Source organism: Gastrolobium bilobum, unplaced genomic scaffold (genome assembly GCF_033153095.1).
Source record: "Gastrolobium bilobum isolate Gb01-03AN ecotype WA unplaced genomic scaffold, APGP_CSIRO_Gbil_v1 utg2122, whole genome shotgun sequence".
Lineage (NCBI taxonomy): Eukaryota > Viridiplantae > Streptophyta > Magnoliopsida > Fabales > Fabaceae > Gastrolobium > Gastrolobium bilobum.
Genome location: NW_026897715.1, coordinates 131,938 through 196,589, shown reverse-complemented (window position 1 = coordinate 196,589; position 64,652 = coordinate 131,938). Strand labels below are relative to the sequence as shown.

At 33.9% G+C, this 64,652-nt stretch overlaps 7 protein-coding genes and 1 long non-coding RNA gene across 11 annotated transcripts in view; 5 read left to right on the top strand and 3 right to left on the bottom strand.

The window, feature by feature from the left end:
* Window positions 1-17,803: 17,803 nt before the first annotated feature.
* Window positions 17,804-24,351, top strand: LOC133309447 (SWR1-complex protein 4-like). The gene is made up of 17 exons (XM_061510224.1): window positions 17,804-18,009; window positions 18,090-18,176; window positions 18,286-18,351; window positions 18,436-18,495; window positions 18,619-18,675; window positions 20,434-20,563; window positions 20,700-20,767; window positions 20,918-21,010; window positions 21,092-21,139; window positions 21,546-21,710; window positions 22,148-22,258; window positions 22,831-22,926; window positions 23,142-23,213; window positions 23,364-23,400; window positions 23,502-23,536; window positions 23,651-23,724; window positions 23,939-24,351. The coding sequence occupies exons 1-16, from the start codon at window positions 17,899-17,901 to the stop codon at window positions 23,714-23,716; spliced, it is 1,302 nt and encodes a 433-aa protein (XP_061366208.1). The 5' UTR covers window positions 17,804-17,898; the 3' UTR covers window positions 23,717-23,724; window positions 23,939-24,351.
* A 614-nt stretch (window positions 24,352-24,965) lies between these two features.
* Window positions 24,966-26,268, bottom strand: LOC133309497 (nifU-like protein 1, chloroplastic). The gene is made up of 2 exons (XM_061510278.1): window positions 25,755-26,268; window positions 24,966-25,650 (listed from the first exon to the last, which is right to left on the bottom strand). The coding sequence occupies exons 1-2, from the start codon at window positions 26,205-26,207 to the stop codon at window positions 25,462-25,464; spliced, it is 642 nt and encodes a 213-aa protein (XP_061366262.1). The 5' UTR covers window positions 26,208-26,268; the 3' UTR covers window positions 24,966-25,461.
* Window positions 26,269-29,498: 3,230 nt separating this feature from the next.
* On the top strand, window positions 29,499-32,512 carry LOC133309417 (uncharacterized). Its single transcript, XR_009751326.1, has 4 exons — window positions 29,499-29,960; window positions 30,046-30,119; window positions 31,717-31,801; window positions 32,285-32,512. It is a non-coding gene; the product is annotated as an uncharacterized LOC133309417 (long non-coding RNA).
* Window positions 32,513-36,415: 3,903 nt separating this feature from the next.
* On the top strand, window positions 36,416-42,359 carry LOC133309439 (long chain acyl-CoA synthetase 1-like). Its single transcript, XM_061510211.1, has 20 exons — window positions 36,416-36,514; window positions 36,637-36,792; window positions 36,871-36,934; window positions 37,014-37,103; window positions 37,195-37,251; window positions 37,364-37,412; window positions 37,770-37,846; window positions 37,955-37,994; window positions 38,074-38,168; window positions 38,618-38,785; window positions 38,947-39,057; window positions 39,229-39,316; window positions 39,394-39,460; window positions 39,593-39,668; window positions 39,840-39,957; window positions 40,080-40,325; window positions 41,387-41,526; window positions 41,613-41,795; window positions 41,947-42,066; window positions 42,169-42,359. The coding sequence occupies exons 2-20, from the start codon at window positions 36,656-36,658 to the stop codon at window positions 42,220-42,222; spliced, it is 1,980 nt and encodes a 659-aa protein (XP_061366195.1). The 5' UTR covers window positions 36,416-36,514; window positions 36,637-36,655; the 3' UTR covers window positions 42,223-42,359.
* Window positions 42,360-42,785: 426 nt separating this feature from the next.
* LOC133309521 (pentatricopeptide repeat-containing protein At4g02750-like) lies at window positions 42,786-45,128 on the top strand. Its single transcript, XM_061510306.1, has 2 exons — window positions 42,786-44,810; window positions 44,939-45,128. Exons 1-2 carry the CDS (start codon window positions 43,233-43,235, stop codon window positions 45,098-45,100), a joined length of 1,740 nt encoding a protein of 579 aa, XP_061366290.1. The 5' UTR covers window positions 42,786-43,232; the 3' UTR covers window positions 45,101-45,128.
* A 1,745-nt stretch (window positions 45,129-46,873) lies between these two features.
* LOC133309445 (probable pre-mRNA-splicing factor ATP-dependent RNA helicase DEAH2) lies at window positions 46,874-51,250 on the bottom strand. 4 transcript variants are annotated; one of them, XM_061510221.1, is made up of 7 exons: window positions 50,860-51,250; window positions 50,108-50,310; window positions 48,887-49,971; window positions 48,356-48,481; window positions 48,009-48,247; window positions 47,764-47,882; window positions 46,874-47,376 (listed from the first exon to the last, which is right to left on the bottom strand). In XM_061510221.1, exons 1-7 carry the CDS (start codon window positions 51,133-51,135, stop codon window positions 47,250-47,252), a joined length of 2,175 nt encoding a protein of 724 aa, XP_061366205.1. In that variant the 5' UTR covers window positions 51,136-51,250; the 3' UTR covers window positions 46,874-47,249. The 4 variants fall into 4 exon arrangements, 2 of the variants coding, with proteins under 2 accessions (XP_061366205.1, XP_061366206.1); XM_061510222.1 differs by lacking the exon at window positions 50,860-51,250 and adding an exon at window positions 50,539-50,643 and having other exon boundaries at window positions 46,875-47,376; XR_009751333.1 differs by lacking the exons at window positions 46,874-47,376; window positions 47,764-47,882 and having other exon boundaries at window positions 48,227-48,247; window positions 48,356-48,591.
* A 6,204-nt stretch (window positions 51,251-57,454) lies between these two features.
* On the top strand, window positions 57,455-57,958 carry LOC133309465 (uncharacterized AAA domain-containing protein C24B10.10c-like). The gene has a single exon (XM_061510248.1). The coding sequence runs from the start codon at window positions 57,455-57,457 to the stop codon at window positions 57,956-57,958; it is 504 nt and encodes a 167-aa protein (XP_061366232.1).
* Window positions 57,959-63,579: 5,621 nt separating this feature from the next.
* LOC133309438 (uncharacterized) overlaps window positions 63,580-64,652 on the bottom strand; it is a 4,161-nt gene continuing 3,088 nt past the window's right edge. The window contains exons 5-6 of the mRNA XM_061510210.1: window positions 64,427-64,652; window positions 63,580-64,018 (exon numbers count right to left, since the gene is read on the bottom strand). The exon at window positions 64,427-64,652 is cut by the window's right edge and continues 132 nt beyond it. Of these exons, the coding sequence (XP_061366194.1) occupies window positions 64,449-64,652 (204 nt within the window). The 3' untranslated portion in view covers window positions 63,580-64,018; window positions 64,427-64,448. The remainder of the gene's footprint in view (window positions 64,019-64,426) is intronic.

The window sequence follows — 64,652 nt, the reverse complement described above, 5'->3', positions numbered from 1 at the left end:
ACATTAATTTTGTGTATACTTGAAATCTCAATTATTCACGATATATATAAATAGTAATGGAAGAAAAACCAAGAGCGAGAGGAAGAAAAGAAAACAAAATTAGAAAAATAAAGCTAACGGAATAAATGAAAGAAATAGTAATAAAAGATTTAACAAAAGGTAAGCAAACCAGCGTTTGCTTATCTTTTGAATCAATTATGTTTATGATTTATGAATAAGAAGTTTAATATGAAAGATGTGAGTCTTTTCATCATGGAACGAATGTGTTATTTCGTCATTGAATAGTCAATAGGTGTTATTTAAATCCTGATCTTATGTTTTCTATAAATAAATGGTTTTGTATATTCTTTGTATTTGTATTTTTTTACTCTAATGTAATTAGTCAGATATAAGTTTATCAGTTCAATTAGACTATTCAATATAGAAGTGTCGTCACAAGAATAGAGGTAATCTGTTCATTCCTTTCTATCTTTCGAAGAATATATTGTCCACGATTCTTGGGCATCATAGAAAAGGGAAAATTGTCTTAAGGACAAACACCTAACACTAAGCTCGGATTTTTTCTAGTTATTGCATTCATAACTTTGTGTTATTAAATATTTTAATTTCTTGTGTGTATTTTATGGAACTGTGAATACACACAAATTATTCCCCCTCATTAATTTTAACATCACTTTGATAACAATTTTTGCTTAGTTGGAATATTGAAAGATATTAGAAAAATATAAAATCATTAATGTACTATTATTCAATACCTTAAGTTTTTGAGTTAAAATGATTATTTACCTAATATGAGAGCCGGCGTGACTAAGTAGTTATGAGTTCAATCCTCATTGCCTCCATTCTATAAATAAAAATAATTAATTATTGTAGAAATTATTAGTACAAGTAAGGTTGATGCATCATTTACTCTTTAAACTCAATATACTTTCGTGTGAGGGATTATATTAGAGAAATACAAAATTATTAAGGGATTTATTAATCTAATACAATAGGAGAGAAGATCTCTCATGTTATAGAGATAATTATGTGTGGGACCCACCCATTTAAAGAAAAAGATAAAAAAAATAACACAGAAATCGATGTATGTGTAGGAGAGAACAAGATTTTCTTACAACATAAGAGTATATTTTTCCAATTATTAATGTAATCTTAATTATCTAATAACTTAAACTTTTGTATTGAAATTTGTTTATAAAAGGGAATGATAATAATAAAGATGGAAATCAAAACTAACAAAGCTTTGGTCTCGTTTTATTTTTCATAGATATCGCGACTTTTTGGGCTGTATAATATAAGTAATGACTAAGGATGGATGAGATGCATGTGTACCTAGCTAGACGGAAGTGTGGGTGTGTCTCTCTCTATACATATATATATATGAGAAGATCATATTTACAAATTTTTTATTTACAAACTACACTATGTCTGACCGGTCACACTTCAATCAAAAATGTATGACTGGTCATATTTAGTGTAATTTAAAAAAAAAAATTGTGAATGGATCATTCCTCATATATATATATATATATATATATATATATATATATATATATATATATATATATAGGAATAACATCTGTCATTTTAAAGGATATAAACTTATATCATTTTAGATCCTAACTGTTGATTCCGGTCCATCATCGGTTATAATTTATTAGATCAAAATTATTAATTAATAATTAATAAATTTGGCTCATTAAGTTTGATCTAATAAATTATAACCGTTGATAGACAGAAATCAACGGTTAAGATATAAAATGATATAAGCTTATATCCTTTAAAAGGATATATATTTTTTCATATATATATTCAAGGTCATTGAGCTTGAGGATAAGCCTTACACACAATATTGAGCTTGGGTAAAAATAAATCAGATTTTTTTAGAAGATTATTGTATTGCGCGCGCATGCATGTTTTGGTTATATATAAAAAGGAAAAAAAATCATCAATAGTGGATGATGATATAATGAGTTGCTCAAATTTAATTAACTGAAGTGTACTTGGTGAAAATAACATAGTATACGTGGACTGAAAACTGATAAACATTAAATATGATCATTAGACCATCCAGATTCAAACATTGGTGGAAAAAGAAAAGAAAAAAGAAGGACTATAATAATCTAATATCATCATGATTCATGGATAGTACTAGTCTATTGAAGAGAATCTCATCTCATCACAAATTACAGAAATCATGCTTTGAGACAAGTCAATTTCCTATATCTTAGGGTTCACTTTCTCGCATGCAGGACCCATATACATTAATGGGGAGGGCCGGCATATATAGGGCGAAACAAGAAAATGAAGTAGATTACAAGAAAGAGCATTTATGAAATTTCATATTATATTGTTTATAAACCGCCCTTCCCATGTCATAGAGCAGGTGGATTTCTATGGTATTCCAAAGTTGCCATGTGGCACCCTTCGGAAACATTTCCCAACCTCCCTCCCCGCCGAGTCCCGTATAATGAAAAACTCTTTAATCAATTAATCTTCTTTTCTGCAGAACAACAGAATCATATTCATAATTTGGTGTCTCATACTGGTCCACTAATATGTGCTTACCTTGACGTGTTTTAAACTCATATAATTTTTTTTATTTGCTCGAATAGTTCTGACCATGTAACTTTATATCTCTTTCATTTATTTATTATTATTTTAACACTGGTGTCATCACTACTTAGCCATGATTATATTCTTTAATTCATTAACGTGTCCTTTAATTGTCTTTTAATATAACTAGGGATCGACACTAGGGGCGCTAAGGTTGTTTATATAAGTCAAGTGGTGTTCAGAATAATAGTTTTCAAATATTTATTAATAGAGTTGAGTCAAATTATGTACATGCACGCTTCACCTCAAATACGTAACAATGTTTTAATCAAATTGATTAGTACCCTCAAGCAAGGAGAAAAAACAAGCGGAAAAAATGAAAAATTAAGAAAGGTATACATTTTAGGTAAGTCACATATATATAACAACATTAATTCCCATGTGAAGTTGGTCAGTGCTGGGAACACTGTACCTAATTAAGGCACGAATGAGGGTGGAAATGAAGTATATATAGATGAAGAACGCAAAAATTCAGCATAAGTTATGGGAGGGGGACTATCTTTAGACATCAGTTGTATGCTAACAAGCACGGATACGTTTCTATTTTGAAAAATTTGTGTGTCCGGCACGAACGGATACGCTCGGACACGTGTTTGACACGCGGTTAACATTTGGAGACATGCGGTCAACTCTCCGACACAATTTTTTTAACACGCAGTCAACTTTTTTCGACACGCGGTCAACGCTCGGATACGTTTTTTTTTTAATCTTAACTTTATTTTGTTAATTAAATATAAAAGAAATAATTTATAAATTAATTTTTTTCTGTTAAGAAATCTGACATGAAAAATTAATAAAGTACGAAAAATTATTTATATTTATATGGAAAAACATTTCTCAAGTTATTTGAGACAATGTTATCTCCGGCAACCCCAAAACTACATCGTTTTTTTATTTATTTCTTTATATTAATTGATTCACCTTTGAATGATTATGATTCCTTTTTTTCTCTCTTCCTTTATCATCATTGATCCATCTTTGTACGGTTATGATTTAGTAGCCGGAGATAATATTGTCTCAAGCAGCTTGAGAAATGATAAGTTCTATTTATATTTATGTTATAAAATTTAAATATCTGATTGATTATATGACTTATTATTGACTCTTATATATATTAAATATAGATTATATTATATGTATTAAATATAAATTATATTATATATATTAAAAAATTATTTAATATCAAAATATGTTTTAACTTGTCAAAATATGACATTTTTTAAAATTAACGTGTCAGCGTATCGTATCGTGTCCCATGTCCGTGCATCATATAGGTTGTATGTACATGTTTAGCCTCGGAATAGATGAGGTCTCTAATCCTGATTTGCAACCAGAAGGATTTAATCATGGGTCCCTTGACCTTTCCCATCACAAAAAATGTACAGAAAATTATAAAAGATATATGCAGCAGTTTTGACGCGCGTAAATGACTCTGAAACTGTATCTGTGTATCAGGAGTTTTTTTTTTTTTTTTTTTGGTAAATATGCATCAGGAGTTTAAATGTTGGTACAGGAAACACTCATTGCCAGGTATAAGAAATTTTTGTTTAGAGTTTGTTTGAACATTGACCAAAGTGTCACGTTTGGACAAAAAAATTATCAGACTGCTATGCCAATAGTAAATTTTGTCAAAATGTCACGCGGTATAATTTGCTACACAGTGTAGCGAATTATGCATGCAAGTAATTCGCTACACAGTGTAGCGAAATATGCCACGTCAGAATGCACAGAACCAAAAATGCCACATGTCAAATTTTGCAAAATTCGCTACATAGGGTAGCGAATTTTGCAAAATTTGACATGTGGCATTTTTGATTCTGACGTGGCATATTTCGCTACACTGTGTAGCGAATTACTTGCATGCATAATTCGCTACACTGTGTAGCGAATTATACCGCGTGGCATTTTGGCAAAATTTACTGTTGACGTGGCAGTCTGGTAATTTTTTTGTTCAAACGTGGCAAAATGGTCACTCTCCCGAGTTTGTTCGTGCAAATTGTATTAATTAAATAATTATTTTGAAATAATATTATATAAAGGGATAAAATCAACTTATATAAACCGGTATAAAAATAATAAATTTTATATCAAGTCTTAACCGTTGATTTTCATATATCTAACGATTATAATTTATTGAAAATTAATAATTAATTAATGAGTATGACACAATAAATCACAACCTTAGATTCATGAAAATATTAACAACACTATTATTCTTACACTCATATAAGTTGATCTTCCCCATATATGAATCTATAATTAAATTAATTTACAAAATTTATATAAAAGGGACATATCAACTTACACCAGTGTAAGAATAATTCTTACACCAAATCTTAATCGTTGATTTTTGTGAATCTAACAGTTGTGACTTGCGATTTATTGGGTCACACTTATGAATTAATTATTAGTTTATCATAAATTATAACGCTTATATACAAGGAAATTAATGGACAAGATTTGGTATAAATCTTATTATTCTTACATCCATATAAATTGATCTTATCCCTATATAAAATATAATTACATTGGATAGAATAATCTTATGGAATAGGATATTGTAACACATAAATAATGTTACGCACAATGTTACGACCATATCTTAACCGTTGATTTCAGTCAATCAACGGTTATCATTTATTGCGAATTAATAATTAATTAATGAGTTTGATTTGAAAAATAATAACCGTTGATTGACGGAAATCAACGGTTAAGATGTGGTCGTAACATTGTGCGTAACATTATTTGTGTGTCACAATATCCTATTCCTAATCTTATACTGGTGTGAGAATAAGAAGTTTTACATTCAATCTTGATTATTAATCTACCTATATCAATGACTCACATAATTAAAAAATTAGAACCTTTAAATTTAAATGAGTCAACTATTAAAATTGAGAGTATAACTTATACCGATGTAAATTGATCTTTGACCCCATTTACTTATAAGTATTTTTCATGAGCAAAAGTTTTTTTTCCCCGGTAAATCATGAACAAAGTTAATTCACCTTTAATAAAATAAAATAAAATACCTCCCAAAAGAATGAGAATAAATATTCTCATATGTGATTCAACATGATCCTATAATTATATGGGAAGATCTCAACCGTTAATTTATTTTTTCTCATACTTTATCGCATCACTTTTTTTCCTCACCTTTCACCACCTTTTGAATTGTCTCTAAACGATTGAGATTCTTTCATATAGGCGAGTCATATTGATAAGTGTCAAAGACACTATGTTTCTAGGATCAAAAATAGAATAAATAATAATGAATATGATCAAGAACATACTGATAACTAAGAATGCAAAAGATTATAGGTTTTAATGTTTGGACATGATGTTATCTTAAAAACATATTAGTTTCAGGTTTATATTGTTAAATCAGAGCATTGGAGCCAAGCGGAAGCTAGAAGTAGTAAAGTGATAAAGGAAGAGCAATAATTTAGTGAAAATTTCTCAGCAACTGTCTTCCAGCCAATTTTTAGTACTGAAGATGATGAATTTTGATCTCTTGTTCTTCATAGAAGTTGTAGACGTTTATCTTATCTTTCCAATGAGACTAAGATCACGTCGATTAGACAAATATAGCTCAAGTTATGCCCAAAATACAAAACTATATTGTTGTTGTCAAATTTGCTCGCAGGCGAGCATGCTGGAGCGAGGACGTCATTTTGAAGGCTCATGGATCTCTTTTATTAAAAAAGGAAGTCTAGGGTTATTCCTATTGATTCTTGGATGACTTGGGGAGCAGGAACAATAGCTTTAGGAGAGAAAAAAAAAAAGCATGGGAACGGTCAAGACTTCGCCGTGGAGACAAGTTATCTCGTTCTTTATACTTTTCTTTAGGATTTCTCTTTCTCTTTTCTACTCTATTCTTGTTTCTATGAACATGCTAGGCTAGTTCTTTTTATGTAGTTAGGGCGAGACGGAACCAATGGGTTCTTGAATGCTGTTTAATCCTTCTTGTAATTATTTTTCATGTTTCGATTATGCAATTAATCTGTTTTAAATTTCTAGTCTTGTTTATGACCTGGTCAATCTTTAATGGGCATTAGAATCTTGCATGTCAATAAAAATATTGTTTTCTTGATTTCGTTTGATTAATTGCTGAAATTTGTATGTTCCAAGAATAGACTTATAAATTCTACTATTTATGATTCTTGACATTAATGCTTGATCTAGAAAAAGACTCTAAGGGGTTAGGGTTTTGGACTAAAGTAATAAAGAACTAAAATCACCACGGGATTGGGAGTTTAGTTAACTTAGAAAGAATTATCGATAATTGATCTTCAATGTTAATTGCATGAAAAATTAGACTCGTTAGAAAAATATTAGGGAAGTCGAATCCTTAGCTACGCTCAGTATTTAATTGAATTTAACTCATTCTTACGTCTTAGTTATTAATCTTTTTTTTTTTAATTTCTGTTTTTATTAACCATATCATATATTTCAAATACTTCCAAGATCGATCCAACTTTAATTATATAAATAAATTATTGCCTGATAAATCAATCCTCGTGAAATCGACAACCTTATACTTTTATCATTTTATTACTTGTACAAGCGATGCACTTGTCGAAATCGCATCCCATATATTAAAATCACACAATGCATTCCGCAAAAAGATTAAAAAAAAGGCTCTGGTAGAATCTAATATAATTAATGGCCGTGAGGTGGGTGGCACTTTTATTATTACAATAATGATAACAACGATGATATTATATTCGAAGTGCAGTTGCGAAAACAGTTTAAATATTGTTTTATTAATTAAAACTAAGAGTAAACTCCTTGTTTTAAATTTTGGACAAATAATAATATCAAAAGGATTTATGGCAGATGCTTAACAAAATAAATTAAATCTCAAGAACTCTCGACCACATCCACAAAGCTCTCTATTGACAAACAGTTGACATATCTATCCATAGGAAGACTATTCCAAGTCGCAACAAGCATTTGAGCGTTCAGTACCATGCGTTACATTTGCAAACATACGAAGGTGAAGCATGCATGCTAAGTGCGGGATGCATAATTTACATAATGATAGCATGATTAAAAATTTATTTATAAAGAAATATTAAAAACTCAAATGGGTAAATAGTAAATTGTAACTGACAATAAAAACGTTTGACTAAATAAAGACATATATAAGTTAATAAAGGATATTTTACCTAATTAAAGTTATAAGAAATTTAGGGAAAATGTGAATAGGTAGAGTAGCCATAGCTCCACCCTAAATTATCTGTTGCTTAAGAAAATTTCACAATAATTGATAAAATTATTAAATAGGTTTAACAACTTTAATTATGGCAAAAATTATAATTTTATTTGACTAAATTATTTTTTATTAAAAATATATACATTAAATTAGTTGCATATCATTCAATTTAGTAAAAATACCAATAAATGGGACAAAATTAAGAAAATAACAAACTTTTTAAATTTTCTAATATCTTAACTAAATTCAAATAATTTTTTAAAAAATGAGAAAATTTGAACAATTGGAGCAGTGTTTTAAAAGTAGAAAACAACCCGCTCACCGAAAAAAAAAAATTAGAAAACAATAAGTCGTGATCTCCTCACAAGAGGCACTTGCTAAGAGAACTGATGAGAGGAAATGGATCCTTTGGAAATTGCAGGAGATTTTAGTAGGAAAATAACTGTTATAATGTAAACTATTGATTAATCAGTAACATGGGTAAAAAAAATACATGAATAATTTTATATTATTTTTTAAATAATTATTATCGGTAAATTTTGATATCATGAATTAATTATTTCAAAACTATGTTGTTAAGCATGTAAAGACACAAAAATAATTTTATATTACTTCTCAACCATTAACAATATAGTTCAATAAATTTAAATGGTTGAATCAATTTTTTTTCTTAAGCTGTAAAGCATCATAATATCATGATCTCACGAGATGATGAGAAGATAACGTTGCAGAAAACACAATACATGTTACAATTACTGATCCGTAATAACAAACTGTTTTGTTCTAAGGGAATATGTATGGGATGGATGAAGGGCGACAAGCAAGAAACTAAGCATAGTTCTATCTTTATCATACATAGTATATGTTTTTTATTTAAATGAAAATTAGGCTCCTTCATTTTCTTCTTATATTTTGCTAGCTTATATCATACTAAAAATTCAAATTGCAATATTTATGTTAATAAGTTCATATTTTATATGTGCTGATTGGATGGCCAAGGAAGCTCTCAACAATTGTTTTGGTCTCACTGTTTATGCTTCCCCTGATCAGAGATTGTTTCCTTTGCTGGCAGCAGACATTTTGAATCCTGGAGAAGACTTGGGACTGATTTAGTGTTTTTCTCTTAGTCTTCTTTTTGCTGTTTTTTGATGGTTTGTTTTAGTTCTCTGTTTATCTGTACAGCCCCTACCAAAAAAAAAAAAAAGTTAATATTTTATATGTGTTGATACAATAGAACATATCTTTTACTATAAAAGTAAGAGTAGACATACGTAAAAGGAGCAAATTTAAAAAGGAAGCATCGATCGTTATCAACCAAAGAAGAAAAGTTAGTATGAAGCATCTTCAAATGCTTACTCTCATGTACACATTTGTAGCCTCAGCCGACTGAATATGAAAATTTAAGAATACTAAATCAGGAGCTGGCAGCTGAAAGTACTGCTGATCCAGTTGGTTGCAACCTCATGCACATCCATGCACACGTGTACTGATATAAACACCATGTACTGAACTCAATTGTTGCATAAACAGATTCATTTTCACTCTCAACAAGTACTACGAAACATTGCAAGAATTATGTTAAACTTTTTCCTTTAATAAATTGTGGTCACACATAGAAAAGTCTAGCAAGACTAATTCAGATTTTTTGGTACCTATTATTCATTAAAAAAATGTTTTCTCTTCCCATATTTGTTCTCCCTACATAATTTATCAGAACAAAAAAAAGTATAGGATCCATATTTAATGATTGAAGTTCATTTACATGTGTCACTAAAATCATTAACATAGTCTCATCCAACAACTTAAGTTTTTTGGATTGAATTTACATGCTTGGTTCTTTATAACCGGTTGTTCATATATTAGTTGATAATATAATACCCTGGCGTTTGGTTGAGAAAATTTTTGTTTGGAATAGTAGGAAAATGTAATAGATAGATAAAGTAAGATAGGTAGAAAAATGTAAAAAAAAGTTGTTTGGTGGGGAAAAACTTTACTGGGAAAATTAGGTAACTTTATGAAATCAACAGTGCATTAAAAGCCAGATAACCGATTTTCCGAAAAATCTCACCTTCAAATTGAGTTTCTAAACAGTGCGGATATTTATGTTTCTCATAAATCCAGACAAATTGGATAGATGAATTTTTGGTGGAAATACGTTGAAACAAACATGGTGTTTCTAAAAGTCATACTTAAGAAACATAGATATCCACTGAAAAGCTCCGAACCAAACACCAGATAACTTTCTGTGTGAAGAATAACTGCACCGAAAGCAGCACCAAATGTAGACGATTGCTTACAAACAATTCCGTTGTTCAAGCAATCAATAATTGTAGAAAAGTTGTTGACAGATCATAAGTTAATTTATAAATAAAAAAAAAATTATAAAGCAGATTATATTTATTATTATAAATTGTTATGAATCAGTGCATTGGTCCTAATTAGTCCATCTACATGATCCAATTACAAACTAGGCGGGTTTAAGTTTGTAATGTTGCGGGACAAAACTTCGGCTTTGTGCAGACACAATGTCAGTGGGACCTGTTGTTTTTTTTTAAAAAAAAAAAAACCAAAACAAAAGAAAGATTGTCGCGCTTCTCTATGGGTCAATAGGAAGAAGTTTTCATCTTCATGCAACATATAACAGTTGCATTTCCCTTTTTGTAAATACACTTATTATATAACTATTTCACTCACTAATCAGTACTTTTTTATATTATATACATTTTGGATAATACTCTATACATGCAGACTATGATGGTCTTTATATAAATTCTACGTTACTAACTTAATCCTATTTTTTTAAGTATACATATAATTTAACAATTTCACACGCCAATTTCAGACTATGGTCCTTCAAGCAGGTATATAAGGACGTTATGACAACATGGCATGGAATGGAAGTGACAGCATGAGATAAAATCATGGGACAAATTGCACCATAACAAACGTTAGCCTGAAATGTGACATTGGGAAGAGAACATCCATATGGTATAGAATAGATTCTGCCAAGTGTTGGAGGTTTGCTGTTGTGTCGTATATATGGACTCTAGTGCCAAATTATTCGAGTCAAGAGCAGCAGGAAGCGGCCCATGTGAAATTAGTGGCTTCAATTCATTTGGTTACAACATTTTACTTTAGAGAATTCTTTCACTCTCTCATATAGAGGTAAGACTTATATCTTTAAAAAAAAAAATTCTCATTCTCTCTCTTATGATTTATCTCTTTTTCTCATTTGAAATGACATAACAACTTTGTGTCCTTTAAAATTATACACATTTTTCCCTTTAACTTATTATTACTATATAATAATGTAACTTAAAATAAGGGAATTGTTTATCTCATTTAACATAGATAAACTCATTTTCCTGCACTCACATATGTAGGAGAGATGAGAGAAAATAGAGAAGAGAAAAAAGTATAAATGGGTCCTACCATTCAATATGTGTGTATAAAAAAATTATTTCATATTAAATGAAAAATAATTCCTTTTAAAATAATTCAGGAAGGTTGCAGGTGGAGATTTTAGTTATTTGTAAATGGTATAAAGTCGATCGTTTCAAATTTCACCCATCCTCCAATGGCATGCGGAAAAAGAAGTTGATGAGAATACAATGCTTGAATTGTAAAGAATAATTTAATTCAAAATTAGATAATAATTTTTTTAATAGTTTATATTATTATCTAATATACCCCTCATATAAGAGCTCTTTGGGATTAAAAGGTGGATATTTTTTAATTACACTAGAAAATGGGGACAGTGAGTATTGAACTCATGACCTTGTGATCAAGGAGGCTCCGATACCATATAAAGAACTAATTCCACCCAAAATCTTAAGGTGTTGGATAAAGACATTTTTAATAGTTTTATATTATTCTCTAACATGAACCTCCAGCATTTTGAAACGATTAATCTAAGATGAGAGTGCGTGAATTTTATATAACCTTTTCAGCTAACAGTCGTAACTATGTACGTATAAATGTTGGAAAAGCTTGTTAATTACTAAGATATTTCCCCCTAGTAGTTAATGTGGTTTTTTAACCATTGTAGTCCTTATTCAATAATTAATTACCAAATTGACCTTGATTATAAACTATTTCAAAAATTTAACCTCTCCAGAAAATATAACACCAATTTGCCCCTGTTTGACCGTTGACCAACAAGCTTATCCGGATAACCCCCTCCATACCCGGGTATTTTTTGGAATTTTTCCCCTACCCGGGTAGTCAAGGGGATACCCTGGTATATTTCAAAATTCTGAGAAAATATTTGAATTATTTACATGTTTGAATTATTTACCCGGGTAGGTAGGGGGCTACCCGGGTAAATAATCATAGCTTGCATATCCTAGCATATGTGTGTCTATCAGTTTGCCATAATAGATTAAAAGCACAAAATGAAGTGACAATATGATCAAGCCTTTGGGCTCTAACTATTGGATTGACCAATATGATGCTTGTAGCTGTAAAGAGAATCTTCTTAGAACTTACCTACGTTCGGGAAACTTTTTGGTTGTTTTTGTTGCATGATCTTTTTTAGTTATCAAATTACTATCTTCAATTCTGATTTTGATTGCATGTGAACAGGTGAGATGCTTATATGGGAAGTGCAATCCGAGTATTTTAGATTCGTATATCATCTGTTCATAGATAGGCATAGTTAGCGCGTGAAGCTTCTTAGGTAGTGTTTGGTAGGAGATATCTTAGGAGATAAATAGGCGTTTGAGTTTGGGAATCCAGTTTTACCATATTTGGTTGAACAGATTATAATATTTTCCTACCAAAGTAATTCCCCCTATCCATCCATGTTTGCATGTAAAATTGCAACAAATAGACTCCCCCACTTTACCACTTCGCATGTTGTATTTCAACTTATTCAGCTAAATGCCACAAAGCAACAACTTGCTGACGATGGTACCCTCGTAACATAAAGCAACAATTCACATTCAAAAACTTTATAAGGGTTGTTTTGGTAATTGTAACTCATTTTTTTATCAATATTTTACCTTCAACCAAACATAAACTTATAAAACTTTACCCAATTTTTCCGGTAAATTTTTTCCAACCAAACAGCTTTTTTTACATTTCCCTACCAAACTTACTTTTCCACCATATTCCTAATAATCACATTTTCCTAGTATTCAAAAAAAATTCCTCAACCAAACGCCCCTTAGGGTGATGGATATGCAAACGAGATATTATCGATGGCTGTGGATGTCCCTTTGAGTCTCGTCATGTTCTTCTGATTTCAAATTTTGTTTGGTATTAATGATATATTTGTTCAATATTCTGGTGCCTTTGAGGACTAATTTTGCAAATTTTGTACGTACTTTATTTGGTGTGCGTCCAAAACTTTAGGTTACTATTCATGTTCTTCAAAGTTATGATTATTTACCCGGGTAGTCCCCTCCCTACTCAGGTAAATAATTCAAACATTTTTCCAGAATTTTGAAATATGCCAGGGTATTCCCTTGACTACTCGGGTAGGGAAATTTTTTCAAAAAATAGCCAGGTAGGGAAGGGGCTACCCGGGTAGGCTTGATGGTCAATGGTCAAACATGGATAGATTGGTGTTATGTTTTTTGGAGATGTTAAATTTTTGAAATAGTTTATAATCAAGGTCAATTTGGTAATTATTTATTAAATAAGGGCTACAGTGGTCAAAAAGCCAAGTTAATGTTAAGGTTGTGTATACAATTAAAATTTAAGGGTGAAGATTTCAAAGGATAAACTCTCATGTATAATTTCCTTCTTTTTTCCTTTCTCTGTGTGTGTAGGGTGTTTGGCACAATAAAAAAACAGAGTGAAACTTAAAATTGTTGAGAATTTTGGTCTGAGTAGTGAAATCTTACATTTATTATAAACAAATTAAGTGATTTTCATATAATTATATAAGTGAATGCACACATAAATCTAGAATCTTGAGATTCTGCATTGAGATGTGATGTTAAGCCCATTTATTATGATGAATTGTCATTTAATCCATTTGATGGTGGTTCCAGGCCATAAATTACTATTGCCTAATAGCAATAAAAGCAATTTGCTCATATCTCAAAGGAAAGTGGATAATCTCTCTATGAACATGAGTTGCAAAAGAAAGATTTATAACTTCACACACACTAACATAAAATAAGTTTAAGTTTTTGAATAATTATTATATGACAATGTATTAAAACTTCTTATCATTATATCAAATGGTGGTAGCTCAATTGTCGCATATGAACTGAGCAGGTGGAAGTGAGAGCATGTGTTTGATCATCCTCAATATCACCTTTGGGGAGTGGTTTTAAATCTTAATCTTGGATCTGCCCCGAATCGGACTAGTCATGAAGCAATAAATCGATAGGATATTTTCAAAAAAAAATAACTTCTTAACATTATCGACACTTCAAGAATTTGAGTCCACGTAACTCTTATGTCGTGATCGATGAGATGTGTTTACGATGTAATACAAAATTATTTATACGTATTTTTACTAAATAACTTTATGTTTTAGAATATTGTCTTCCTTATTTTCTCCTCTAAGTGATATTTCAGTATACAATTTGTTTTTCTCATTTTTTCTGAAGGGCTTGTGTTCCAGGTTTATAACTCGGATGAGTCTAGAGTTCTAGACATGATATGAATAAGGAGACACCACCTAGTGATCCATTACAATTGCCAAGTGGGCCAATCACAAGATCAAGGGCCAAGAAGTTTAAAGAAGCTCTTAGTGGGTTGATCCAGCAAATGTGGGCTAATCATGAAGACATCAAGCCCAAATTTATTCATAATCAGAATTTAGTCAATGTCATCAATGCAAGGGAGGTTGAGTGGAATGAGTAGCAATTTCCAATGTCAATTATTGCTTAGTGGGGCTGAAAGCATTTTCAATGTTATTAATGCTTAGTGGGGTTGATTCACATTTCTAACGTCATTAATGTTTAGTGGGCTGATTAGAGTCTCTTCCTTTTCCAAGTTGTCAACTTTAAATTAGTGTCTTTTCATTTGCTAAGTCTTTTCCGATTCTTGGAGGGACGTTCCAAGTATAAATAAGTGAGGATATAACTCTTGTAATCATATTTTGAAGTTATAATATAATTGAGAGGTTTCTTCTCTTTGGTTTTTATCTAGAACTCTGAACTTATCAAGAAGCTTGTTCTTGTGGCGTTCAAACCAGACTTATCACTCACCTTCTTCTTTCTTGAGTGTGGCATCTTTATCCTTCTTATACCTTTGGTTCTTATCTTCCATAGATAATGGGTCAAGGTTCTTTATTTCTTATTTAAAATTCCTGATTGTAGAAACGATCTCAACTAAATTGGTCTTGGGTTTCACTATTCTTGGTGAGGTTCATATCAAGACATAACCTGGGAAGCCCATGTATTGTTACCCGGATAAAATAAGTCCATGGATTATGAACTCATCTACCTGAAACCCATAAGTAGAGCCCAAATGGTGAACCCTTCTCAGAACACAGAATTGGAACCCAGAGTGTGGGCCCCAAACCAAAATTCTTTCCTACTATATGATGATAAGACCATGATCATTATAACTGCCTCATATCCATTAATAATAATCGTTAATAGAACATGGAAAGGATATTGTAACAAATAGTTAGTGTTACTACCAATCAATTTCACCGCTAGATCGATTATGTTGATCCAACGCGATTATATTTATTTTCATATTTGTATGATTATGATTCCATATATTTAAGACTTTATATTTATTTTCATGTTTGTATGGTTATAATTTCTCATATTTAATGTTTTCACATCAAATATGAGGAATCATAACCATACAAAAAATGGAAATAAATATAACCGTTGGATCAACATAATCGATCTAACGGTGAAATTGGTTGATAGTAACATTGATAGTAGCACTAATTGGTTGTTACACTATCATACCCCGTAAAACATATATAAAGAGGAAGATAAAGTTCAAAGGGGATTAAGTTCATTTCAACATAAGTACTACCAAATCGATTTAACCTTTCATGTTCATACTAAACAGCTTGATTGATTTTTTTTTCTAATTATTTTACAAAAAAAAAATATCAAAAAAATCTTTGATATATTTTATTTTGAAAATAAGTTTTAGAAGCTTTATAATGCTCGGGTGGCGTTTTAACGGAAGAGATTTAAAGCGATAACAGAGAACTCATAAAAATAAGAAAAGGAAAATAAAATTAATTAAAATATATTCTTCTTTTTTCATTCTTAAAGTAAAATTTGGTGAATTTTTTTGAAATAATAAAAATAAAAATAATCATTAAACAAGTTTTATTCAATATTTTACTTATTCAAAACAATTATTTTTTAAATAAAAATCAAACAAAATGTTGGAGCTCCAAACATTCTAGTAGATGTTCCATTTTTTCTTCTCTGTCTTTTAAATTAAAATTTGTCAATTTAATGTATAATTTTTTTTGTCAATTTAGATTAAACTGACAAATACTCTCTACAGTTTCAATGCAACTCAGGAGGCGTTTGGTACCGGAGAAATTTTTTTTTAACCGAAAATCTCAATTTTCAAAGATATAATTTTGCCATTCAATTTATGATAATATCCGTAAATTTAAAATTTAAAATTTAAAAAAATTCAATTTACGCAGCAAGAATCCCGCGTACCAAATTTAATCTTGTTTACATTCCTGCTATACATTGGCGTCTTTCTCCTCATCCTAAAGTACGTTGTAGGGCACATCTATCAAAATGTTTCATTTTTACAAATTTAATGTCAAAATATGTTATTGCTAAAATTATATATACTCATGCTCTTCTTTTCGATTCGCAGATCAACCGGCAAGATCGACTTAATGAGTTTCGCAAAGTTGGGTAGCGAGACCAATTTTATACCACCCTCAATATCACTCTAATATATTCAGAGCTATGTTTAGATATTTCGTAATAAATAAAAAATAATGAAATATGATAGAAAAAATAAAATAAAATAAAATAAGATGTAATAGAATAAAACTATCATATTGTGATATGAAGAAAAAAAATATTCCATTATTCTAAAAGTGAATAAAATGATAAAGAGATTAACAGATAATAAATTTGTTGTATCCTATACTCATTAAATAAAATGAGATGATATAAATTTCATGAGATTTCATTTCATTTTTGTAAAGAACCTTGAGATACACCACCCCCAAAAACTAGCTCAAGGGTAGAAGTGTCCAAGGCTTTATAAACCTTACATTAGTTGCTTATACAACTAATGTGGGACTATATTTCTCAACACGCCCCCTCACACGAGAGTACACTGAGTTAGAAGGGTGAATAACATACAAGCCCACCTACATTGGGAGATGGTGATATTTGGAACGCTCTGATACCATATAAAGAACTTTTGGATAATTTTATTTTATTCTAAACAATTTAAATATTAGTAATTAATATAATTTCATTTTATTCCACTTTATTTCATGCTTTTCCATCCATATAAATGGATTGTCGTAGATTATAAGTCAATTTATTTTGCTTTCAGCACAGTTTATAATCAAAATATTCTTTATTATAACTTTATTGTTAATAAAAAAAGTTACGAATTTACGTATCGTTAATCAATACGTTAAAAACTTATAAGGATAATAAAATAAGAAAAAAACTACTCTTATGTTACATTTTATAAATTTATCTCCTACATACTCTTCGATAATTGTGCCACTTTTTTTTATTTTATTTTTTATTTTTCAGGTGGGGAGCCCACAAGTTTATTTCTCTGACATGAGATAATTCTTTTATCATGAAATTAATAAAACCCATAAAATAATTATTTAAAAAAATTTAATGTTATATAAAGACCGAATAAAACAGTATATCTTATGATAATATAATAATGCCGTGAAAATTTAAAGAAAGCAAAAAGGTGTGATACGTCATCATTTAGCCATTCAAATTCAAGTTATTATACTGCGGTTATGAGCAGTTATAAGTTGTAACGACGTCGTTGCATCGGGCGTAATCCAGTTGAGAAAGTGAGGGAAAACTGAAACAAAGTTCACTTCCTCCTGTAATGGAGATTCTGATTTTGATTGTGAAACCCTAAATAGCCCTTTACGGTCTGTGATTGTAATGGATGCGAAGGATATCCTGGGATTGCCCAAAAACTCATTCCCAGTTCTGGAGAAGAAATCTCGACCTCCCAAAGAGTCTCAAAGAAAACCAGATGGCATTTCGCGTGAGGTACCAATCTCTATTCATTGTTCATTATAATATTCAATTTTTTTTTAGGGTTACTGAATTGAATTATATTGTATTTTTAGGTGTATGCACTTACTGGTGGATTGCCACCTCTTATGCCAGCGATTGATGCCTCTCCATTGAAAAAAAAGCCTCCCCCTCACGAAAAGGTTTTTTATTTTTATTTTTTTGTTATTTTTTTTGTTCGCAATACTCAATCACTTTGGTGATTGAACTTATTGAGGAATTTCAGTTTTTTTCCCCTCTTTTCTCCTTCAGATCACTTGGCAATGGCTTCCTTTCACCAGTTCTGCTCGTAAAGATAATCTGCAGCTTTACCATTGGGTCAGTGACAGTCTCTGTAAAATTTCATATATTATCTGTGACTCTGAGCATGTGAGTTATTGTTATGTGTCTCTTCTATGGCAGGTCCGAGTTGTCAATGGTGTTCCACCTACGGGAGACTATTCTTTTGCCAAGTATAACAAGGTAAATGCAAGTTTATTCTTTGTATTCGTGAATGCTATGTGTTCTTCTTCTTTTTTCGAATTTGGCTTTAGGAAACATCTTCTGTTTGCATGATTGAATTTTAGTTTACATGGTGTGGTGCAGTCTGTTGACATTATCAAATACACAGATGAGGAGTATGACAAGTACTTGACAGATCCTGTAGGTATCATGTCTATTTGTACAGTTTTATGGGACTTTATGTATGAGTTTGTTCAAATGTTGCAATTTTTTATGCTTCCCGAACTGAATTTTATTCACTGTTTCAAGTTGTGATTGTGGGGTCTTCGTTGGCTTTTATTGCAAGAGTACAGATTGAAAGGTTTTTTTGTGTATACAATTTAAAATTGTTAAATTACTCATTGGTAATCACTGATGTTGGAGTCTTGGAGATAATAAATCTTAGTATTGAAAGCCTCTCTTTTTCTTTTTTCTTTTTCCTTGAGAAGAGAAGGATATTGGGTTATTTATTTATTCCTATGTAGGCTAATAACAACAAGTTATACAGTTACTTATCCTAGGGGTGTTTTCTTTAGTCTTTAAGTTAACACAGATTTCGTGTAAAAATATTGATGGATCCTTGAACTTCAAGAGTTTAGTGTGAAGTAGATTTAGTATACCTTTTTTGTGTGGATGACAACAGTAGTATTCTATTAACCTGATCAGAACTGTAACAATCACAACTGTAATTTGGTTATACCTATATATATATATATATATATAGAAAGGATCAATTTACAACCGTGTAAATCTAAGAAGTCTTACATCCATTATTAGCTGTTGATTCTATTTGGCATCTAATGGCTGTAAAGAGATTCATATGAGTTACTAATCTCCAATTAATTACAGCCATTGGATGCAAGTAGAATCAACGAATAATAATGGGTGTAAGACTTTTTAGATGTATATATCTGTAAATATCTTATGATTTGGATAATGACAATAAGAGTTTAGAGTTTGAATTATTGTTACCTTGGATTTTTTTTTCTTGACAGAGCTTGTCCTTTGAATCAAATAGCTACCTGTATGGATGGGAATTTGGGATACTGGATTTTACTTTACATTGGTATCATGATGTTTGGTATCAAGAACAGGAAAATATTATTGGTTTAGCCATATACAAAGGGATAAGTTTGTGAGCAATTTGGAAAGATCTGTATCTATGAACCTAGCTTAGCTTTTGATGGGCCTTCAATAAAGTAACCAAGACCATTAGTTAGGAATTAGTATATATAGATATGTTTAGGGTGGGATTTAGGTATGCATGTATTCACTGAAATGGGAATTGGGAATTGGGAAAAGGATCTCTAGGGATCTCTTGTGAGGCCTAGGTCTTTGGCTTTGTGGGTGAGTTGAGGTCTCTTTTGGTATATCTTTTGTAGTTGTCATTTTCTTTTGTCATTTTCCAGTAGTGGAGTCTGCAATCGTTATCTGTTGAAGTTTGTAGGAAGAATATGGAGTTTATTAATGTTCTGTTTCTTTTTCGTTATTGCGGATACTGTCGCAACATGTATCTCCAAAGTATTATTGAGTAATAGAAGTGTTTTTCTTGTTCATTTGCTGTTAAATTATTGTTGCATTTGTCTGGGTTCCATCAAAGTTGTTCATTTCCTATTTTTTCTTAATACATGCATACCTAAATCCCACCCTAAACATATCTATATATACTAATTCCTAACTAATGGGCTTGGTTACTTTATTGAAGGCCCATCAGCTTTGCATCTGCTTCTTTTGTTCACCATAATCAATTGTACATTTTATTGTATAAAATTACTCGCCCTTAACTGCAACTGTGTAATTCTGTGTGCTTTTCACAATTGAAAGTTGAAACATATTGGCATTCTACCAGTATTTTTACATCTATCTCTTTAATTAAGTGTTCAATTCATTTCTCTGTTCTATTATGCTTTATCTATGTAGATGTGGACCAAGGAGGAGACAGATCAACTTTTTGACTTATGTGAGAGGTTTGATCTCCGATTTATTGTAATAGCTGATAGATTCCCATCATCTCGTACCGTAGAGGAATTAAAGGATCGATATTATAGTGGTATGTCTTTGCTCACTAAATTATTATATGTGGCAAACTCATTTTCTTTTATTCATAGGTTGATTGTATGGAAACCGTGTAAGCAAAATGTAATGTTTTAACTTTTGAGTTTTTATGACATGCCCCTGTCATGTAGTATCCCGTGCTATATTAATTGCTAGGGCGCCGTCTTCTGGGGACGTTGCAGCACATCCTCTGGTTAAGGTGCAGTAAACTTTTTTAAAATAAAATTATTTCAAGTCATTACTTCATTTTTATTTTTTCTGGGTAGACTATTTTTTGTAAAACAAACTTATATCTGCCGTAGCACATTCCCATGTGGTCATTGTAACTTGTTCTTCCTCCTCAATGTAGGAATCATATAACCTTTCACTAGAAAGGGAGCGAAAACGAGCACTGTCCATGGTCCTCTCTCACACAAGGCAACAAGAGCGAAGAGATGAAGAGGTTCAGACAACTTTTTTTAACATCAGTATACGTTCATATCAAATGAAAAGTATAGATACCTACTTCTGTTATTTATTGCAGGTTCTTGTTGAAGCAAAAAGAATAGCTGAGCTACGCATGCCTCCTAAGGTAATTTTTGAAAGATTCTATTACACCGTTAATTACATGTAGAGAGGAGGAATTGTTATCAAGAATCAAGATGAAGTTTCAGATTATCAAATTATCAAATTCTGATTTCTTTATTAGTTTTGGTCCTGAATTCCTACCCATGAACTTAAAATATTGGGAGATGTTTCTTATAATTGTATTCATACATCAAACAAAATTTTCCTGGTCATAACTTCATTAATATTCAGTTTTGCTGACAGTAAAATATGTGTTGAAAGGGTATCACTGAATCACCTGTTCCCAGTTTATAATTTCCAATTTGGGGCAACAAAATCATGGAATATATAAAATGTTTACACATGAGCTGTACATGCATCTGTGTGCCTGTGGTTTTTATATAACATGTTTGATTTTATATATGTTTTAGGATGCTGAAGAGTCTCAGTTGGTTGTTGCTTCAAATGCTGGTGCAGAAATTACAGAGGGGGCTATCCCTGGTGAAACTGTATCTCCATCGAATGTGCCACATACATCAATGATTGCACCGTCCACAGTAACAGATAATGCATCTACACTAGCTTCTCTTCGCATGGTAAGTTATACAGAAGGATTTACTAAAGGGGAAAGATCCGTTTACAAACTTTTTTTACAAATTTTTGCAAATTACACTATGTACTCCCGGAAGTACATAGTGTAACCTTGTGTACTTCTGGGAGTACATAGTGTAGTTTGTAAACAAAAAGTTTGTAAATATAATCCTCTCCTTTACTAAAACAAAAGTTATACAGAAGGTTTCCAGTTATGTTTTCTCTGCCTTTTCTCAATTGACAATTCTCTTCTCATCACCTTCCAAACTCAACTTCCCACCCCCAACCCCGGGGAAGATGGAATAACAAGGATTCTGATGTTCAAAAATTTGATCTTGCATTGATCACAATATTTGAAATAACTATTTTTTTGAGAGGCAATTTCAACAATTTGTTAATGCTTATACTTCATAACATAATCTGATTGTGAGAAATATTTCAGCTTCGTGTATATTTGAGAACATACGCACTTGAGCAAATGGTGCAAGCTGCAAACTCACTTGCTGGACTACGGACTATCAAACGGGTTGAGCAAACTTTGCAAGATCTTGGGGTTTGTCTAGACTCCCTTGAAGTTTTATTTCTGTTTAGATGTTTCATTTTTTTCCTCCCTGGTTTAGTCACGTAGTAGCCACTGATCTGTATTTTTAACAATACATAGAATCCGTACATTGTTCAATTTCAGGTGGGCTGATTTTGAAATGCCTTTTTTACCTATTGAATTGGTGTTGGGTAGGGCTGTAAATGAACTGTGTGCATTCCAAGAGCTATTCAGGCTCAGCTTGCATAGCTGGCTTGCCTCGTCTCAGCTTGACTAACCTCATGAATAGTTTAATTAAGAATAAAAACATTTTTTTATATATATATTTTACATGACAATTTATATACAAATAAAACAAGAAAATATATATTTTATGTTAACATAAAAGTATACTTGAGCTTATTTAAGCTTGAATTCTCAAACAAAAACAATAATAATAATGTTGAATCCAAGCTGAAATGTTTGTTAAATGATTTGAGCTTGAGGATATCTTTCGATTCATGAGTGGAGCCCAATCACACTAGATCAATACTGACACTCTTCCTGATGCATTTTCCTTTTAATTTGGTTCTACTGTGGTTCAGATCAATTTGAAACCAAGGGTTCCAACGAAAGCTGTTTGTGCAGAGCATCTTGAACTAAGAAAAGAAATACTTACTTGGCTGAATCTCCAGAAACAGGTATCTGAGAGTTGAAAGAAATATATTTGCTATCTGGAATGTGTTTATTAATTTTGTATACTGAGTAGATTTTGAGGATTTCACTGGTTAGAATGTCTATATGATTGTACTATGCCTTTCTAATGTTTGACTTTTAATAGGATTAGCAGCGTCAACATGAGCTTGCTTTTTCCAAATTTCTTCGATTTAATCACTTGATAAGATATTTGTTTCAGGTGCAGTATAAAGAGGCTGAAGGTTCATCTTTTCGTGATGGATCGTACTGTGAAACACCAGGCACACCAAAGGTTAGAAATCCAGTTTTTATTTCGGTATTCCCCCTCTATTGTTTTTATTGTTTTAGGCTTGTAATTGTTCAAGCATGCCTTTTTTTCCCCCAAAGCGTGAGTTTGTGATTTGGAAAGTACTAACAACATTTGCATTGTGTTGGGGATCAGGATCGGACATTTATTCCAGACTCCATGAAGTTTGGAGGTAATAGATTAATTTTGTTTGCACATGCTGCCTAATTTTGTGTAAGTGAAGGGGATTTCATCTATGTATTATTAAACCTATGCATATAACTATGGTTTCAGGTGAAAGGGTCAGCAAAAAGGACCAAAAGCGCAAGGTATACAACAAAGTCTTTTGTCTAATTATTCTCTCTTTGATTGTTCATTTCCACTCACTTTTGGACCGTTTTCATAATGCATCGTTGTTCAACTTGAAAATTTTACTTGCACAGGCACCTGGAGCTCCATCGTCATTAGCTCATAAAAGACCTAGAAAACTAAAGGCTTCAGATCTTTAGTTCCACTGGTAAGAGCTTATATTTAGCACAGATGATACAAAGAAGACTTGTTAAATATCATTCTTTTCTAATTTAATATCCGTCTGTATCATTTGTGTGCTTCTGTGATATGGTGTACTTGTTTATGTTTTTTTCAATTTTCCCCTTGTATAATGAACCAGCACACGAAAGCTTGTTAATGCATTGTATTTACTGAACAATGTTTTGCATGTTATCCGTCAGGTGGCAAACAGCAAAGGCGTTACGATTTGTGAATGTTGTGGAAAGCGGCAGTGAACTGTAAACACCTGGAAATTCTAATTGCGGTATATTTAGTCTAACTAAAGTTCCGTTTACTTTGGTCCGTTATTTACACTAATGCCATTCTTGGTATTCAGTGCAAAAAGGAGTCTGGCATGATGGGATCTCATCTTCACCATGTGTGGCCCTACTGAGAAGCTGAACTTTATTTTTTGTGCTGGTAAAGTGTTGTAGGGACACCAGGTATTTCTGACAAAAAAAGCTTCTTATGAGGATATGCATGTAAATAAGTTTGGAATTGGGAATTCCAGATCTCTTTGAAAGCTTATATCGGATTGTAGAATGAAAATCGTCCATGACATGATCATTTCAGGGTGAAAATCGTCCATTTTTGTTATACCGTAACAATCAGAAAATATAATACTCGTTTTTTTTTTTTAACTATTCTGCAACAATTAAAAAAATACTTTTAATCATTGACATGATCTCTCAAACTAAGGGAAGGCAATTTTTTATTTATTTATATTGCTAGGTTCCGTTCTAGCTGGGGTTGTGTCCAATCAGTTTTGGTACCATCCCGAGCAAATGTCGAAATATTTGGTCAATAGTTCATATTACATCCAGTTTCCGCAAAAAACTTAGATTAATTTGTGAAAATATTGATAATGTTATACATACCATATCTTTTTTCCTTGCTACATCTGATAATCATTTTATCATCATTAGATTAAAATTAAATAAACTCATCTCAATTGATGTCATTTTATTACATTTGATTTGATTTTGATTAATAATAAAGAAAACAATTATAAAAATTTATACGAAAAAAGATGTCATTTTATCTTTCCTCTTTTTCTTATCTTTTATCATCAAGTCCTAAATTACTGGGAATGCTACATGTCTAAGTACAACGAATAAGGGTCTACGATGGTGATGCTTATCCAACCATATTCAGGACTGATCATATTTGAATTAGTTCACCGGCATAATAATATTTGAACAATAAAAGGAGACACATAAATCCACTAGCACATTTATCAGAATCAGAAGCCACCAGAAGACAAAGGATGTTTCAGACTTTCAGTCTAAAGTAGAGATACAAACAGTATAAAAACATAGCAAATATAGTAACAATAAGAAAAGAGGGCAACAACACACTTGAAAATGACCCGCCAAACTCTGATTTACAAACCGTGATATCAGTTACACGATTCTTCAACAGATGGCCTTCATTCTTCATAATTTCCTAAGCTAGTGTCATATATCATTAGCCAAGAGTGCAAAAATGCACATGGAAAGATCATATCCATGAGGACATGTGATGCTGCTCACTTCCCTCCCTCCCTCCACTATTCACCTCAATTGTGAACAAATTCATATACTGTCCTCTATATTTCTTTATCACAATGTGGTGGTGGTGGTGGTATACGTGAAGGTTAAATTAGGAGAGAGTAATTACAAATAACATAGCATAGCATGAAAATGAAGACATGAGCATGAGAATCCTAGGTAGAGAAGGTAACATTGAGAATGTCTGGAAACTTGTCTTTGATTGCAGCTTTGATTCCTGATCCAATGGAGTCAGGTCCAACATACTTCACATGACACTCTCCGCCTTCAATGGATAACACTTGCACACTCCCTCCGTAATTCTTAATAGCTGGTCTTAAGATCTCAAGATGATTATTCACCGCCTAAAATCACATAACAACCACCAACATCTCATTAATTTCTATGCATGATTTCATTATAATAATTTAAAAATAAAATAAAATAAAGAGAAAAAGTAAAAGGTGACCTCAACAGTTGTGTCCTTAGGTTCATCCTGATATACTTGAAGTATATCCTTGACGGCATCTCCAAATTTTTCTTTAAGAACGCGTTCGATCCCCATCTTCATTGTTGTGGTTGAGCTTGGACAACTTTCACATGCTCCTTGCAGCCTCAGAGATATAACGCCGTCTTCAACGGAGACAACGTCGACGTTGCCGCCGTCCGCGATGAGGTAAGGGCGAACATCTTCTAGAACAAGGTCTACGTTTGAAGCGGTGAGGTCGAATTTCTGAGCAGAGTACAATCCTGAAGAAGACTGGTTGTGGTTGGAGGCAGAGACCGATTGGATTGTGCTTGAGCTTCTCTTTGGCTTCCGAATTATGAAATTGAATAGTGCCAATTTTAGCTCATGGCCATGGGGTTGATGTTGTTGCATACTCAATCTCATTGTTGAAAAAATTGGGGTTAGAGACGCCATGGGAGCACGAGGAGTGGGTGTAAGTGCATCGATGCACGCCACGAATTAGAAAGAATTTTAAAGAGTAGATGTGCCAGTGGCCCCACTGAGTTCAACTTTGGGCCATAGGCCTTTTAAATAGTGATTTTACTGTTTTGTAATCTTACAAAGTGGAGCCTTATTTAATAATGAGTTTAGTGTTCTTTTATTTTAGGAGATAAATTTATTTCTTATATATACATAAAAATATATAGAGTTTATGTGGGTCCATGAGAAAATAAGAGAGAGAAAAAAAAAATATAGACTCCACAAACTTTTATGTATGTATGAAAAATAAAATTATCTCCTATAACATAAGAGATATTAAACCCTTTAATAATATAAGTAATTCTCCCTATTTGTAAAGGAGAAACGATGGCCAGTTCGATTGTGTTTTATTTTTATTTTTTTCTTAAAATTATTTTGTTGAATAGCAAATGAAATATATATTTTTTGTGTTTTAAAAGTTAAACTTCAAAACACAAAACAAAAATAATTTTGACATATTTTCTAAATTTAGTCTAAAAATTAAAAAAATGTTACAATTTTTAGAACTATTTTTACAAAACAAATCTTATCAAGCATATATTTTTATTTTATTAGTCTGAAAATCAAAAAATTAAATTTAGAAACACAATTCAAACAGGCCGGATGTAAGTGAAACTGCATGCTTGTTACTATAATTAAGTAAAACTGGAACGCATAAGTTTTATCTTTCTTATTTATGTTTTTCAAATTTATCTTAAGTACGAGAAATAAAATGACGAACAAAATTATTTTACTAAGAATTTTTTTTCTTTCTCGACAAAACATTGACATAAGATTTAAAAATAAAAACTCTGTCCAAAATTTGGTTTCCCGTGCATTCCACGGATTTTTGGACTAATATTGTACAAAATTTGGTTTCCCGTAGAGTTGATAGTCAGTGCGACGATTGGTGAAACTCACCCCACGATAAGAACAAAGACATTGGTAGATCAATTGCTAATTAAGCTTCTAAGATTTTGTTTGGGTTATGGGTTTAAACTCTACTACAAATAAATTTTTGGAAAATTTTTGAAAGTAAAATAGAAGGTGCCTCTCTTCTCAATGATAGAGTAGTCTCATCCTTTCTCTGGTGGCATAGCCTAATACACCCGTTGTTTCAACGAGAAATTAGCCTTCAGATCGTATATGGTGGCATAGCTCAATACATCTGCTGTTCTAACGAGGAATTAGTCTTTGGATTGTACTCCAAAGACATTATAGAAAAAAGAAAAGAAAAAAGGAACAACGACGTCAGTATTAATAAACATCATGCTTAGGACCATAGGAAGTGTCTAAACTAGGGCCAGTTATGTTGAAAATTTGCACCGCAACTTCGCATACTATCCAATTGGGAAATACACCCACATAATCTCAAATTATAAAGTACAACTACCTAAACCCTAAATTACAAAGTACAGACAACGATTCTCTCCAAATTATAAAGAGTAAAGTGTGTATCATTTTAAAAGATATAAATTTGTGTTATTTTAAGAGAGAAAAAGAGATAGATAAAGGAAAAAAGAGAGTTGACAAAAAAAATAAAGGTGTGGGTCTCACCTCTTTGTGAGAGTGAAAGGATATAAGTTGTGTCATTTAAAAGGATAAACACTTTTCCCAATTATAAAATACAGAAGGTGAAAGAAAAATGGGATACCGTCTCGACGCAGAAAGCAAAATGGAGAGTTAAAGAACATAATAGGTTGCTCGAAAAGGGAAATATGAGGTATTTCTCCCCAAATGTCGTCGTAAGCTAAATACCCAATATGACATCGTTTTATGTTCTATGTGAATGTGACTCAGTCAGTTAACATTATACGTGAGCAACATTACTAACGCAGTTCGAGCTTTATTTATGGAATTAAGCACTAACATAGGTCTACTTTGAGCTTTATTTTTCCTGGGCTTCGTGAAGTTTGTTAAGGACCCAAAAGAGACTTTATTTTAAGATGAATCAAGTTTTTAAATAAAAAACTATATAACTTTTTTTTTTATAAAAAATTCATCAGCAGATTGATTTCTTAATCACTCAAAGTAACATTAATTTAATTCTTTAGTTATAAAAAATAGTATTCGTTTAATTTCTTAATAATAATAAAAATATTAATTTAATTCTAAGAAAATATTAAATTATTATATTATCATTATACACTTAATTAAAATAGCAATTTAATATTACTTGCATAAAAAAATGACCTGTGTCTTTCGCAATTAAAATGGATCTTAGTTCTTAACAAAAATAAAATGGATCTTAGTGTTCGTAATTAAAAGCATAGGTCAATGTTTACCAAAAAAAAAAAGCATAGGTCAATGAGAATGGCAGGCAATTAACCAGCAATCACCAAGTACTAATCGACGGCAATTTTAAATTTAAGGAATACATATACATTAAGAATTAAATTTAGAATAGTAGTTTATTGTATAAAAATAATTTGTTTACCTTTAAAATGTCTCTATTATGAGTCCAACCAGGGGTCAATCGTTGTTGCAACTTCCAATCGATCAATGACCTCAGACATTTGGCCATAAATATTTATCACACTGGAAAGGCGATCCCAATTCTAGGAACCTGCGAACGAATGCAAATTATGGTGATTAGGGATTTAACTATCTATTCGCGGGTTTTTGACCCTTTTGCCCCTAATTAAATAATTAATAACCAATTTGTTCCTCCCCATAACTATCCACCATCCTGCCCCCATTTAGTCGATTATTATAATAACCCTAATTATATGACTTTTAAATTAGAGGGTTATAATGAGGACCTTATAGTCATAAATGGAATGAGCATAAAATTATAAGAATTTTGATACCCATATTGAGGTATTATGCACAGATGAATTTTTATCTGTTAAATTTGACTGCTGACGTAATAACAGTTAGTAGAATAGCTCTAAGTTAGCAAATTATAGTTAGAGAGCTAATCTAATGATATAAACATCATGAATGAGGTTAGGATATGATTTGGTGAAGATTGATACCCATATTGGGGTATTTTTGAAAAGTCACTTCTGCCGGGTATTTTGTACTGCTGTAGCAGCATCCGGTAGAATCCCGAAACAGGAAAATAGAAATAAAGACCAATATATGTCTGACAAGTCATAATTAGACCAAAAATGTTAAAGTTAAGAAGATTATGAAATCCGGGTACAGTTAAGAACACCGGTAAAGACTATAGTGCAATTAAACAACTGTTAGTGGATCTGTGATCTACTAATCAAATTTTTAAGTTATGAACATGATAATTAGACAAAATTAATGTTAAGTACTTAAAGTTAGAGTCTTGAGAGTTTCCGGGTAAAAATTTGACGACGGATCAGTTAAAAATTACACCGGGTCTCACTAAAGGACGAATATCACTTAAGTGACATGGCACCCCTCATTAGGGCACCCTCCTCTCCTTCCCTTCCATTTCTGATCAGCAGCCCCTTCACCTCCTTCTCTCTCTAAGTTTCAAATTTTGAAAACTCTCTCACTTCTCTCTAAGATTTCTTCACCTAAATCTCTCTAAACCACCAAACTTCCTTCACAAAGATTGTTCCCCTCACTCTCCTCTTCACAACCATACCATTTTCATGGTGTGAATCAAAAATTTCGTGTCCCTTATCATCCCAAACAGCCATGGTTTTGTGGAGAGCAAAGACTATGGAGTTGTATTCTTGAGCTCTCTTGAAGAATTACACTTGCTTGCTTGTTTCCTTTGATTTTTGGGTAAGTGTTCTTAAATTTTTTTCATGAAAAATATCATATTTTCTTCTTATGTTCTTGAGCCTAACTCATGAGCATGTTCATGAAGGTGTGTGCTTGCCTAAAGGTGTGTTCTTGGTGGAAAAATGTGGAGACTTGAGCTAAAGGAGAAACCTTGAAGATGTAAGCTCCCACTTGGGAAATATGAACCAAAAAGCCTCCCTTTTTCTTGTTGAGTGCCTTGGTTTTGATATGTTCATGAGGAGAATGTTGTTTAAAATTTCGTAATGTCATGGTTTGATGATGATTCTTAAGTGTGTGTGTGTTTGGAACCATGGAATGATGGATTGGATGACTAAAGGTGCCACCTTTGGACCTTTGAGTGATGTTCATGTAAAAAGATGACTATGAACTCAAAAATGGACCATGAACATTTCAGCCATATCATGTAAGGATATGGTTTGATGACAAAAAAATGTGATTAAGTTGTTAAGTGTGGAAAAATGATTAGAAAGATTAACTAGGTGGGTTAACTCTAAGTAAAACTCACTAATCATGATTAATAATGGCTAAAAATCCTAATTAATATAGCTAATCAAATCTGCCCCATAAAGTACATAAGGGTTTAGTTGTGTTAAAATTAAGGAGATGATGAATTAGGTGATTAATTAAGGGTAGAGATTAATTAACAAAAGTAATCAAGGATTTAACTCTAAAATTGGACTAAAGTAAGGTTTAGGTACACTAATTAAATAATTAGTAAAATTTAAGTATCATGACATAATGGGACTAAGGATATTTTATAATGTGACTTAATAATAGAAAAATCCAAGAATTAATGTGAATTAGGATTTATAATCAAAAGTAATTAAGGTTTGTTAAGTAAACACATTTAAGGCTAAGTAACCATTTTTAGGCAAAATTGGGGAGAGCATATCTCCCTCCACAGAGGTCATATAGGGATGTGCCTTATATCAAATTGAAGATTGAGATGTTATCTACGTGGTGTCAAAATTTGGTATCAATTGAAGATATATTCCATTCTGTATGTTCGTTTGAGTCAGGACTGCACAGAGAGGCATGTGCAGGGGCGCTGTACATGGCTGACACTTCCATGAATTTTGTCTCCCTCAATTATTACTCAAATTAGGCTCATAATATGTCTAATTAAAGATAAAGGTATCTAGTTGTCTACATAAAAATTTTAGAGCAATTGATTTATTAGAATTTCCATAATCGCAGAAATGGTAAAGGATGTTTAGGGCCCTGTTCGGAGTTGGCAAACAGCTTTGTTTGTCCAACTTCAAATGGTGATAACCGGAGCTAGGAAACTTCAAATGAGGCATATGATACCTTGTTGGAAAGGTAATTGAGTCTAGATTAACATACTAAAAGATGAGAATTTTATAACAAGTGAGTCACGCCCAGTAACTAGAAAACAGAAGCATGTCCAATTATGGAAAAACCGTAAAAGTGATATTTAAGCTAAGTGGGCTTAGGGGAACCCTTAGTAACTTATAATAATCATAAATATGACTGGGATGAGTTGAAAATAATCTAAGTGAGCCTTGCATGTGATTCTAAGCTATGTAAGTAATTGAAGATTAAAGTGGCTTGTAATAATGCACTAAAATATGTAATAAGTAATAATTGGTCTAGGCTTGTAATGGGCATATTATTGGCATATGAGTATGAAAAGTGGAATCATTAAATGATTAAGTCGTGGATATGACTTGATTAATTAATATGTAATTAATGATGTGAATGGTTCCTACTCTAGGTGTGCCTAGAGAACCGTGCACTTGAGGATTTTGTTGGAGCATACGTATTATATTGGAGTGTGGGCTTGTGCTAAGCTCCCTAAGGTAAGCTCCTAGCTCTAGTTGACTCCTCTCTCTTGTGGCCCCACCATGATGGTGGGCATTATGGTTATATTGTATGGAAGTATATGGTATGATGTATATGTGCATTCATTCACATTCATATAGATGTTATATGATCTTGATGTTATGATGATGCACTGATGATATATGTTATGAGGATCCTGGCCAGTGATCATGGTATGTAGGCTGCCTATGACTTGACTCTGGGAGCTATTTCATACTGAGGTTGTGTTGACTGTCTATGGCTTGACCCTGGAAGTCACACATGTGTAACCGTCTATGGCTTTGACCCTGGGGTTACACAAGGATGATATGATGATGCTATGTTTATGCTGTATGTCTGGATTATATGCTTTATATCTGACTTGTTATGCAGGAAGTGGGCTCAGGGGTTAGAGGATCCTCTATGAACCTTGAGCTTACTGAGATGTTGTTATCTTACCCCGTTTGGGGACATCATTTCAGGTACCCAGAGTAGTGGTGATGCTTCTAGGGGCAAGGCCCCCGCATTGGAGTAGTTGATGATGCAGCTGATGATTTTATATTATGTTTAGATTTGATGTTGGCATGTAGACTTGTTAACATGCTTAATTATTTTATGGAGATTATTGTATGTATTTATTTAGGCTCATGATAGTATTCTTAGAGCCATGGATTATTTACTGATACTTTTATACTTCGAATTAATATAGACTTGATGCATGTATTCAGTTAATTTGGGCATGGAGCCTTATTAGTTATATTGACCCATTAAGGGGATTGCAGTCCGTGTGGGACTTGCAAGCTATCTGTTTAAATTGTTGTATTAATTAGGTTATCTGTATGTGTGGAATCATGTTTCTAGTTATCCGAAATACAGCCGTTATGCTGTCCGTGAGACTCCGTCAGGAATGACACTTGATGTCATATCTTGATGGTCAATGGCCACTAATACTGGCTCATGGGATTAATTAGTATATGTATATTTAGATTTACGCTTTCGCAGTATCTGACGTGAACGTTTTTAGAAATGTTTTTATGAAATGTTTTGGAAAAAGTTTACTCGTATTTTTATAAGATGCTTTATTCCTTTTCAAATAAAGTCTTCCGCTGTGAATGTTAAATATCATGTATGTTAACAATCGGAGTACTACGGGGTGTTACAATTATGTTGCACTTTTAATCAACTAAATGGGCTAAACTCAGAAATTATGAAACGCGAATTTTAGTCGACTAAAAACTCATCTTAATCGACTAAATTGTTTGCACTTTTAGTCGACTAAGCACATTATTTAGTCGACTAAAGATCGTGAAAAACCCTATATCCAGACCTCTCTTGGGCTCATTTTCAAAATATTCGAAATCAAAACTTCTCTCTTGGTCTCTTTCTCTTGTTTGTCAGCTGGGAACCTTCCAATCACCCTTCCATTTCATCCCACCACCTCTAAGACATAGTAATTGTGAAATCATTGTCATTTTCCTTTATTTCTCAATTTTTTCCCCCAAATCCGAACCCTAACCCCTAAAATCTGATTCCTACCCCCAAAATTCGTGTGAAAGATGAGCTCAAGTCCAAACATGTATGTTACCATGATTTACTATGATGGAAAGCATTTGAAGGCCCCAACGGTGTTCAATTTGAAGGAAAAACGAAAATGTTGAAAATCAAACGGGGCACTACGTACAATGAGTTGAAGGGGAGGATTAACCAAAAATTGGGGCTACACGGGAGCCATGGCGTTCAACGGATGATCGCCAGGGTAGAGTCTACAGTTGATAAGGATGCTATATTCTACATTGGTAATGATATATGTGACGATGAAGATGTGGATTGTGTCATAGATGCAATTGTGGACCGAAAATTTCAAAACTTTATTGAGATATATGTTGAAATAGACTGTGGTCAATCTTCATCTGCACCTGTGCATGGAAGAAGTCAAAGTCAAGAAGACAGAGTGGTCGGTTTATCTGCACCTGCACCTGTCTTAAGTCAGATACCACTGAGGGAAATAGACGAGGATGAGGATGGGCATGACGAGGATATGGACAGTGAAGACGATGGTGAACCCGAGAGTGTTATTCCGCTGGGTGACACCTCAGATACGGACGTAGAGGGGAATTTTGACGCTGATACTAGTTCAGGAAACTTGAGTTCCCAGGTTATGCCATCGCTAGTCATAGTGGTTCAATTTTTCAACCTTGCACACCGCTAGCACATGACTGCAAGGAAATCGTCTAGCTGTGAACCGTCCACATTGACATTTACGATTTAGCAAGTCAACCCTCATAATGTCGCCGGCATCATGCGTAGATTGTCGTAGCTTTTGTCGTCTCTCATTTCCAGTGCTAGACGATCTTCTACGGCCAGCCATGGGAACAACTGTACCTACAATGCAAGTGGAAACAAAAATCAATGAACAATAACAATATCAAAAAATTTAAAATTCAATATAAAAAACAAAACCTAATCCTAAAATAAAACAGAAATCAGAAACCCAATCCCTAACCCTAAAACAGAAACAGAAACCCTAACCCTCAACCCTAACCCTAACCCTAACCCTAACCCTAAAACAAAACACAAAAACCCATTCCTAACCCTAAACACTACAACCCAACCAAAACAGCAACGTAAACCCTAACCCTAACCCTAACCCTAACATAACCATAACCCTACGCCTAAGGCACCACATCAACCCTAACCCTCACCCTCACAACACACTTAGCACCCTACCCCTAACCTAAATCCACAAAACCGCAAACATAAATCAAATGCATGAAGAAAACCAAAATAAAAACTAAACTTAAAACCAAATGCAAGTCAGAATACGTTACCTAAATGTCGATTTCGCAAGTGTGAACCAAGGAAGCTTCAATCGCACCTTCAAGGGTTGAGATTCGGACTTGGTTGGAGAGAGGGGACGGAATGCAGCCTTTTAGTCGATTAGGGTTTGAAAATAACCCCCTTTGCGAAATGGGGGTTTTTTTAAAAAACCTGATCTGCGACATTTAGTCGACTAAATAATGTGCTTAGTCGACTAAAAGTGCAAACAATTTAGTCGATTAAGATGAGTTTTTAGTCGACTAAAATTCGCGTTTCATAATTTCTGAGTTTAGCCCATTTAGTCGATTAAAAGTGCAACATAATCGACTAAATGGGGGCAGGATGGTGGATAGTTATGGGGGAGGGGCAAATTGGTTATTAATTATTTAATTAGGGGCAAAAGGGTCAAAAACCCATCTATTCGCAATAAAATTATTTTTATTATTCATACTGAAAACAGATTCACAGACTTTTCATTTCATTCATTAAATTTATTTTATTTCTTAATGCTTGTTTTACTTTTTTTCTCCATCATTTATGGTTTGTTCTAAAAAAAAATCTGTATAATAATAGGAGTTGAACATATATCCTGATACAAACTATCCAAACCTCTCACCTCTAAACTAATTCTAATGGCTTGGTTTGTGCTCATTTTTTGTGAGCTCTATACTGACTAGTATGTACACATATCTTTTTTCCTATAAAATAATTTATATTTGTACTTATTCATTGATATAAATATATTCTTTTAATAATATAACAAAAAAGCTTTATTAAATAATATAAAAATTTTACACAAAATAAATCAAAATTAAACTTGTATCTTTTTACGTTTTAGTTGTAATATTACCTTTAAAGTTTCTACTAGCAGTATGATTTTTTTTTAAAAAAAAAAAAAACCCTCTATACTAACATGATTGTTATTATATTTTTCGACTCAAATTTTGGTTAAATTAGTATTTTTCGAAAAGAGATTAGTCAGAGGAAATTAAATGCTTTGTTAGGTTATAGACTTATAGTTTGTAATGAGTTGATAGCGGATGTTTGGTGAATGAATGTCGGAGGAAAATGACATTTTTGAGTCTCAGTGTCACTTCAAGAACATAGATAACAACAACAACAACAACAAAAAATTAAAGATGAAATTCACGTGAAAAAAAAAAGGTTTGTTCATCCATTTCGCTTGCCAAACTTAGGACAACCCGAAGGCGTGGAGACATTAACGTGATAAATAGAATTATGTAAGAGGTTGCGCTGGTCGTCTGTTTCAACTACCTCAATTTCTTTCCCATAGAACTCTCAACTACGTTCTTCGCCTTCATTCCTATTGCATGTCTCGCTACTCACTTCCAAGTTGCACCCTCGTCTGAACTTGCTTCCACCTTAATTTCTCTCTACACACTGTACACACTAACAAGCAGGTGACATTCCACAACGAGGCACACCCGTTATTTTTGTGCACATACGAGAGATGTTTTTGATGAGGTCATATATTAATTATTCTCAGTATATGTACTAGAATATCAAAGATGAGATTTTTCACCAAATGATAGTATGTCAGTTGACACATGTGAATTAAGTAGATGAGATAAGAGTATGTGTTCAATACATTTTTAGAAGGGTTTGAAGCCTTAATTTTGAGGCGTCCCAAACAGAATTAACTCGCATGGAGAATACACGTGGTTTATAATAAAAAGAAAAAGGTTTATAATAAAAAGGTTTTCCTCTTTCTTTTTGTTTCTTTTGCAGCTTCCCTAGTCACCACTTTTGGATTTTCTGTGGGCTTTTGCGTTAATACTAATCTAAGTTGAATCCTCTTGCTGTTGGAGTAAAACTACTCTCTTAACATTCTCCCTCACGTTCCTGGGTGCTCGGAACCCGGTTTCCACTTTCCAGTACTTGTTTTTTCAATATAACATGCAAAGCTACTTGTTTTGGTTTCAATATAACATTCGTCTTTTGTTTTTTTTTATAAATACTTGCTGACCTTTGCTTCTATTGTTTCGGTTTCATACAGTAATAAATAATAAAGGAGAATGAAGAGTTTTGCAGCTAAGGTTGAGGAAGGTAGAGATGGCAAGCCTTCTGTTGGTCCTGTATACCGCAACCTCCTCTCCAAAAATGAATTTCCTCCACTTGATCCTGATTTAAGTACCGCTTGGGATATTTTCAGGTTGATTAGTGAATGATAATTTTCATAATGAGTTCTTAAAAGACTTATAATATTTGACCCTTTCTGTGATGATTGCAGCGTGTCTGTCAAAAAACATCCTCAAAACCGTATGCTAGGATGGCGTGAATTTGTTGATGGAAAGGTATTTTATTGCAATTCATTTTAAGTATGTTTACATGGAAGATAAGGAATTTGATTTTTTATTTTTTTCATGTTTATAGATAGGACCATATGTCTGGAAGACATATAAGGAAGTTTACGATGAAGTTCTGCATATTGGTTCCGCTTTACGAGCATCTGGTGCTGAACCTGTAAGTGTTTGAAAGGGACTTTTGTTATTATATTTATGTAAAGTACACTAGTATTCTTTAATCAATGTCTATTGTGGTAATCCTATAACAGGGCTCTCGAATTGGAATTTATGGTTCTAACTGCCCTCAATGGATTGTGGCAATGGAGGTTTAGCACTTTGGCACTTCCCTATCCATTGTTTTCTCAAAAGTTTTCACTATTTGTTCCTTCTACAGTCCTTTTTATATACATAATTCATAAATATTTTATATTGATGTAGGCTTGTTGCGCCCATAGCTTGGTTTGTGTGCCTCTCTATGACACCCTAGGTAAAAAAATTTCCATAAATTTACTCTAGCCTTTTTTTTCTCTGCTTTTCTACAATTTGGAGCTATGTCTAAAAATGTCCTAATCAGAGCCGTTCTTTGGATTTTCTTTATTTTTTCTTATATTGGTAGCCATGGCGTTCATTTTTCTGAACTAGTGCGGATTTATTTGAGTTGTTATCTTATCTAAACTAAAGTAACATCCAGAAATTTTCAAGGCATCTTTTTTGCTGTGTTTCTCTTTCTTTTTTTCTTTTTTAATTTACTAGCAACCAGATATTCTTTCAGCTTCATTTTTCAATTACCCATTTATCACTTCGTATATTTATTGATTTGAAGCAATTTAAACACCAAATGCAGGGCCTGGTGCTGTAAATTTTATCTTAGATCATGGAGAAGTAGATTTTGCATTCGTCCAAGCTAAGAAGGTTACGCAAGTAAGAATCACTTTCTTGAGATTAATCATTTTCTGCTCCAGATGAACTTATACATCAGACATTCAGCGGCAAATAGAGGTTCTCATTGGCTACATATATTGTTTTCAGCTTCTGAATCCTGATTGTAAATCTGCTAAACGACTGAAAGGTAAAATGTGGCTAGTTCAACGTTGCTGTGCTGCATCTAATTACAGAAAGCATTTAACTGAGTTTGGTTGTGGATACAGCTATGGTGTGCTTCACTTCATTAACAGAGGAAGAGAAAGATAAGGCCACAAGCATTGGAATTAAGCCATATTCATGGGAAGAGTTCTTGCACATGGTTAGTCTGTAAGGAATTTTTCATTCAACCGGTCATACTTCACATGCTTAATACAGAAAGAACTGCTCTCTTCTGTAACAGCTTGTTATCATTATAGACAGATACTAATATATATAATGTCGAACCAGTAGGTTTGTTTCAACATTTTCCACCATTTCTATTTTTACGGTTATTGAAATTTGCTTGAATTAAAGGAATTATAATGCACTTTCTCAACAAACAAACAAAAAAAGGCATAATTTATCCTCTTATAACGGTGCTATAGTCCTAACATTTTCAGAAACCTTTCTAAAAATTTAAGATTTTATCATAAGTTTAAAGACATGAGTATTGGTAACTTGTTAATCTTATGCAACTTAATTAATAATGTTCTCTATAGCCCAACTACTCTGAATTACTCATGCTTATCTCTCTATTCAGGTCAATCTGAACAGCTTATTATCTTACAGGGAAAAGAAAACCCATCAAACATTTTACCACCTCAGGCTTATAATATATGCACAATAATGTACACGAGTGGAACCAGTGGAGACCCTAAGGGTGTTGTTTTGACGCATGAAAACATAACTACTTTCGTAAGAGGAATAGATCTTTTCTTGGAACAATTTGAAGAAAAGGTAAATCTGGTGCTGGATCCTCTGGAAAAAATTTATGATACCATTTTTTTCCTTTACTTCAATTGCACAGAGTGATACAAGAATATTTATTTATATTTGGACTAGATTCTGATACTTTCCTTTATAGCTTTTCTGATATATATGTATCTTATAATGAATAGATGACTGAAGAAGATGTGTATTTATCCTTTCTCCCGCTGGCTCATAGCCTTGATCGCACAATTGAGGAGTACTTTTTCCATAAGGGTGCATCTGTTGGCTACTATCATGGGGTGTGTTCATGCAGGGATATTTTGCTGATTTGGATTGGTTTAATTATTTATAATATAAATATGATTAGAAGGACTGGACCCTAAATTTGCATGTCCTGCTTAAATATTTCTTCGTAAGAAATATTTTATTTAAGTATAAATCTTATGCATTTCTGGAATCGCTTAATGAAGGATATAAATGCGTTGAGGGATGACTTAATGGAATTGAAGCCAACACTGTTTGCTGGGGTCCCCAGAGTTTTTGAAAAAGTCCATGAAGGCAAGGTCACGAATCAGCAGAAAATTTATTTTTTATTTGAATTCAGGATAAAAAGTTTTCAAGATCATCTGTTTCAGCTATCGAGAAAGCAGTGGAAGAACTCAACCCTGTGAGGCGAAGAATTTTTGGCATGCTCTACAAATAGTAAGTTGGTATTCTACGATTATATAATTTTGAATAAATTTTGGTAAAGGGAGGAATTTTGTTTGTGTGTTGAGAGGTTATGGATTTTCTGTTGATGTAATTTTGCTAATCGACATCTATATTTTGATACAGCAAACTTGCTTGGATGAACAAAGGATATAAACAGAGTAAAGCATCACCTTTAGCAGATCTATTAGCCTTCAGAAAGGTTGTACCTCCTCTTTTCTACCTGTATTTTAAAACTACTAGTATCCATATTGTGATCCCTGCTGCTTCTACAAGAGTGCTAATTTCCCAATTATTGTTATTTATCTTTGTAAAAACTTGACTTCTTTTAATTATGTGTAAATTTTCTCTAAAATTGCACCCTTCTCCTCAGGTCAAAGATCGGCTAGGTGGGCGTGTTAGATTAATAATATCTGGAGGTGCACCCTTGAGCTCAGAGGTGGAAGAATTCTTGCGTGTTACTTCTTGTGCCTTTGTATGTCAAGGCTATGGTAAGGAACTCTCTAGTTATACTGCTTATAAATAAGATAAACAATACTACTAGGACTTACCACATAAAACAATGCAATGCAACTGTGGGTCACATAAAACACTGACACTATGGTTATTCCAGGTTTGACTGAAACTTGTGGGCCTACTACTCTTGCTTTTCCTGATGAAATGTGCATGCTTGGTACTGTTGGTCCTATATCTGTATACAATGAACTGCAGCTGGTGGAGGTTCCAGAGATGGGCTATAATCCTCTTGGAAGTCCTCCATGTGGGGAGATATGTGTGAGAGGGAAAACTATTTTTACTAGGTACTACAAAAATCCTGAGTTAACCAGGGAAGCAATAACAGATGGATGGTTTCATACAGGTTGAACTGTCATTTCCTGCTTCAAACTGAACATTTTGTTTTAATTATTTACATGATATGATATTGAGGAACTTGAGGTCACCATCCAAAAGCTAGCTTAAAGGGTGGGAGTGCCCAAGACCTTATAAACCCCAGATTGATTAGTTGTCGATTGGAGACTTCACACATCTATCAATATTCAGTACAACACCCCTTTGGGAGGTGTGACACTTTAATCCAGCTTATAGGTAGCCCTTTTCATGGGCTTTACTCTCAATGAAAGCACCAATTGTAAGATCACCACTCCAAAAGCTAACTCTCTAGTTATACTGCTTATAAATAAGATAAACAATACTACTAGGACTTACCACATAAAACAATGCAATGCAACTGTGGGTCACATAAAACACTGACACTATGGTTATTCCAGGTTTGACTGAAACTTGTGGGCCTACTACTCTTGCTTTTCCTGATGAAATGTGCATGCTTGGTACTGTTGGTCCTATATCTGTATACAATGAACTGCAGCTGGTGGAGGTTCCAGAGATGGGCTATAATCCTCTTGGAAGTCCTCCATGTGGGGAGATATGTGTGAGAGGGAAAACTATTTTTACTAGGTACTACAAAAATCCTGAGTTAACCAGGGAAGCAATAACAGATGGATGGTTTCATACAGGTTGAACTGTCATTTCCTGCTTCAAACTGAACATTTTGTTTTAATTATTTACATGATATGATATTGAGGAACTTGAGGTCACCATCCAAAAGCTAGCTTAAAGGGTGGGAGTGCCCAAGACCTTATAAACCCCAGATTGATTAGTTGTCGATTGGAGACTTCACACATCTATCAATATTCAGTACAACACCCCTTTGGGAGGTGTGACACTTTAATCCAGCTTATAGGTAGCCCTTTTCATGGGCTTTACTCTCAATGAAAGCACCAATTGTAAGATCACCACTCCAAAAGCTAACTCAAAGGATGAGAGTGTCCAAGACCTTATAAACTCCACATTAATTGCCCATACAACCAATGTGGGACTCGTGACATATGATCTGATTGTTCAATTGCTTGCTATCCTCAGGGGACATAGGAGAACTGCATCCCAATGGTGTTATTAAGATTGTTGACAGGAAGAAGAATCTTATAAAACTTTCTCAAGGAGAGTATATTGCACTTGAGCATTTGGAAAATGTTTATGGAATCACTCCAATAATAGAAGATGTAAGCATCTGCACAAATTCAGGGTATAATTTTCAATCCTTAGATTCTTGATAGGTTTGTGATTGTTTTTTGTGTTTTTCTTTAAGGTCTGGGTTTATGGGAACAGCTTCAAGTCAGTGCTAGTTGCTGTAGTAGTTCCAAATGAAGAAATTACCAAGAAGTGGGCATATTCAAATGGTCACATGGCTCCTTTCTCCAATCTATGTTCTCTTGACCAATTGAAGAAATATGTTCTATCCGAACTCAAGCTGACCGCTGAGAGAAACAAGGTAACATCTATGTATATTGAGATAATATTATAAATGAACTTCAACTACTGATTCGTTCTGTGTGATTATTTCTTTACGACTGTATTCTACATCCAGTTTTAGGTGCTTCAATGCTTTTTAACTTTTTAACTTTTCTCTTTCAACGTACTAGCTGAAGGGCTTTGAACATATCAAAGGGGTCATATTAGAACCGCGTCCATTTGACATGGAAAGAGACTTGGTAACTGCAACAATGAAGAAGAAGAGAAATAATATGCTCAAGTATTATCAGGTAATCTGATATACTTTTTTCACTCTTCCTTACTCTTTTTGTAGTCCTGTTTAAGTACTTATGTATATTACAAGTTCTCACAAATTGTTGACATTGTGACAGGTTGAAATAGATGAACTATACCGAAGTTTGACTGGAGATAAGCATAAAATTTGATGTTCCATGCCAGATGAAGCTGTTTAGTATAATAGTAGAGCTTTATAGCAGTTGTTCCCGTTCCAAATTCCCACCTATGTTGTCCTTGTGACCAGTGATGTGGTTACTGGGTAGCAGCTGCACTGCTTCAGAATTGTAGTACCTAACTGTAAATTGTACATTAGAACAATAAGCAACGCAACGCAAATTCTATAGCAATACCCTCGTAAATCCATATGCATACCGCAGGAGGTACACTGCGAGGTTTTTTTTTTTTTTTTTTTTTTTTTTAAGGTATTCCCCACATATTATTTTAATTAGAACTAATGGTAAGTAAGTACCAATTATTTTAATTAAAAAAAAGAAGAAGCCTAATTTGATAGTCAATATAACCGTAGCTCGAACATTTCATTCGTGCTTAAAACAAAACTACATATATTACCTTAAATGTTATGAAAATATTAATTAAGCAAGCATTGGTCACCGACTCATAATTCACTCTAACTAACACAAGTTACAGTCTCCATCAAAAAAATCAGTTAAAAACAAAATCAGTGAAATCGCAGTGTTGCAGAAGTATTAGGTGAAGGAAGATCCAGCTCCACCTTCCGAAGCGTCCACTCGCCGTCACGTTAGTTTCAATTCTCACCCTTTCACAGTAATGTATATGTAAATATATTTTCCAATTGTGTTGTTATTCGACCTAATTTTGATGGCTAGTTTACTCGTTATTTTGGAATCCAACTCTTAAAAATAAAGTTATCATTTAACTATGTAAGTATGCATGAAACTGTAACTCATGTTAATACAAATATTTCTTACTTTATTCTCTATACTGGCTCCTATTAATGAATTGGTATCTACGTATCCAAACTAGAATATTTTTTATGAGCATTATTTCAGCCAAAAAGAAAAAGAAGAAGAAAGTGCTATATTCAGGAGGTTGAAACAGTTTTAGAGAAATTAAAAAATTGAAGGACGCCCACTTCATTCACTGAGAACATGATGAAAGATTGTTGAGAAAGAAAGAGATGCGTGCCCTGAACAGATTGTTATTGCGGAAGCCATGTTCACGCGAAATGTGTACGCTTACAGCGGCAAAACTGAATTATATGCTTGATGGTTACATAGACGACAACAAAATAGAACAAGCTCGCGAAGTATTAAACGAAAACCCCACCACCTCCCGCAGTGTCGTTTCCTGGAACCAGATGATGACCTTTTACGTACAACGCCATCAAATCGAACTTGCCCACGAGCTGTTCGATCAAATGCCCCTGAAAGACGCCGTTTCCTGGAATATCATGCTTTCTGGTTTTCAGAGAACCAGAAACACTTACGGGCTGTACCATTGTTTCTTGCAAATGGGAAGAGCTGGTATAGCACCCAATGAATATACCTTCTCCATGTTGCTCAGAGCAGTTATAAGTACCGAGTTGGATGTTTTGGTCAAGCAGGTTCATGCTCGATCACTGCATTTGGCACTCAACTTGAACGTGTTTGTTGGGTCTTCGTTGATCAGAGCTTATGCGAGTTTAAGGGAGGAAGAGGCTTTAGGTCGAGTGTTCAATGATATATTGATGAAAGATGTTACCTCTTGGAATGCTTTGGTTTCTGGTTATATGGAAGTGGGAAACATGGCTGATGCTCAAACAAGGTTTGATCTTATGCCCCAAAGAAACATCATTTCCTGGACTACTTTGGTGAATGGTTATATCAGGAACAAGCGAATTAATAAAGCAAGGTCCATTTTTAACAAAATGAGTGAGAGGAATGTGGTCTCTTGGACTGTAATGATTAGTGGGTATGTGCAAAATAGAAGATTTATGGATGCATTGAAGCTTTTTCTTTTGATGTTTAAGTCAGGAACTCGTCCAAATCATTTCACATTTTCAAGTGTATTGGATGCATGTGCTGGTTGTTCCTCTCTTCTGATGGGCATGCAGGTGCACCTCTGTATTATCAAGTCTGGCATACCAGACGATGTTATCTCATTGACCTCGCTTGTGGATATGTATGCAAAATGTGGGGATGTGGATACAGCATTTCGTGTTTTTGAGTCCATTCTGAGTAAGAATTTGGTATCATGGAATACAATAATTGGCGGTTATGCCACACATGGGCTAGCTACCCGAGCATTGGGGGAGTTTGATAGGATGGAAAAAGCTGGTGTTACACCTGATGAAGTTACATTTGTAAATGTGTTATCAGCGTGTGTACATGCAGGTCTTGTTGAAGAAGGTGAAAAACACTTCGCTGCTATGCAGGCCAAGTATAGAATCCAAGCAGAGATGGAGCACTATACTTGCATGGTGGACCTTTATGGAAGAGCAGGGAAATTTGAAGCAGCAGAAGTATTAATCAAGAGTATGCCATTTGAGCCTGACGTTGTGTTGTGGGGTGCATTACTTGCAGCTTGTGGGCTGCATTCAAATTTAGAACTTGGAGAGTATGCTGCAGAGAGGATCCGCAAACTGGAGAGCAATCATCCTGTTTCTTACTCAATGCTTTCAAAGATCCAAGGTGAGAAAGGAATATGGAGCAGTGTAAATGAATTGAGGGACATGATGAAGAAGAGACAAGTCAAAAAGCAGAAAGCAGTTAGCTGGGTTGAGTAATCTCTTGCTGTAAATTCAGCCAAGTGATAAAATTTATGTGCAATTCATGAGAAAAAAAATGTTGCCACGAAAAGAATGGTTAATGGTTAAAATGTCTTAAATGAACTTTTCTAACTCAGGAGCTCAAAAATACTCTGAAGGAACCCGAACGCCACCGAAAGAAGAACAAGAACAAGAACATGAAGCACAGCTGTAACATATTCATGAGCCCGAGGTTAATCAATTCCGCTGGTTGCACTGTCGATGGGAAGGACCTAAGGGACTTGCAGTCACGGGATTGAGGAGGAGCGAACTATTGCAGGTTTTGGTTTTTGGGTTTATTTACTGTTATATTATGACACAATATTATGTTTATGATAAAACATCATTGGTTGACTTGTCCCAGGAAGAAAAAAAGGTTGAAGGTAAAATCTTATATCTGGTGCTATTTCATTTCATGGTTGGCGTAGTAAGGACTTGAGAGGCAACTATTGCCACTCATTTTCAATTGACATTCTTTATTTTCTTAAAATTTCCTTTAAATACTATAGATAAACTAAGGGATTTGATTTTCTCATGTTGCATGAGAATTCAATTCTCATGTTGTGACTCAACTAGTGGTGGGTTCCACATTTATTAAAAAAAGAAAAAGAAAAGAAAAATTTTGTACGCAAATCGAAGAGTCACAACATGAGAATTGAATTCTTATGTAACATGAGAAAATGTTTTCCCATAAACTAATACAGTCTACGAGATAGTTTACTCATATATTTTATTCAATTAATAGATAAAACTTCACTTTTATAAAATAAGATGAGAAAAAAGGTATTTTTAATCACACAAAAAAAAAAAATCTTAACTAACCAAGAAAAATACATCTAGAACATGTAAAGCAAACATGGTTCGAGAAGAGCAAAATGTTAATAGATAATTGAGATAAACTAATAGTCTACTAAATAATTGGGTCATATGGTTTATTTAAGTAATACATGAGACTCCACTCTACGCTTTGAAATGAAAAAAAAAAAAAAGAGTAATATTTTTCATACAATAATATGAAAAAGGGGTATTTTTAATTAAGAGTGAGGGTTTTTTTTTCTCCTCTCTTTTTCCTATGATCTTTCTCTTTTTCTCTTTTAAAAGAATCATTCTTTAAAAGGATACACACTTTTTTCTAAATTTTTATGTAAAAAGCATAAAATAACACTGAATTCAAGGAACAAAGTTGTATAATTTTTTTTAATTCTTGAAAATAAATTATATTTTCGAATAACAGCTTTTGCAAAGAGGAAAATGTAATTGTTTTTAATGAAACATTATAATTTGATTTCATAAAAAATAAAAAATAAAATAACATATGGATACGAAACGATGCCTATAATATTTTAATAGAAACATTATACGAATTAAAACGTCGAAGTCTAAGAATATTAATTATCCTATAGGAATACTTCTTTTCTTTGAAAATTCATTTAGTGTTTTATAAAATAGACGTTTTTTATTACATCAAAATTATAGTTTTCTAACTTTTCTTAAAAAATGCATTGTTAGTTATAGAGTGATTACTATCTTCCTTACATCATCAATTCATTTTGAAATTGTGTTTGCGAGCATGTGTCAAATTAATCGACACCTATAAAAGAATAAAATTCTTCACCAATTTTAACTTAATTTTCAATTAGCTAGTATTCTAATACTTTTTTAGCTTAAAATAAAGCTAGCAATAATATAATAGTACATAATTTTTATACTTTAAAATAATAATTAAAATTTTCAAAATAGAATTTGATTAGTGTAGACATGAAAATAGACTGATAGTTTGTAGTTTAATTAAACAGAAAAATATTTCTGTAATTACTACAGATAAGTTATCTACATTTACTCACAAAACAACGTCGTTTTAGTATTGAAAGATTAAAAAATTATAATTATAAAGACTATAATAACCCTAAAATAAATTAAAATTATAAAAACACCATGATTTCTACTCCAAAACAATGTCGTATTGGACTTACTGCAAATAACTTAACTATAGTAGGGCAGAAAAAGTGAACCCAGTTTTAACTAAACAAGGAAACTTATTATAAAATATTAACAAATGGGATAACAATATACTCCTCGCATAGTATATGTCAGACCACCAGTCAAAATGTCGAACTTATTATCCCTTTGACCAAACTAGAAATTTAGCATCCAGAAACAAATTTGGACAATAAGGTATTACAAACATGGAGGACAATATGTATATGTATATATATGCAACACTCTAAATGGTACAAGGAACTTCCCCCACTTTTAACTAAACTACCGACAATCAGCATTTCCTTCAGAAGTAATAAAGGGTGGTTAAGGTAACCTTCCCGCGAAGAAAGCACGATCTCAGTTGTAAGGGACGAAACATCCAATCCAATCCAAATCCAAATGGCAAAAATAGTGTGGATGGCTATTACTTCATTTGCGGCTCCTGGCTTCATCCTTTTCATTCTCTCGCTTCTTGTAAAGTCTCTCAAGAACACGCTTCGCCTCACATTGTGGAAAATTTGACAAATCATAGTAGTGTGGTGCTATATCAACCAACCTGTGTCAGATGACAATTGCATGATCATGAAGTTAGGACTAGGAAAACTATATAGCATTAAACCAAAAAAAAAAAAAAGAGCAACAGTGCATACTTGACGAAATGTCTACCAACTCTTCTACCGACTAAAATCTAACATTGTAATTTACAAAAAAAAAAAAAAAAAAAATCTAACATTGTAATTCAGAATCACAAATTGCATCTGTCTGTGAGCTTTCACCATATTCAAAAGTTTTACATCACTCAGTTTCCATTTTATTGAACACAAGCTCCCAATTTCATCAGGCTTTCCATTAACATCACGCATAACAAGCATTGATAACTTTATCAGCCAGACCGTACAAACATACATCAATAAACCACATACAAAGAGAAAAAAAATCTTACCATTCCCCACGTATGTCTGTCACGGTACGAATAAAATTCCGACTGGTAAGAACAAATTCATTATATATTACCCATTCAGGCTTGTGGTCCAGGCAATTTGATGGATGCAAATGCACCACCTACACAAACAGAACAGAATCATTAGAAAACATAAAAACACGATATTACAGCCAACTTGGTAACAAGAAATGAAGACAGAAGAAGAATAAGAAGATAAAGACAAATAGCAGCTCATCTTAAAAAACCTGGTTGTCTTTCACTGTCAAGTAGTGTCCTGTACGCTCCAGATGAGCTACCTGCATGAAATATCCAGCTAGCATCGCCTTTCTTATGTTGACATAGTACTCACGGATATTAAAGTCTGTGCTGCATAACTTCAGATTAAACCGGCTCATAATCCGCACTAGTTGTTGTCTAACATTATCAGCTGATTTCAATGCTCTATGATTAACAAAGTTATCATAGCACCAAGAGGGATCTTCATCTGAAAAACCACATATATACAATTAATAAGCTAAACATCAGAAAACATATCAATGGAAAAGATTTTTATTTTTATTTTTTTGAAAAGCTAACAGAAATCAGCACTTACTATTTTGCTTGTATGCATGGTAGACATTCAAGAGCGTTAGATGATCTCCATCGATGTGCCCGAACCTAGCTTTAGCTTCATCCGCAGCTTTTTGTGCCTCCCTAGGCCGGACAAAGCAATTGGGTACTAAAGAAAGAAATTGATTATCACAGAGGAGGCCCACGTAGGTCAGCAGATGCATAGAGGCGAGACCACACCATTTGCTTCATGAGAGAATACTGAGAAACTGCAACTAACTGCATCAGCACTTACTTAGAATCCTATGGTACATGCCAACCGGGGGCATGGAACCCAGACAAGACAGTTGCTGATGACAACCTAACAGGACACACTCCACTGACCTCATTCATGTGCAAACTAAGCACACATGTAAGCAGTTAAACATCCCCCAACATATTCACAAGATTATCCCCGTGCACATGCACAATTGCAGGGAATCCATTTCAGAATGGAGCCCAGCAAAACTCCTTTCCTTAACATTACGGTGGGACACTGGACTGACACAAAAGCAACAGAATAAAAGAATAATACCTGAAAGCATGGCTGAAATTGACAAAATCTCATTTGAACAGTTGAATTCAGGACTGACAACGAGCATCTTTGACATCTGTGGGTCCAAGGGAAATTCACTCATGATCTCACCCAGTTTTGTTAAGTTACCATCGTCATCCAGCGCACCTAAGTAATTCAAAACTTCCAATGCACGCATTAAGGTCTCAGGGGCAGGAGGGTCCATGAAATCAAAATGCACCAAATCATCTATTCCCAGTTTCTTCAAAGTAAGAACTGTGTTAGCAAGATTTGATCTCAAAATCTCAGGATAGGTCTGCGGCTGAAGATCATTATTGAAACTTCTTTCAGTATAAAGTCTGAAGCATTTCCCGGGTTGAGTTCTTCCGGCACGCCCCGATCTCTGATGTGCACTGGCTTTTGATATTGGAGACACTAATAGAGACTCCACACGAATTCGTGGGTTATAAACCTTCTGCTTAGCAAAACCAGGGTCAATAACATAGACAATACCATCAATTGTTAAGGAAGTTTCTGCTATGTTTGTTGATACTACAATCTTCCTTCCAGGAGGCCCACCTTCCTTCAGTGGAGGTGGAGCTGGCTCGAAAATCTTCTGCTGCATAGCTGGAGGAAGAGTAGAATACAGGGGTACCACTTTCACAGGGCCCACCTGGTCTCCCAAATTTGAAACTTCTTTTGATATTTTGCGGCATGCATCTTCTATCTCTTCCTCTCCAGTAAGAAATACAAGTATATCTCCAGAAGGTTCACACATGTGTATCTGTACCACCGTCCTAATACCAGCCTCTAGGTAATCCCTTTCAGGTTCCTGAGTATAGAAAATTTCCACAGGATGTAGCCTTCCAGGAACTTTCATAAGAGGGGCACCATAAAAATAGTTCTGGAATTTTTCGGCTTCAAGAGTTGCACTCATAACGACCAACTTCAAGTCCTTTCTATTTTTAAGCACTTCCTTCAGAAGGCCAAATAGCACATCTGTAGCCAAAGTCCTTTCATGTGCCTCATCAAGAATAATAACTTTGTATCGTTCCAGAAGTGGATCAGTCATTGCTTCTCTTAGGAGCATTCCATCTGTAAGATACCTGTCAAACAAAGCATTCCACTTGAGATTAGACAAAAGAGTGCAAAAAAGAGCAGCACGTTAATAAATATATAGATAAAGCAAATCAAGCTCTGAATTAATAAAAGAGAGTAACCTAATAATAAAATTAAACATACTTCAAAACTGTCCTCGCACTACTGCAGTCTTCGAATCTGATACTGTAACCAACCTCTTCCCCAATAGTTACATCCATCTCTTCAGCCACACGGCGGGAAACAGACATTGCAGCCACTCTCCGAGGCTGAGTGCATGCAATCATCATCTTCCTTCGTTTATCCGGACTTTCTAAATCGACAGCATCCAAAACAAACTGAGGGATCTGTCACCCAAAAAATAATTAAAAATTGATAAATTAGAGACACACACACATACACACACGAATAAAGCCCAAATAATGCATCTAAGATTGTAACATTTGTGTATTTGTATGACTCTAAATGAAAAAAGAAGAACATGTAATAACTAAAACACATTACAAAAATTGTGATGACATGAAATTGATAGGTCACTCCAGTACACCACTAACGAGGAATCCAACACAACTGACCCAATAATTTAGTCGTCAAAGTTTAACAATCTTCACAACCACTCTGAATTTTTCCTCACTTCCAACGAAGTAAAAGCAACGAAAAATAAAAACCGTCTACGAAGCCTGGCATCGAAAATAAAGCAATTAACTTAACACATATCTCCAATATTCATAGACCACGGAATCAAAATTAAACGACACTACACAAAATCAATCTCTTAAAAAAAAAAAAAAAAAAACTTTTCCCACAATTATAATCTAATAAAGAAGAAGCAAAACAAGAATGACCTAAAGCATATAACATGAAAAAAAACAAAAAATCAAAAACAAGAAAAAAACCTGGGTGGTTTTGCCGCTACCAGTCTCGCCAACGAGAATCAAAGTCTGGTTGTCCTTCAAAACCTGTAAGAACTCCTCTTTCTGGTGCCAAACTGGGAGGGTCTTCCTCTTCTCCAAAATCTCAAAGTACCTCTGCGAGTAAGGTTTTGCAGTCCAGGAATTGATGAGACTGTTGACAACGCTGTTGTTGGCGCCACCATTGGATTTGACCATCTTAGCGGCAGCATCGTCTACCACATCGAACAAGCTCACCTTCCTCTTTCTCTCCGTACCCATCAAATTCAAAACCCTAATCCCTCCAAACCCAAATCAAAGAGGCTAGGGCTAAGTTTTGGTGTAAATAATAAAACGATCCAAGACCTAAGGAGGAAGATGAAGTTTCCTTAATTACGATTAAGCCCTCCATTTTTTCCATTATTTTATTGGTAGCGGTGAGATGGTGAACCTTTTCCAGTTTTCTCCAAACTTGTGTTCGGCCTTTGGATTGGCATGAAATTACTCTGTTGGATCAGAATCAGTGGGCCCACTTACTCTGGCCCACTCTAGCCTTTGCAATTCATTTTTATCTGGGCCTTCATTTTTGGGTCAAAGGTCTTATACCTTGTTAATATGAAGTCCAATAATGATTATTGATTTCAGTTATGAATGTCTTAATCTGAATTTCTTGACTTCAGTTAGGTAACCAAAAGCTGACCCAAAACTCCAAAAAAATATATATGAAATAGTTTTAAACAAGGAACTAGGAAGTGTCATTTACGTCGCGTAATCTATATTCATATAGATTTTAATCAAATTAAACTAGGTCAATCATTTAAAAAAAAAATTACTTCGACTACGTAAAAATGAAAAGAAATCTGAAGCATCCGCATGAGTTAGAAATAAAAACAAATTTGAGTTTTTCACTTCCAATAAAAACTGTTGTTAAAGAAATTATGAATTAGAATTCCATCAAAATCTTGCATAATTTATGCTTTGAATACTTGTTCTTTTTTCTATAAATTTTAGGTGAAATCCATCTTTAAGGACTAAATAGTTGCTCAATTCTTCTTTTCTCCAAAAGAAAAGTACATAAATACTGTTTTATGGTCACTACTATCACAATTTTAACTTATAAAATCATTTTTCAAGAGTAATAAACATCATATGAAAAACCATTCTTTTCATCCAATAAGACTTCTGATTGTTGATTATATTTATCAAAAGAGTGAATAGTGGTACAGAATGTTTCATGCATGAAATAATACGGCTACATTTCTTTTCATTCTTTTCGTTCTCTCTTCCTGATCGTTGATTAAGATCTAGGAAGTCGCCGAGGACTATGCTGCACATCGCATGGATGACTCCCATTTACAACTTCAGTTGTCTTTGTTGGTGTCCCAGGTCCAATATTTGGGTTATTCCATGGAGACTCATTTTCGTGGTTTTTCGATACCCACTCTTCGCCTGAATCATCCAATAAAACTCATGATTCCTCCTTTGACGCTTGAGCAGCTTCGAAGGCCGTTAAGACGGAGATTCCTCTTTTTTGTGGCAACAATCCAACTAATTGGATCTTCATAACTGAGTTGTTCTTTCACTTGACACAAATCCCAAATGATTTCAAGATTGAATTGGCGGGTCTTCGGATGGATGACCCTGCTATTCCATGTTATCAGTGGGCCTACAAAAGCGACAAGATTAATTCTTGGGCAGATTTTGCACGCGCCTTGCGCTATCGTTTTGGGACTTTGGAATTGAAAATCAACTAAATGTTTTAGACTTCTGATTGTTCAACTTATTTATCAACAAAAAGTGAACAGTTATATAAAAAGTTAAATGCATGAAATAATACAGAAGCTACGATTCTTTCTATTCTGTTTGTTCTCTTTTCCTGATCGTTGGTGAAGATCCAAGAAGTCGCCGAGGACTTAGCAGCGCTGCAACATCGCATAGATGACTCATATTTACAGCTTCAGCTTTCTTTGTTGGTGTCTCAGGTCCAACAATTTGGTGATCTATGGAAGCTCATTTTTGTGTGTTTTCTGCTACCCACTCTTCGCTAGAATCATCTAATAAGACTCGTGATTCCTCCTTTGACGCTCTAGCAACATTGAAGGCGGGTAAGACGAAGATTCCTCCTTTTTGTGGCAACGATCCAACTAATAGGATCTCCAGTCTCACGTTGTTCTTTCACTTGTAACAAATCCTAGATGTTTTCAAGATTGAATTGGCAGATCTTCGGATGGATGGCCCTGCTGCTCCGTGGTATTAGTGGGTCTGCAGAAGCAGCAAGATTAATTCTTGGGCAGATTTTGCTCGTGACTTGCATTATCATTTTGGGACTTTGGAATTGAAAGTTAAGTAAATGATTTAGACTTCTGATTGTTCAACTTATTTATCAACTAAAAGTGAACAGTTGTACAAAAAGTTCAATGCATGAAATAATACAAAAGCCACGTTTCTTTCTATTCTTTTCGTTCTCTCTTCCTGATCGTTGGTGAAGATCCGGGAAGTCGCCGAGGACTTAGCAGCGCTGCAACATCGCATAGATGACTCCCATTTACAACTTAAATTTTCTTTGTTGGTGTCACCGGTCCAATAATTGGGTGATTCCATGGAGGCTCATTTTTGTGTTTTTTCTGCTACCCACAATTTTCCTCTTCTTATATTTATTGTCTAACAAATCCGTCTTTGTGTGGCTAAGTGTTAGTTAGAATATTAAACGTAATAACTCAAATATTTGTCAACTCTTCAACTAATATAACTCGAATATTTGTCAACTCTTCAGAAAAAAATTTAATTTAGAGACAACTCTTCATCATCTATTACACGTTGATATAAAATGCTGACAGTTAGAGGTGGCAAAATTTGTTCGGCCTAGAGGGCCGACCCACCCCACATTCCAAACGGGCGGGTTAGCCCGCCAACACTTTTTTTCTCTTATATTTACTGTCTAAGAAATCATGTTGATATAAAATGTTGACAGTTAGAGATGACAAAATAGGCTCGGTCCGGAGGGCCGTTATTGTCTAACTAATACTATGAGGTACCTAACTCCAACTTTTTGTACATGTAGAGTTGGCAAATATTTGAGTTAGTACGTTTAATATTCCAATAAACACTGCATAGTTGAAGTTAAATGTGGTAATTCAGAAAACCATTTATTACCTTACATGCATAAAATGTAGCGATATTCTCTTACGATTTGACTTAATTTTTACAAGTCAAATAAAATGATTTTTTTTCCTGTGCATCGCACGAGTAATACACTAATATATATGTGTGTGTGAGTGTGTGTACGAAAATAATGACACGTTCTTTTTCTTATAAATTAATCAACAACGGTCGCCGGCAAAAAATTTGATCTTTTTTTTTCATGCATCGCACGGGTAATGCACTAGTTTTGCATAGAAATTGAAACCCCAATTTTACTCATTTGTGAATTAAGTTAAGGTTTTTAAAATCATATCAAAACTTGATTTATTTGATCCTTTTTGGACCCAAATCGCAAGAATTGCATTAGAAAATGCCTTGAATCGCGCATTGAAAAAGACTATTGTCTATTGTCGGTCGTCTAGATTATAAAGGCTGAGACAAGGTTCCACAAAAGGGATGTACGTCTTTTTCGTCTTGAAAACAAACTAAAGAATAGTTTAAGATAAAATAATAATATAAAGTATAAACGACAAAGAATGAAATGCTAAAAAGAAAAAAAAAAGAAAAAAAATGTTCTAGAACTTAGGGTTTTTCAAATCCTCTCAATGAAATAAGCCCATGACAAGAGAGTGAACAGTTGTTCCTTGGTACATAAGCTACCATTCTTTTCGTTCCCTTTCGTTCTATCGTTGGGTTAACAATTACCTTTCTCTGCATTCTTTTCGTTCAGTTTCGTTCCATCGTTCGGTTAACACGTTTCATCTGAACTGCATCGTTATGGAAGTCGTCGAGGACTTAGCAGCCCTGATTCACGGCTACAGCATCAGCTTTCTTTGTTGGTCTTCCAGGTCCAACAATTGGGTAATTCTATGGAGGCTCGTTTTCGTGAGCTTTCTACTACCGACTACTCTTCACGTAGTCGTGGTTCCTTATTCGAAATGATCCAACTAACTGGATCTTCAGAATGGAGTTGTTCTTTAAATTGCAAAAAATCCCAGAGGATTCCAATATTGCATTGGCAGGTCTTCGAATGGATTTCCCTGCTGGTTCATGGTACCAATGCATCTACAAAAGCTACATGATTAAGTCTTGGGCAAATTTTGCTTTTGTCTTGAGATCTCGTTTTGGGACTTCGTCAAAAAGTGTCCAGGGTCTCCTCTCCAACTTGTCCCAAACTGTGTCCTTGGGGGATTACGTCAGTGAATTTGAGATCCTGGCGAGTCAGGTTTCGAACTTGTCCGACGTGATGCTGATAAAATTTTTCATTGCATGTTTAAAAACTAATCTCAGTTTTGCAATCAAGCTTCATCACCCGATATCCTTGTTACACGCGATGCAGCTGGCCTATGACTCGAATGTAAGTAATTTTGCTTTCATTTCTAATGATTGCCTGACTATTGAGTTATGTGCCATCGTTTTCTTTTGAAATGAAAAAGGATGTTAATTTTTGTACTTGAATAATAAATTAAATTTGTGCCATCGGTTACCTACGATGCACCGACACTTCCCGAAACTCTCTGATACTTCGATACTTCCCGACACTTCATCACGCATTGTAGAGACTCAAAAACAGGTTAAAAGGTTGCATTACGTTGCGTTTTTAGTTCCAACTATTAGATTCGTTAGATTATGATTACCATTATATTGAGTTTAACATAAATATATGAGACATCTTATATTTATTTGCAAAATTGATGGATATTATAAGTTTAGCTTCATTTTTTTGTTTAATTATTGAATATTAAATATAATATACACCATATAAATTAAAAATATTATGTAATATCAAAACGTGTCCTAACGTGTCGAAATCTAACATTTTTTAGAATTAAGGTGTTGGAGTGTCGTGTCGTATCGTATCCCATGTCCTGTGTCGGTGTCGGTACAACATAGTCGATTACTATGCATAGGAAATTCATACATTTTATATCATCAATTGCTTTATGTTTTTATTGGATAGGGATAACTTTAGATATGTATGGTTTGTCTTACCAAATCGCAAAATATTATCATCGAACACTTAGACAAGGTATATATCGAAGTGAAAAATATGGGCAATTAATGCACCACTATGTTTTTATTGGGAAATGTGATGAGAAAGGATAACCTCATAATGAATGAAAAACGTTATTGTAGTACTTTTTCACTATTTCATTCAATTTCTCCTTGCAACTATATAATCAAGGTTGTTATGAACTTATGATGATGTTAAAGTAATATCGGGTGATACACAAATGAGATTTAGTTTTGAAAGCCGACTTTAATAGTAGTTTGGCAAGCTTTTTTTCCAGCGTAGTGCCACAATTACCGGTGAGGGTTAGTAACTTAACGAGGCTTTCAAAATACCCAAATAACAACCAGTGCATTTATGTTTTAGAAACTGATTTATCTAACCATACTGTAAATTGTGTGTGTTCTTTTTAACTTCCCTTGGTCTTCTGCTGATCTAAACAAGCAACAATGACATCTCAACAACTTAGATATAGGAGCAGTAGAACTTATAATCGTTTTTTGAACTTGAAATATAAGCTGCTTCAAAGTAGTAAGAATTTTTTTTTGCACATTTTAGAAATTTGACCTTATGTTGAAATGACTCTGTATATTCTGAGTTAAACACTAAGTTTGGTTGTTCGTATGCCTGTTCTTGGGTTACAATTGATTTCATGCGCCCTTTCTGCTCATATGTTGGATGTTTACTTGTAGTCATAGAAATTGTACTTGAATGTGTAAAAGTCTGTTTTTTTTTTTTACCTTGAGAATTTTATTTTGAGTCCTTAGAAGGTGTATGGATGCATTAGTACAGGTGTGAAGCAATTTGGAGAAGAGTCACAGTCTATGCAAATTTTCTTCAATGTAATCCATTATTTATTCGAATAAATAGAGTTCATTTACTTGAGTAAATGACAAGGTCGAAGCTCAAATTGCAATTTTTTTATTCTTATTCTATATTTTATTGAATTCGAAGATTATTTTGTATCAGAATCGTGGAAATTAAGGCATTCTTGATCTTGAAGCACTATAGATGAGAATGCATGGCTATTTTATGATATGCATAAAGATTTTCCCGATTGTTCTATATCCAAGATAGTAATAATGTTATAGTTGACATTCTAAGTAAATCTTGTCATGGTTCAACTCAATTCACATACAAGTCAATTAATGCAAATAAGTGCACATTATGAGGTTTGTGACTATACTTTATAGGAAATGGATACTCATTACAAATTGTTGTACGATCATGCTCTTAAAAATATTTTTACAATCATGCTCTTACTATACATTTTACTAACCCATTTATATGATCCTAGAGTCACCAAGGACATGTGGCTGAATTAGTTAAATGTTTTATTTAGACTTTTGATTTCCTTTTCTTATTCATCTTGGTTACCATAAATTAGATGCGCGTTTGCAGGAATTTCCTTCTAACAATGTGTTTGAAAAACGCATAAGAGAAACGATTATGGATGCAAATAAGATCGGGGTTACATTTGCAGATATTGGTGGTTTGGATGATATTAAGAAAATGCTTAAAGAAGTGGTTCTAAATCATTGTGATGGTGTATTGTTTTACGGACCTACTGGTACAGGAAAAACAATGCTTGCAAAGGCAATTGCAAATGAAATTGGAGCAAGTTTAATTCATGTCTCAAAATCCATCATCACTTCACGGTGGTATAATAAGCAAGAGGTAATGAATGTCCGAGCTATGTTTACAGTAGAAGCAAAGGTTGCCCCATCTATTATTTTTGTTGATGAGGTTGATAGCATCCTTGGGCAAAACCTGCTGATCAAAGCAGGACAAATAATTCCTAATGATGAGGCAATGATGAAGATTATAAATGAATTCATTTTGCAATGGGATGAGCTAATGACTAAACCTGGTAATCAAATTTTGATTCTTACTGCAACCAATAGACCATTTTACCTTGATGAAGCAATTATAAGATGGTTTGAACGCAGGTAGGGCTGCATTTTTGTAATTTAATGGGCATGATCATTTGTTGCTTCTGTTTAGTTGCAAACTATTGTTTTATATATATATCAATGACATCTCCTGTTCATTGAAATGCTGAGCAAGATCATGGTTGGTTTTCCATCTGCTAAGAACAAGGTATCGTTATTGGAATATCTCGTGGCTAAAGAAAACCATGAAAATCTAGACTTCGAAGAGCTTTCAACCATGATAGAAGGATATAGTGGAAGTGATCTTAAGGTTCATCCTCTCGGTTACTCTAATTCCTTCAAGTTAGTGGCGATAATATATTGACATTAATTTCTGTGATCAGATATTGTGCAGAACTGCAGCTAGAGAACCTCTTAGGGAGCTATTACAACAGGAGAGTTTGAAGACTGTGGTAGTTACCAAATCACTTCTAATAATTTGAACTTTAAAATGATATTTATCTTAATGTGTATTTGTTATTTTCTATATAGCTGTGTCATGAACGTTGCGTCTTATTTCAATAAAATAAGGGAGAAGTTCAAATCTCAGAAGATGAAGACCACCAAGTAATTACCCTGAGGCCAATAAACATGGAAGTCATGAGATGGGCAAAGGGTCAGGTATTTTGGATAGAAAATCATCACTTCAATGGTTATAATCTCACCCATATGGAAGATTGAAAACCTTCTGCTAGCTGAGAATATATTTTCATGCATGGAAATTAATAGATTTATGTGTAAAAATGCAGGTAGCTGCAAGTGTTGATGCGAACGGATCAATAATGGTAGGAGATTCAAGGAAGAAACATCACCGCCCTTATTTCATTTAGATTATGTTACATTGAGAATAACAACTCGTTCTAGAAAAAGTTCTATGAGGCTAAACGATTTTGTGGTTTAAATGCATGTATTATTTTAGTTAGCTTGTATCCTACATGTAGGGTATGGGTAGTTAGCAGTGTTTTGCTTGTTGGGGGGAAATCAAATATACAAAAGAAGATACAAATATGTTAGATCATATTTTATTGTCCATACTGCAAATTTCTTCTCCTTTAATTTCTCTGTTCCATTCCGATTTTTTTTATTTTTTACATTTCAACATACAGTACAAAATGTTACAAAATTATGTGTCCACCCTGATCGTTGGGGAAGATCCGGGAAGTCGCCGAGGATTTAGCAGCGCTGCAGCATCGCATGGATGACTCCCATTTACAGCTTCAGCTTTCTTTGTTGGTGTCCCAGGTCCAATAATTGGGTGATTCCATGGAGGCTCATTTTTGTGTGTTTTCTGCTACCAAATCATCGCTAGAATCATCCAATAAGACTCGTGATTCCTCCTTTGACGCTCTAGCAACATTTAAGGCGGGTAAGACGAAGATACTTCCTTTTTGTGGCAACGATCCAACTAATAGGATCTTCAGTCTCGAGTTGTTCTTTCACTTTTAACAAATCATAGATGATTTCAAGATTGAATTGGCGGGTCTTCGGATGGATGGACCTGTTGCTCCATGGTATTAGCGAGTCTACAGAAGCGACAAGATTAATTATTGTGCAGATTTTGCTCGTGCCTTGCGTTATCATTTTGGGACTTTGGAATTGAAAGTTAAGTAAATGTTTTAGACTTCTGATTGTTCAACTTATTTATCAACAAAAAGTGAATAGTTGTACAAAAATTTCAATGCATGAAATAATACAGAAGCTACGTTTCTTTCTAGTCTTTTCGTTCTCTATTCCTGATCGTTGGTGAAGATCCGGGAAGTCGCTGAGGAGTTAGCAGCGCTGCAGCATCGCATGAATGACTCCAATTTACAGCTTCAGCTTTCTTTGTTGGTGTCCTCGGTCCAACAATTGGGTGATTCCATGGAGGCTCATTTTCGTGTGTTTTCTTCTACTCACATTTTTCTTCTTCTAATATTTACTGTCTAACAAATCCGTCTTTGTGTGGCTAAGTGTTTGTTAGAATATTAAACGTAATAACTCAAATATTTGTCAACTCTTCATCTAATATATATGTCACAAATACACACTTCAGAAAAATTCAATTTAGAGACAACTCTTCATTTATTACACGTTGATATAAAATGTTTTAGACTTCTGATTGTTGATTATATTTATCAACAAAGAGTGAACAATTGTACATAATGTTTCATGCATGAAATAATACAGAAGCTACGTTTCTTTCCATTTTTTTCGTTCTCCCTTCCTGATCGTTGATAAAGATCTAGGAAGTCATTGAAGACTTAGCAGCACTCCCATTTACAACTTCAGTAGCAGCTTTAATTGTTGGTGCCCTAGGTACAAGAAATTAGTGATTCCAAGGAGGCTCGTTTTCGCGAGTTTTCTCCTACCCACTCTTCGCCGGAATATTCCAATCAGACTCGTGATTCCTCCTTTGACGCTCAAACAACATTGAAGACAATCAAGATGGATATTCCTCATTTTTGTGGCAACGATCCAACTAATTGGATCTTCAGAACCGAGTTGTTCTTTCACTTGCAACAAATCACAGATGATTTCAAGATTGAATTTGCGGTTCTTCAGATGGATGGCCCGCTGCTCCATGGTACTAGTTTGATTTTGAAGACAAGTTGAATAAGTTGTTAAAGATAAGCCAACATTTATAGTTCGATTGATGCTAACTCAAATCCTAAAAATTAAAGTATTGAGTTGACGTAGGAATTTTGGGCCTTCATCACTTTTCCTCTTCTAACTTTGCTTCTCATATATTTAAAAAAGAAACACACACACACACACAAACCACACAAACCGAGTTACTTGATTGAAAGGTAAAAGAGAATGAATGAAAAAGACATGGTTAAGACGAAAAAGACATGGTTAAGACAAAAAAGAATAGCACACAAACTTAAAGTGGTACGTATTTTAAGACAAAAAAGAAAAGAAGAGAAAAAGAATAGGAGCATTGGCAAAAAAATTTATATATTGCTTTTTTAATAAATAATTACGCAAATGTAGTCGTTTTGAAATTATTTACGCAGGTATAGCAGTCAAACACGCCCACATGGAACGTGACCCAGTGGACAGAGACACGTCCATGTAGGGAGTGACATAAGAGAGAGACACACCCACATGGGGCGTGACCAGGAGAGAGACACGCCCAACAAAGGCGTGACCTCCCTGGTCCTTAATTTTCAACTTTTAAAAAGCAACGCAATTTAAATAAGGCCAAGTCGTTCGTTTGTTACGTTATCAGCACTTTTAAAAAGCAAAGCAAGTCTCTGATCATCATTTCCAACTTTAAAAAGCAACGCAAGTCTCTGATCACCATTTCCAACTTTAAAAAGCAACGCAAGTCTCTGATCACCATTTCCATCATTTCCAACTTTAAAAAGCAACACAAGTATCTGATCACTATTTCCAACTTTAATTAAGGACCAGGGAGGTCACGCCCATGATGAGCGTGTCTCTCTCCTGATCACGCCATACATGGGTGTGTCTCTCTTTTAGGTCACGCCCCTCATGGGCGTGTCTCTCACCTCTGGGTCACGCCCCATGTGGGCGTGTCTCTCTCCTGGTCACGCCCTATGTGGGCGTCTCTCTCTCTTAGGCCACGCCCCATATAGGCGTGTCTTCTCTACTGGGTCACGCCCCATGTAGGCGTGTTTGACTGCTATACCTGCGTAAATAGTTTCAAAACAACTACATTTGCATAATTATTTATTAAAAAAGAAATATTTAAATTCTTTTGCCTAGGAGCATTTGTACCACACTTGTCATATGTTTCCATATTCGTAACTCGCATTTGTTGTCACTTGCTTCTTTTCATCAGAAAACCGACCCATTCGTGATTGTTTAAAACCAATTGAGAACATAACTCAATAATGCAGATAGGCTACAATTGGCGGTTGACGCATAAACAAATGCTACCTGTTCAGTGTGAACATTAAAGGTTAAATCGGTTTGGTAATGCTTATGGTAGATCTGAACTTAATCCCCTTTGAACTGTATCTTCCTCTTTATATATGTTCTATTAACAGTTATTTTTTTGAAAATATTCCAATCGGTTATCACTTCGCAACTAGTACAATTCGGGGCGAGTCCAAAATTAAGGCTTTAAACCCCTTCCAAATGTGACACGGAGGGATCGAACACATGCTCTCACCCCTACCTGCTTAGCTCTCATGCGACAACTGAACTACCATCATTTGGTTCTATTAACAATTATTATTAATGGATATGAGGTAGTTACTAACTTGGCAGTTATAATAATCGTTGTCTTATTATCATATAATATGAAAGAATCGTGGATTGAGGCCCACACTTTGGGCTCCAATTCTGTGATCTGAAAAGGGCTCATGATTTAGGTTCTACTTATGGGTTTTGTGTAGACAGATTCATAATCCACCGGCTTATTTTATCCAGATAATAATATATGAACTTCCCAGATTATGTCTAAGTAGACTCATCCGAGTTATAAACCCGGAACACTACTCATTTCCAAAACCAATTTGTGGAATTGCTAATTGCTCTGATGTTGTCATACAAATAAGGAAAAGTATAACGTAATTGTTCAGTCATGTATGTCTAGTAAATGAAGATTGGTATTTTTATTAACGGAACGAAGGTATGCGTGTTTTATATGAGTAAGATTAGAACCTCAAACCAATGGGGATGTATACACGCTTAAGGAGTGGAAAGCAGTGCTCTAGATCGCAATGTATACTTTTTGCGTAGGGAATTAGGGCGTGAGTAAGTGTAGGCCAACGCACTGTAATATAACCCATAAAAGATGTGTAAAAAATTTCTAAAGAAGAAAATGCCATATGACAACAACTAACCTCAAAAAAGTTATGCAATTCTCGCCTTTGTTAACTTTAATTAAAAAATAGGAAGCAATGCTATATAAGGAGCTCATTTCAACTATAAAATTTTCAAAAATCTATTATTTGGTACCATTAACAATGTATCATTTCAACTTCCCACATTAATAATATAGAATACAATCGTTTTTATGTTTACCAAAAAAAAAAAATATAGAACAATCAAAAGTACAAAAATAAAATCCCATTCTCCAATATCACGATCTCTTATAATTTATCATTGAACGCTTTAGCTCATTCATTTAATTTTTCAGTCACTTCCTCCCCTATCTCTTTCCTCTTGGCTTCTCTACCATTATAATTTATCAACTACCGATATATAGATGTTTGACGTCCTTCAATACTTTTTTAGAATGAACATTATAAACTGATTTCTTTTTCAAATTGATATAAATTATTAAGACCTTAACTGGTTACCAAAACAAAATTAAAGTTCATAAATTTAAATTACAAAGTACTTAAAAAGTTAATATAGTAAAATTTAATTCATTCTACAATATTTTTCTATAACTGAATTATAAACCATGGAATTCTTTTTGGCCACATACTCCTCATAAATAATTTATGGCCACAAAGTTTCGAAATTGTAAGAGTTGCTAAATATCCCCTACAAAAATTGGTTGTCCTACAAATAATTCTTTTTTAAATTCATTCCCCTTTACGAATGTTGATGAATTTAGGTTCTTCAAAAATCCTTCCCTTAATCTGTAATGATAAATCTATAACTTCTATGTTAACTTGCAATTCAACATAAACCCGTCTTGATACCATTTGTTCAACTCTTCACGCATATCATTAAACCACTTCAATCATCATTCGATATTGATATCACGGGATACCAAGTAACTAGACCACCACCTCGATAAGTTTATATTAGCAAGAGGGGCCATGTACCTAGAGAAACCATACCTCAATAATTCATGAGTACCCTCTAGGGTACATCAAACACCTGCGTATTAACAAATGATAAAATTCATTGTACTGAAATCAACCAGTCTTTCAGAGGATCTCCCTATAACACAACATTGACCAAGCTGCAGTACCATGTTACCAGTTAGGGATAATAACCCAATAATGCATCACAACTTACAGCAAAGTTCTTAACGAAGCTGAGCAACCATAATCCAAAAAGGAACTGGATCCGTCTACTGGAACGCAGTCCCTTCCCAATCCTTAGATTAGTCAACATCTTACCTACCTTATGGGCTCCCATGCATTAAACGCCTACTCGATCAATGTGGACCCTGAAAATTTTTTCGAGCAAAATTAAAGCTCATGGTTGAAAAGGAAACACAGAATCTGAAATATCCACTACAACAAACTGCAATGACATCCTTGGTCAACGAAAGATCTATGAACGTGTTATCAAAAAAAAAAAAAAAAAAAGATCTATGAACTTCACAACATTAGACCCTTCTATGTGACAACATCAACAACATCACAGGTCCTGAAGACTATTGTATACTACCAAATGAATTAAATAGAATAGCAATCCAACCCCGAGCCAAGATCCATATCTGATGAGTGATGCTTACCAGAATAAGACAAGGAGTTCACCAACTGTACAATTGAGAAGAGCCAAAAGATCTAAACAAAAATATTATATTCTTTTTTAAGTAGGTTTGACAGACAAAATCAGTAGAATAACTCACCACTTGATTAATATATAGAATTTCAATATCTGTTGTAAGCTTTTGCAAAATCTCCACGTCTCTGAAATTCACCAAAATTATCATGAGCCCTAGTAGGATAACTCTCCATAGTGTCTGAGAACCTGTTCCTTGATTCCAAGGGTAAATTGGTTCCAGCATAGGTAGGATTGACGGTGGACCCATCATATTCAGAATAATTGTGCTGTTTATAGCCCCGATAACCAGA

What these genes read in the sequence shown, in the direction of transcription:
- LOC133309521 (XM_061510306.1), top strand. Translation starts at nt 43,233, where the DNA reads ATGCGTGCCCTGAACAGATTGTTATTGCGGAAGCCATGTTCACGCGAA. An exon ending in AGCAGAAAGCAGTTAGCTGG is followed by an intron (nt 44,811 to 44,938) that starts GTTGAGTAATCT and finishes TTTCTAACTCAG; the next exon opens with GAGCTCAAAAATACTCTGAA.
- LOC133309497 (XM_061510278.1), bottom strand. Translation starts at nt 26,207, where the DNA reads ATGGCGTCTCTAACCCCAATTTTTTCAACAATGAGATTGAGTATGCAA. An exon ending in CTAAGGACACAACTGTTGAG is followed by an intron (nt 25,651 to 25,754) that starts GTCACCTTTTAC and finishes ATGTGATTTTAG; the next exon opens with GCGGTGAATAATCATCTTGA.
- LOC133309447 (XM_061510224.1), top strand. Translation starts at nt 17,899, where the DNA reads ATGGATGCGAAGGATATCCTGGGATTGCCCAAAAACTCATTCCCAGTT. An exon ending in CTTTTGCCAAGTATAACAAG is followed by an intron (nt 18,496 to 18,618) that starts GTAAATGCAAGT and finishes GGTGTGGTGCAG; the next exon opens with TCTGTTGACATTATCAAATA. An exon ending in AGACTCCATGAAGTTTGGAG is followed by an intron (nt 23,401 to 23,501) that starts GTAATAGATTAA and finishes CTATGGTTTCAG; the next exon opens with GTGAAAGGGTCAGCAAAAAG.
- LOC133309445 (XM_061510221.1), bottom strand. Translation starts at nt 51,135, where the DNA reads ATGGGTACGGAGAGAAAGAGGAAGGTGAGCTTGTTCGATGTGGTAGAC. An exon ending in AGTGCGAGGACAGTTTTGAA is followed by an intron (nt 49,972 to 50,107) that starts GTATGTTTAATT and finishes TTTGTTTGACAG; the next exon opens with GTATCTTACAGATGGAATGC. An exon ending in TGACAGTGAAAGACAACCAG is followed by an intron (nt 47,883 to 48,008) that starts GTTTTTTAAGAT and finishes CTGTTTGTGTAG; the next exon opens with GTGGTGCATTTGCATCCATC.
- LOC133309465 (XM_061510248.1), top strand. Translation starts at nt 57,455, where the DNA reads ATGGATGCAAATAAGATCGGGGTTACATTTGCAGATATTGGTGGTTTG.
- LOC133309439 (XM_061510211.1), top strand. Translation starts at nt 36,656, where the DNA reads ATGAAGAGTTTTGCAGCTAAGGTTGAGGAAGGTAGAGATGGCAAGCCT. An exon ending in AATGGATTGTGGCAATGGAG is followed by an intron (nt 37,252 to 37,363) that starts GTTTAGCACTTT and finishes ATATTGATGTAG; the next exon opens with GCTTGTTGCGCCCATAGCTT. An exon ending in TGGAACAATTTGAAGAAAAG is followed by an intron (nt 38,786 to 38,946) that starts GTAAATCTGGTG and finishes TATAATGAATAG; the next exon opens with ATGACTGAAGAAGATGTGTA.